This window comes from Mesocricetus auratus, unplaced genomic scaffold (genome assembly GCF_017639785.1).
Source record: "Mesocricetus auratus isolate SY011 unplaced genomic scaffold, BCM_Maur_2.0 Super-Scaffold_100004, whole genome shotgun sequence".
NCBI classification, from domain to species: Eukaryota; Metazoa; Chordata; class Mammalia; order Rodentia; family Cricetidae; genus Mesocricetus; species Mesocricetus auratus.
In genome coordinates, this window is record NW_024429189.1 from 55,961,762 (window position 1) to 56,033,850 (window position 72,089).

Below are 72,089 nucleotides of genomic sequence, written 5' to 3' on the forward strand. Positions count from 1 at the left end.
AGAAAAAAAATTTTCATCTATTCAATATACTTCATAATGTATTAATATTGATAAACAGAGAAATTCATTCACAAATATAGTTCTTATGGTTTTCTAAAGAAGATCAATATTTTTAAACTTTGGCTTTTAAATGTTTAAACCAAGGAACTTACCTAAGGTGAACAATTCAATGGTGTGTGAATATTAGGCAGCTGGTGCTGTTTTGTGCCAGTGAAAATTTGGTGTCTATATCACTGACGCTCCATCCCTATGGCTTTAGTATAATGAAAACATTTAATTTATTATGTTTCTGCTTCTGTATTTTCCCTAGTGTATACGTGAACATCATAGGAAAAGTTTAACCTTATGTTTTGATGACAGTCATACTGTTGATATGTGCCAGGATGGAAACTGTAAATTAATTTTACACTATGAAATATAATTGATATAAGTGTAATATGTACTATAACATTTTATCTATATTATAAACTAAATCAAATTTAACTAAAATGTTTTCATACTTAAACATTATTAACAACTTTCCTGTATGTATTTCATTTTGAACTATTTTATTCAATTATTTATTGGACTATTGCTAACTTTCAGTGATGTAACCTTAAGATATAATTCACATACAGTGAAGCTCATACAGGTCTGAATGTAAGCACTAGTTTGGTTTTTCTATTACTTTACCTCTATTTTTACTAATCTGTACTTCCAGAACATTCATTACTTAAATATGAAATATACAATGCACTTTATAATTTACCATTAATCTTTAGAATGCTGTAAAATAGTTTCTGAGTCTTTGGGATTAATTTGTTATATATACACAATATATATTATTTATATTTGCATGTGACTTATATTTTTATTTGTTTATATTATCAGATATAAGTAGTATTATATTATACAAGGTTCTTTGCTGTTAGTTTTTCATGTACTGGGTCCTGAAAACCTACTGGACTTGCAAACCTTTTTTTGTTAGACTATCTTATTACAGTATCTGTAAATCATTCTAATAAATCATATATATATATATGTATAAATTCGGTACATTTTATTGGTCTAATGAGCCTGACTAACCCTGGAGTGTGCTCAATATAGAAGGAAAAGAAAGGATGAAGAATAAATAACACTAAGGATGTCTCAAAACTCAGGAATCTTATTTTATAGTCACCTAAAAGTACACATAATACATAATATGCATAGAATATATGTATACAAGATAAAAAAAACTCTATTTGTGTTGTTGGTCAGATGTCTAGGACCAACATAGACTATTGCTGTTAACCTTGGTTTCCTCTAAGTAGTTGAGATAAGTATCTCTTTTTGAATATGTGGTTCATGTAGGATTTAAGACTAGCTGGGTATGACCTAAATGCATCCTCTCTGAAGAGGAGGAGGTAAGATTTCATATTGCCATAATTTGCTGTGTAATCTGCCAAGGAAAAAAGCAGCCCAAAGTCCTGCCTACCTGAGGTATCTATTTAACACAAAAAAGGCTAGCATAGCACAATAGTGATTCAATAACTAGACTTGTTTCTTGTCATTAATCAACAGCTCTCTGAGTGGACTTAAGTCATCTCACCACTAGGGGTATCATGCCTCAAAATGGAAACATAACCAACCACTCATGTTTAGTGGGTCAGAGGTCTCAAAGGAGAAACTGCTTATGCCAATTTCCTAAAATATTGTTATTAATAATTCCATTTTTATTGATTATTTCTTCTCATCAATGAAGCTTCATCTGTATCAGGAAAAGACTGTTACAAAAGCCACAAAACAACCCCAGCACTTAAGGCTCAAGAAACAAGGAAAAGGGAAATGAATAACAGTAAGTGCTAGAAGATAAGGGAATCAATTGTAAGATTGTGTCCTGTAGCTATGACAGGGGAGATAGGCCATGAAAGTTCAACAATATGGTTGCTTAAATGACCACAATAATGATAACTCCAACAGACAAACCTAATTGAATAGGAAAATTCTCACTGGGTCACACATGTAGTTAAGAACGATAGAAAATAAGCCTCCCACATATTCTCCAATCTCAAGTGGTCGCCATAATTTAAAGAGTGTCATCATTAACTGATGCATCAGTTTGCATTTATTTATCTGTTTATAAATGTAAAATTAAAAACTAAGGTAACAATGTGTTACATGAGATTCTTTGCCTGGAAGGTCATGTCACCCATGATCTCCAAAATAAGCACACAGAGACATATACTAATTATAAAACTGTGACTAGGGCTTCTTATAGGCTAGCTCTTAATTACTAACCCATTTCTATCAATCTATGCATTTTCACATGGTCTTGACTTACCCGAGAAGGGTCTGGACCTCTAACGCCTTTGGTGGCTCACATGGCGACTGTTTTATCAGGCTCTACTGCCTGCCTTTTTCAGAATTCTCCTCGTCCTAGTCCTGCCTATCCTCCTGCCTTATAGGACAACAGTATTTTATTCATCAACCAATAAAAGAAATATATACAGAAGGACATCCTGCATTAAAAATGAATTTAAAAGAGATCAGGGAGTGTGTAGTTGTTTATTTTTTTTATCTTTTGGGGCTTCAGCACCTAGCTCCCAAATAAATACACAGAGGCTTATTCTTGCTTATGAATGCCAAGACTTGACCTGGCTTGTTTCTAGACAACTATTTTTGGATTATCCCATTTACATTTTGACTCTAGGGTTTTTTATTGTTTTTGTTTTTGTTGTTGCTGCTGTTTTTTTGTTTTTGGAGGGATGTTTGTTATTTGTTTTTATGTTTTGCTTTGTTTTCAAGACACATTTTTCAGGATGTCTTTGAAATCTGTCCTGGAACTCATTCTGTAGAACCAGCTGGCCTTGAATTCACAGAGATCCAACTTCCTTTGCCTCCTGTGTGCTGGGATTAAAGGTATGTAAAAACACATCCCAGCTTCTGCTAGGCTTTTTTATATCGTGAATTTGGTTTATAAGTGTTTTCCTTAGTATTTTTGCAGTTTGTTCACCAGGGAAATTGGCATGTAATTAACTTTCTGTTTTGGGTCTTTGGGTACTTTGGGTATCGCGGTAACTGTAGCCTCCTAGAGTGAATTGCACAGTGTCCCTTTTGTTTCTATTTTGTGGAATAATTCTAGAAATATTGACTTTATTTCTTTGAACATCTTTTAGAAATTTGCAGCTAAAAATCTCGTCCTGAGCAGTTTAGGAGTAGGTACACACTGCTATGAACATGCCTCTTACTTAGATCTGCCGTCACTGTCCCATGAGATTGGGAATGTTGTATTTTCATTCTAATTCAATTCTTAAGAGTATTTAAATTATTTCTTAATTTCTGTCTTGACCTATTTTTCATTCACTAGTGAGTTTTTCAATTTCCATGTATTTGTAAGCCTTTTAAAAATTTCTGTGTGTATTGATAGTCATCTTTAATAAATGGTGATAAGGTTGAAGCCATAGTGCTATCTGAAACTTCTTGTCCCTTTGAGAATGTGTCCTGTTTTCACATCTTTTCTATTAGTCTGTGTCTTTTTGTTGTGGAATTAAGACTGTTGATGTTGCAAGATATCCAGGTGATAGGTTTTTTTTACTTCTGCTATTTTGTTCCTTAGTGTGTGTGTATATGTGTGTGTGTGTGCATGTACTCACATGTACTCACCTACTTCTCTCAGATATATTCTGCCTTCTCTACACACTCAAATTTTCTTGTTCCCCCTTTGAAAAAAAATGTAGGAAGAGTTTCTGCTGCCTATACATAATCTTGAATACATGATCTTTACTGAATCATGGTCAGTCATTCAGGCATTGCAAGCTTAATGAATAACCAATTTCTCTCATGGAATATGGACAGTGCTAAATTTTTTAAAAAATTTACAAGGCTAACACAAGTAGAAGGACTTTTAAAGGATATGTATTATCATCAATAGTGCAATCAAAATCTTTTGAACAAATTTGTCCAAGAATGAAAATTTCATGCTTTCAAGCTAACAAAATTTATAAATTGGATTTATGACTTAAATAAGGTTGAAAAAATTAAATAGGTTTAAGTGTAACTACCAAGAAAAGTTTCATTACAGTGAATCTCAAAACAATGTAAGCAATATGACTTATTTCAATAAATTCAATATTTTTGTAACATTTAATAATATTTACTCATTGAGTCAACCTCTAAGTAGGTAGTTATTGTTCACTGGTGATTAAAACACTAGGAACAGTAAGTGATCAATGGTACAGTTTAAAAAGACAATTTCCTATGAAAATTATTATAAGAGAAGACAGAATCAAAAATAAACTTTTAATACTCAGAAGACTGAATGCAAGATAGATGAATATTTTCAGGAAAGATCACAGCAATAATCTGCTGATAAGTGATGAATGCTGTCTCTGAAAAAATGTAAGTAAATTATGCAAACTGAAAATATGTTCATGAATATGTGTATATGCACATATTCATGTATGTACGCAATGGCAATCAGTGGAAAAACAGGCCTTTAATTTGAAGCAGAGTGGAGAGTGGTACATAGGAGGGTTTGGAGGTAGGAATGGGAATGGGAAATGGAGCTATAATCTTAAAATTAAGCAAAACAAAATGAAATGAGTGGCATATATGGGTGATAGCTAACGTTTCAACATTGCTTCATTATAGACAGTATTTTTATAAAACAAATATATGTTACTAATTTACAGAAAATCTAATATTAAGTATCCAATTTATTTAAAGTTCTCCAAGTAAAAAGTAAAGGCTAATTGTGAGGGCTTAAATGTGGACACAGTAAAAGAGCCTAAACTAAACTTTAGAGGTACTATGGGTATAGACTTCTGAGGAGAGTCATTTTCTTCTTCATTCTTATTTCCCTGGGGCTAATTGGGGAGATTTTGAAATACTGTCTTTTCTTTAACTGCTCAATGGGAATGAATCAGCATACAGAACATTTTTATCAGTCCATAGAAAAGCCAATTATCATGCCACGATTCAAAATTCAATATTTGATTATAAGCATAACAACATTTTTTACTAAATACCAATATGTCATTGATAGTACATATGAAAAAGAAGATTACATATGTTAAGAATTAAAATATATTAAATTAAAATTTTGTTCTATCAGTATTATATTGAGTGAGAATGCAGTTTTGAACTGATGAATGTCTTCACTGTGTCCTTCACATCCTTGTTCCTTAGGCTGTAGATGAGAGGATTCAGCATAGGGATCAGGACAGTATAGAGCACAGTTGCCACTTTGACCAGGAGCCGTGAGCTGTTTGCATTGGGTACACAGTAAAGAAGGAGGATGATCCCATGAAAGATGCTGATGGCAGTCAGGTGAGAAGTACAGGTAGAGAAAGCTTTTTTCAATCCACCCTTAAAAGGCATTTTGATGATAGTGATGACTATGAAGACATAGGAAGCCATAGTGATAAGAAGGCTACTACCCTCACTTAATATAGAAATGACTAAGCATGCCATCTGGCTGAAGGAGGAGTCAGAACAGGATACAGAGATGATGGCAGAGTACTCACAACCAAAGTGATCGATGATACCAGGTTCACAGTAAGATAGCTCTGAGAGAGTATAGGTGATTATCACAGCACACAGACCACCCCACGTATAACTTCCAGCTACTAGCAGAGCACATAGTTGATGAGACATAGCAACAGTGTACAGCAATGGGTTGCAAACAGCCACAAACCTGTCATAGGCCATCACTGCTAACATGAACATCTCTGTAATCACACATGTACAGCCAAAGAAAAACTGGACCATGCAGCCTTTTAAAGAGATAGCTCTTTGTTCCATAACCAAGATTTCCAGTAATTTTGGTGTAAATACACTAGAATAACAAATATCTAAAAATGAAAGATGGCTCAGGAAAAAGTACATGGGTGTATGAAGCTTAGGATTAATTCTTCTGACTACAATTATGCCTATGTTGCCTGCCAGAGTGACTGTGTATATGGCCAAAATCACGAGGAACAGTGGTGACTGGAGGTATGGGTATTCTGAGAAGCCCACCAGAACAAATGTGGTCACAGAACTGTGGTTTATCATTATATGTACCATGAGTTATCAGTCACAAAACAAAGAACAAGAAGAAAATAGAAGAAATTTGATCAGTAGAATTTGACCGTGTAGAAGTACATGTGACAACTGATATAAACAACAAAGAAAAAGATGATGGTCTTGAACTCTGCAGTGTTCTGCTTCAGTTTACAGTCTGTACCTCAAATTGTGAATGACTCTACAAATTAGTTCTGTTCTTTAATCCGATAATGATCTCATCTGGAACAAAAAGAATTGATCATATGAATAGCATATAAATCCCTTGTGATTATTTCTTATTTTTCAAATGCTTTATGATAGAGGTTAATTGCAAATGGGACATTCAGTTAAATCAGAAAATCGGTGAGATCCCTGCTTTCATGTTCTCATGTCTTAGAAGACTCCAAGAATGTTAACTACATATCGAATACACAGAAAAAAATAATAGAAACTGGTCATAAAATAATTCATATAAAATTCACAATTCTTTATAATAAGGTGTTTTATTTTGTTTGCCTTTTGTTTTGTTGGTGATTCAACCTAGTGTCTTGTGAATGCTAGACAAGTATGTGATTGTGTAGTTAACACAAACTTCTCTCTATTTTAAAAAAGTTTTTAGACAGAGCCTTACTTGAGTGCCCAAACTGGCTGGCTTTAATCTTTGTAGCTTCTGAATTTACACCAAGATCAAAGCAACACTGATGCATTTTAAAACCAAATCATTGTTAATATGTTTTATAGTCTTTATTTCCATACTTTCTACACATTTTTGTGGCTCTTCTGCTAACACCTACAACCACTTCAGTTTGTCTTTGATAATAAACATTACACTGATAATCAAAATTTATTCCATATTCAATTTTTTAGCAAAGGAAGGCCTTTATTAATACTGACTTTGAATAGTAGTAACAGTTTTATTTGCTTTCTCAGACTAAGTATGTATTTCATAGTGACAGAGCTTCTATATAATATTATTTTCATTGTTTGATAATTCTGTCTATACATAGGTTTTGGTCAATCCCATACCTTTCCTCCTCCAATTCTTCACATATCTCCTCAATTATTTTCCCCTCACGACTTTATGTTTGTTTGTTTTTAAATATCATAATATTGTCCTAAGCTAAGGTAAATATTAAAATCTGAATCCACTACATTAGGAAAAACCTGCCATAGGCATTGAGTTAACATGATTAAGGGACCTACTATGAATTTGGGACTTGTCATATAACAAATGAGAATTCATTTCACTGGTCTACAAATCTATTCATGCATTACTCATGAGACAGCACTTCATCCTTATTGCACTAAGAAATTTTAGATAAATTGGAGATTATCATTGTATTGTTAAATTGTGAATCCAGATTCATTCTACTCTTAATTTCCTATCTGCATATCATTATCATTTTGTATACTATTTTTGAATCTTTGACACAAATTTGCCTTAATCCAGGATTCCTGAATACATAGAATCCTCCAATAAATTTCCAGTTTCCATAAATTACCCTTAACATTTTGAATCATCCTATCTTTCTACATACTATAAAAAGTTTGACAATTTGTTAATTTTTTAAAATTGCCATCTCATTGTAGAGATTTAAGATGCACACACACACACACACACATACATCATCATCATCATCATCATCACCATTGTCATTGTTTTGGTAAAAAAAAGTAGGAGATTAACATGACCCTACATAATCATGACCCAATGACTCAGGAGTCTTAAGCAAGGAAATTATGAGTTGTAGGATAATTGAGTTACAGAGCAACACTTTGCCTTAAAAACTAGGAAAATCTATATGAGCACAGTAATTGAAATCTATAATGAAAAAATTATGAAAATAATGAAAGCATTCTTTGTAAATAAATTAACGACCTCTGGAATTACTGCATGGAATACATCAACTAAACCAGTATATATAACATTCAGAATAGAAGCAAAAAAAGAAAGGGACATCAAATATGTATACTAATTCTTGCTATGACCAATATTCACTTTCAAATTCCGATACCCACTGACTTCTTACCCAAGTTTTGGGCTAAGTCACCGGAAGTTCCCCAGGGCTTTCATTCACCATCAGAGAGAACTGATCATTCCAGTATCTCAGTTTCTGGCTATTGTGATATAAATTAGGTTTAATGAAAACTATATAGAAATGTATATGAATGCCCCTCAATATTCATCTATAGACTTCAATACAGTAATGAAAAGTCCTTGCTAATTTATCAAACTATAATTAAACTTTTATGTACATTTGATATAACACTTTAAGGAAATTTTTACAGTTTGTTATAAAATTTATGAAATTAAGTGCTCTAAATGGATTTCTAAATAATGAAACAAACAAAAAACAATGAATACATGATCCAGAAAGTGTTTTATTCTCCAGATTTAATATTTCTTAATGCTGTAGAATAATTCTATATATCCTGTTAATTTTTAATATTATTTTTCAATCATGATTGTTCAATATGGTGTTCAAAGAAAGAAGTTTTTCTACAAATAAGTCTTCTTCCTATTACTTTATTTTCCTTGGACGTATAGCTTCCTAATACATAAGGTGCCTTGATTATTTGAATGTGTTATGTACATTTTCACATGTATATTGACCTTCAAGTACCTGAGTTAATGAAATTTCATGTAGTCCCAACCTATGTTCAACATTTAATTTTAAAGTCTTAATATTAGTAACAGAGCAATAAAAGAAACATCTCAAATACAGAATAGCATTGGTAGGAACAAAGGACACAAAATTTAGCATTTTGATATACACTATGTACTCCAATGAGTCAATACCACTGTCTCAACTCACATTTCTATATACTATTCATTAGTTTTTAAAAATTTTCATATACCTTCTGGAAGATTCAAAATGTGTTGGTCAACTCACCAAAAGCAAGATTGTGCTGATGAGCTTTTGAGATAATTTTATTTTCTTATTAATAAACATGAACAATATCCTTCAAAATTAAAATGTTTCAAATTTCTCAAATAAAAGCAGAAATTCTTGTAAAATGAAATTAACTAAAGGAAGCAACCATAAAAATGAAACATACAAATATCTTGAAGAAGACACAGGTTTTTAATCTGTATTAAAGATGGCATTATTTATTAAGAAGCAACTCCTTTACACTGGGGAAATGAACCCTAGAGAATCCTCATTGATGATTGTCTTGGACTACAAAAATATAAATAGACAAGGCTTCCTCTTTTGTTTTTACAATGAATAATTTTCTAGACCATTATTATATTCTTTGTCAGGTCTCATTTGGAAAGTTTATCCCAACAGGGTTTATATGTCTTGAATTACTAAATTAACATTTGTATGACTATATGGACAAATCTCATGCAATTCACCAAAGTAAGTTATGATAGGATATTGCTCAGGGTATTGTACCATCAAATATATATAAACATCAAATATATATAAAACAACACTAACTAAACTTAGTGGTTTATAATAAAATTTAGGGAAGTGGTGTGTTTAAGGTACAGTGGGAGGTAGAATTCATTTTATTTTTATTGTTTACATGTATGAAATTCTTAATTATAAAGGAAACTTTAAATAAGAGAGATCATAATTTTTGGTTGCATGAGACATTGAGTCAAATATACTTGTCCAAAATATTCATCAAAGACAATTAAAATATGAATGATGTCTTTAAAAGCATATTTTATGATACAGCATTCTTGAAGGTTAATCTAAAAGCACATAAAATAATTCTAATTGTCATTGTTTTTATTTCTTTTAAAATCAAGCATGTATCTTTATTTAGGATATGGATATTGACCACAGTTGAAAGGATTTGTTAGAAAGTAAGAAGGAAATGCCAGGAAGCAGAGGCAAACACCCACAGTTAAATATTGAACAGAACCCAAGGAACCCAGCGACAGAGAGAGAGGAGCGAAGAGCAAATTGGCAAAGAATGGGCAGGCAAAACCAGCAGAGACAGCTGATCTGAACAGGGGAGAGCTCTTGGACCCCAGACCTACAGCTGGGAGGCCAGCATGGGACTGATCCAAATCCCCTGAATGTGAGAGTCAATGAGGAGGCCTGGGCTACCTATGGGGTCCTGAGCAGTGGATCAGTGTTTATCCCTCGAATATTAACAGAAATCGTGTGTCCATAACACAAAGAAGGTTGCTCTCTCTGCCTGGACTCTTAAGGAAGTGCCTGGACCCTACCCTGAATGAAATGATAGACTCTAGATATCCCCTATGTGGAAGGAATTGGCAATAGGGTGGGAGGATGGGGGGGATGGTGGGGGAGGTGCTGGAGAAGGGGAGGGAGAGGGAACTGGGATTGACATGTAAAACAAGCTATTTAAAATTTAAAAAAGTGTTAAAAAAAGAAGGAAATGCCAACTCATGTGAAGAAGAGAATGTGATCAAAATATGTTATTTACATACATAAAAATTACATACAGAAACCAATTAATATTTAGCATTATAAAAATAAATGCTAATAGTTTAATTTCTATATCAAAATCAGAATATATAAATAATATTAAAAAGGTAAAATATTGTCCCCATATTTCCCTGAATTTTGAGATTCTTGTTTTATAGTCATTCTCAAATACTAATTAATATATTTTGATAAAGCATTAGAATAGTAGGCAAATGTAATTTTGCTTTCAGAAATTTTCATGTCTATCTGCATACTCAAATTTGTTCATCTTAAGCCATTACTCTACTCCCATCACTTTCCTATCTCCATTATTCTAATGTGATTTTAATAATGTTATAGGACACCAACAAAAACCAAGTTTGCCAAGGAAAGTGTTTTCATGGCTCACACTTCTATTTCACAGTCCATAGGTAAAGGCAAGACACAAACTAAAGCAGGAACCAAGAGACAAACGCTGAAGCAGAAGCCAAGGAGAAATGCTGCTTGTCGGAATTGTTAGCCTGCTATCATATTAAAACAAATGCCACATGCCTAGGTGTGGCCTCGTCTGGTTGGGCCCCATCAATTAATGATAGATGCTGGTGAACTAATCAGCACTCCCACTGAAAACCTTCTCAACAAACTTACTTTGATTATCTTTCACTTGCTGAGCTTAATTATTAGCACTCATATTAGCACGGATGGTTAGTTATTTAGTGGATCATGTTAACTTAGTGAATACACTGCTGAGGAAAATGACACACCTTCCCATAGTACCAACGGCTTACCATGATCAGCATCCCCTCATACATAATGAAAAGTTCAAATATTGTGCTGGTCTTACTCAAATAAATAAGATGTATTCAAATTAATAGATGTAGTATATTCATAAGTGTAAATTCTATGTTATGCCCCAAAGGCACAGATTCATAGCATTTCTTCCAAACCACTCATATAATTTCTAAATCTTCTACAATGTACCTTGAGTCTTAGAAGGGACAGTGTTTTGTTTAGTGATGACTAGTCCACAGTGGCATTCTCTACATTTAGTTCGACATTGAGTTTCTTCAATGACTATTGCCCACTGAAATAAAGACTACTTATAAAGGCTGAGAGCCACAATAATCTCTTGGTATAAGGAGAGGTATTCAAGGCAATGTGGCATCATGTATATTTAGCCAAAACATCAGTACTAAACTGTTCTCTGTGGCTCATGACCTCACCAGTCATAGGTTCATGACTCAGTTTACAACATTAATCATGATTTTCCTTCTGTAAAGCTGATTTAAATCCAAACAGAACATGCCTGGTTAACCCCACAAGTGCCATGTTCCTATTGTACTAGTGAATGCATTTTGTGAGGAAAGTCATTGTTTTATGTCATATGGTCAGAGGGTATGTAGGATCCCTAATGACTTTTCTCCCTGTCAGCCTATATAGAACTTGCAAGCATTCTGAAAACTAGTGAGCACTCTGGAAAGTTTCAAGTGACAGCTTGATTTCTCACTGTCCTTCAATCAACACTTGTCTTTAACGATAACATCCTAAGATGTATTTCTGGCGGAAACCAGTAGGCTATAACATTGTGAGGCCATTCTCAGTCCTCTCTGACCATCAGTTCATACATACTCACAGACACTTGATCCTGAGATTTTCAGTTAATAACTACTGGCTCCCAACACTTGTTATCTAGCCTCCATTTTAACATATTTCTATTAATTAAAGTTTTTAGATGCTTTAATATGCATGCAAAATAGAAATCTTCCATTGGCATTTTCCGACATTCTTAGCTAGGTAAACCCTACCTAGTTTCTTACTTAACTCTCACCCACCTGCCCAGATCATGCCTAGCAAAGTAGTCCAAACGTGGTTTCTTCCCAGCTACTTTCATAATGCGTGTTCTGCTAGTAGCCTCCCATTAAGCCAATTTCACCCACTCCTTTTCTAGTGACCTCTTTTCTATTTCTTAGACTTGATAGGCCTTCCGAATTTTTTAAAATTTACTCTAAACATTGGAAGAGAAGAAGTATATGCATACTATGCAGAATATAAAATATCGTTTATCTGGACCTGAGAAACTTCTCTTAGTAGCCACTTGCATAATTTTATTTTGCTTTGCAAATAAATGAAATTCAATGGTATGTATGCCATATTATTTGGTTATCTTATACCTGTTGTTGGACATCTAGAGATGCTCCACAAACTGGTTCTTTTAACTGTAGGAGAAAAGAGAACAGATAGGCCTAATTTTAGCATTATTAAAAAGTTCCACATGAAGTGTCTTTCCCAGTTTATAGGCCTTGCCTCAATGAATAAATTTTCTCTTTTCCTAGTACCCACACCAGCACTTATTGTCATCTGTTTTCTTGATATTGGTTATTCTGCCTGGAGACAGATGTGATCTAAAACTGGCTTAATTATGTTTTTCTGATATCTAAGAGTGCTAAACATGTTAAAAGGTATTCATCAGTGACTTGTATGTCTTTTTAAGAATTATGCATTGAAATGGTTTGTTGTATTACTTCATTATATATTCTAGATATTAATTATCTGCCAGATGTTTGTTTATCAAAACTGTTGTTAGGTAGGACTTAATTCTAGAGGCCTTCCCTGAGAAGCGCATAATAGGAAATGAGGGACCGAGCTATTTAAGAACAAAACCTGTGGTGGGGTGCCAAGTACACTTGAAGTTTTTTTTTTGTTTGTAAACATAGAACTTAATCTAGGGACATACTATATTTGATAGACTGAAATAATATACAGTATTTGAAAATATCTGTAGAGTCAGTTGGTGAATTTAATAATAAATATCAAGATGCAGAAGATCCAATTGGAAGGTGTTATATTTAATGAGAACCATAAAACTGTTTAAACCATTCAAATATATGTCAGTCATTAAAAAGGCTCAGTGAAGTCATTGACTATAGTAAATTTTATGTTATATAATATAAAGTTATGTGATTCTCGATAAAAAATAAGCTTAAAGAAACAAATGCTTTTATTAATATTAGAGAGATGTCAAGTTTAATAATGTACTCATTCTTCTCAACAGCTGATCAGAACTCTGAAGTACTAAAAGTTATGGGTAATATTCTTAATATATCCCATTCTCATAATTTATTTTGAGTACTAAAATGATAAGTCACAAAAATATAGAAGGAAATTTGAGTATGCTCTTAGAATCCATCTAATTAATGTGATGCTACATCAAACAAACCCCAAAGGCAAATGGTTCAAAGACACAAAACTAAAGAAGTTGTGATCAAAATGCCCCTCCCATAACTAAGTCCAAGCAGCTCAAAGGATAATATCAGAGATAACACAGCAATCTCACTGATCTCTTGATACTTGTATATACAGTTGATGACTGTTCCTTTTCATCAGTGTCTAAGAGGTGCGTGTTTGTGTGTTTGTGTGTGTGTGTGTGCATGCATGTGTGTGTGTGTGTGTTCACATGTGTGTGTTATATCAAAATGCTGGCTACTGTATTCTACCAGGGTAGAAATAATCTACACTCTCTAAACATTTATTACTAACTCTCTGAGTAAAAATTTCAATAGTCAACCAGAGAAGTAAAGCTACACTGAAATATTGACAAATTTTGAGATATGAATTATAATAAAAAGCTTCCTCAGCATTTGTATTTAAGCATTTTCATGAAAATGACTGCACAATATATTTATTCCAAATAATATGGGTAACAATCTGTAATAGTATTGACAATTTAAAAGTTATGTTAAAAATACAAGAATGAGCAGACACTAGAATTATTTAAAGAAGAAATTAAGACACATGCCTGTTTAATTTTCAGAGCAAAAACCAGTCCTATCAAATAAATACTTATTTGCTCAGGAATGACATTTTATGATGATGAATGGGAGCTCATTAGCTTCCTGAAAGCATCTTTCACATCCTTGTTCCGGAGGCTGTATATCAGTGGGTTCAGCATGGGGATGGTGTGTACATGAGCATGTAGGATTTAGGTCTGGCAGAGTGAAGGACAGGTTCTATCTTTCTCTCTGGGTTCTGGTTGGATCTTGGAGGGCAGCTGAGATTGGATGCTTGGAGAACTGACCCTAGGATATCAGTTTCTCATTAAGTGATTTCTCCCCAATAAAATTAACTTACTTCATCCCAATCCCATGTATCATGGTTTTTACTACCAAAAATGGAAGGTAGATTTGATATTACTTCATTGTATACATTTATGAAATCTCAATTATCTAGAAAACTTTAAATAAGACCTGATAATTATTGATTGCAAGTTGGTGGGTATGTCTTCTGTACATATGTTTCTTTTATTGTGTGTTGAATAGAACACTGTCACCAACATGGCAGCAAGATATGTGGGTCTAGGTGATGAGGAGAATTCTGAGAGGTGTAGGCAAGAGGCAGTAGAGATGTAGCAGAAAAAAAAAGTGTTGCATTCATCGGTAAGGCAAGACCATGTGGAAATATATAGATAAGTAGTTATGGGTTAATAACTAAGACAGAGCAATCCAATAAGAAGCACTAGACTTTGATCAACAGTATTATAATCAATATAAGTCTCTGAGTATTCATTTGGGGCTGATGCAGCTGTGGGACCAGGATGGAAAGAAGAATCACCCATAACAGCATGTGACATTGAATCAAATGTAATTTTCCAAAAACTTCAACAAAGACAATTAAAATTTTGTTTTAAAGAAAGCTATCAAATGACTTCAGTCATAAATCAGAAGAGAAAAGGAATCTGTTTGTGAAATTTGTGTTTAATATCACAAGTATTTAGGGAGAAGATATTTTATGATTCAGTAGTGCCCAAGTTTAATCTAAAAGCATATAGAACAACACTAATTGTCATTATTTTCATTTATTTTAAAGTAAAATGTATGTAAATATTTAGGATATAGTTGTTGTCTATAGTTGAAAGGATATGCCTGGGAAATAAGTGAGTGCCCAATTATTTTCAAAAGAGGAGGAAATCAATTTGATTGAAAAAGTAAGTAGAGAAGTAATGGGATGTTAATATTATCAAGATATGTTATATGCATGTTCAAAATGGCACAAAAAACCCATAACTATGTGTACTATATGTTATAAAAACATTGACTATATCTAATTTAATTAAAATTATAATTAGAAAATGTTACTAATATTAAATAGATGAAATAAATTCCTCATTATTCCCCTATTAAATTTGAATATCAACAATCTTTTTATATTCCCAAAGTTAATGTATTTTATTGAAACGTTACAGAAGCAAACATTTTTAATTTTGTTGTTGGGAAATTTCATGTCTATTTACACACTGAAATTTGGCATTTAAATACCTCAATCTCTAATCTCATTCATCTTCTGCCCATCTCTCACTATTCTAATTTGCTTTTTGATGTTGTTATGAAACACCAACCTAAAACCAAGTTTCAAAAGAAATGGGTTTATTTAGCCTTCACTTCTATTTCTCAGTCCATCGCTAATGGAAGTCAAGGTACTAACTTAGGCACAAATCTGGAGGCAAGCATGAAGGAAAGTTCAAGGAGAAATGTTACTTACTGGCACACTTAACCCACTCTCTTATACAAACAATAGAACATGAAAAGTTGTGGCCCCACCCACAGTGGGATGAGCCATCCCATATCAATCAATGAAAAGTTCTCTTGGCAAATCTGGAGAAAACCATACTTCAAGAGATGTTCCCTCATCCAATGTGACTCTATTATGTGTCAACTTGACAACAGTCAAGGAGTATACACACAAAAAACGTTTTCTTAAATTCCTACTTTGGCGGCTGTTTTTTACTTACTGAGTTAAATTACAACTGTTTGTATGAGCAAGAATGAACAATTATTTAGTGAATTTTGGTCACCTTATTGGTTCCACTGCTGAAGAAAATGACATACCTCACCTTAGTAGCCATTAAATGCCTATGGTCCTTCAGTAAGGTGTAGGTTTCATGAAACTTTCATTCATGCATACTGAAAGAGTCAAGGTTCAAATCTAATGCTTGTCTTGTGCAAATAAGCACAGTTGCAGAATGTTTATAAATCCAAATGCTAAATCATATCCAGGAGACGTGGGTCCATATGATTCCACCGAAAACCTCTCACTCTTAAATTATTTCTGATTCTTCTTCCAAAATTTTCCTAGAGCTTTGGGAAGGATGGTGTCCTGCTTAGTGATGAACAGTCCACAGTCACATTATCTACATTTAGACCAACAGCTTCTGCACACTAAAAAAATAACGCTTTACTTATAAAGTCTGAGAGCTGAACTAATCTACAGACATAAGCATAGGTATTCAAAGGGAATTGAATTACTAAAATCTTCTTCGTAGATTATGACCTCACCAACCATAGGTTGGTGACAATGTATACAGTATTAAACATAAATTTCCTTCTGTATTGCAGGATTTAAAATCAAGTAAAGCATTGTTGGTTCACCCCATAAATACCGTGTTCCTGTTGTACTAGTGTACACATCTTGTGAGAAAAGTCATTGTTTTACCTCATATGATCCACAGGCGTGTAGGATCCCTGATGACTTTTCTCCTTGTCAGCATTTGAAAACCAGCCACCACTATGGAAAGGGCCAAGTAACAGACAGATTGATTTCTCACTGTTCTACAACCCACACGTCTGCTATCATTATCTTTATCAATAGCATCTTAAGGTTTACTTCTTGTGAGCATCAACATGCTGTGCTATTTAGGGGACCCTGTGTGATCCTACCTGATCACAACCTCATATTCAGGCAGCTCACATTTAATTTTGAAATTCTCATTTAATAACTATTGAATCCTGGAAAGCATGTTATCTAGTTGCTGTGGTCCTCAGAATTATGCAGTGAGAGTTCAGTGCATATTTCAGGGGTCAATCAATCAGAGATTACTTATCACTTGAAGGACATACCTCATTTAACACAAGAGATGAATATCTCAATCTTATCTACAAGATGATAAGGAATATTGCCTTCTGAGTGTCTTAAGCTATCCACAGTGCAGATTCTTGTGCAAAAAGCTCTTTCCCTCAATACAGTACATTACTCATTGATTTGGTACATTTTCTCCAATGCATTTCTGTATTGGCTAATTCTCTCAGCAATGTGTGATTCTTACAAAAACAGTAATCACAATCAACTCTCTTGCTCTCTTAGCCAGATCTTTGAATAAACTTAGAAGTCTGCCCCTTTGCAATTATCTTCCTTGGCAGACAGTTGATCCGTGTTAGTGTCCCGGCAAAGAGACATTGATTGATGCCCAAGGATAAGAATTACAGCATATCTGAAGGTGTTGAGCCATACTTCTCAGAGAGATAGAGAACAACAGTGTCCAGGATTCACCCTGCTGGCAGAAAAGGAAGTGTTGTCCCAAGTTAACCCTGCATTAACCTTTAGCTTATTTATCTAGTCACATTTAAGAAAATAGCTAAGCTTGTATATACGCCTCTCAAATTTCTTAAACAACTTAGTCACTCTCTCCCTTAATTAACCTTCTATCCCTTTAGGAAGTTCCCAGACAGAGCTAGAAAAAAATGTCCTGAGTAAGGTAACCTAAAACTAGAAAGACAAATATAGTATGTATTAATAATTTGATACCAGACATGAAGCAAATGACACTCCACAACCTATAATCCACAACCCCAGAGAAGCTAGAACCCTCTTTCAGAAAGAGATGGAAGCAGATGCAGAAATCCACAACTAACCATTGTGCCAAGACCCCGGAGTGCAATCGAGGTGAGGGAGGAGCGTTAATATGAACAAAGGAGTCAAGACCATGGTGGGGAAACCTACAGAATCAACTACCTAAGCTAGTGAGAGATTACTGACTCAGGTCTGACAAATGGGGAACCTGTAAAAGCTTAAAATAGACTCCTTCAATATAAGTGACAATGGTGCAATGAGGACAATGTAAGAGACTACTGGCAGTGGGTCCAAGATCTAACTTTGTTGCACAAACTGGCTTAGTGGAGTCCATTCGATAGGGAGCGACACCTTGCTCAGCCTAGACACAGGAGTGTGGGTGTTGAGAGGTTCCTTGGTCCTATCTCAATGAGATGATGGCACAGACTTGGTAGACTTCTTATGGGAGGCCTTACCCTCTCAAGCAACAGATGTGAGGAGAAAGTGGGGGCAGCAGGAGGAGAGAAGGGATGAGGAATTGGGATTGGAACATAAAAAATGAATTAATAAAATAAATTACAGGAAAAAGAAGTCATGGAGGCTCCAACCACCACCACCTTGAGCCATAGAACAGGCTGGTTGTTACCTCTTTGTGTAAAACTTTTATCTGTTTCTGTTACCCTGAAGAACTACAGCCTTGCTGCAGCTGGAGAATTGCTGTTTGTAATGTTATGTAGATAGAAACTTTTACAGCATGGCAGAATAATAGAAGAACAAGAAAGACTACACTGGAGAATAGAAGAAGCTAGAAGAAGAAGCATGGAGAAGTCAGAAGTAGGACAGGATAATTAGAGTAGGAACAGAACAATAATGAGCAGAGGAAATAAAAAGCATGACCCTCAGATTGTGTGAGCAGCTACTATAGAAATCTTTTACCTCCTCCTTTGCTCCTGAGAAGCATTTCACCTTTGGAACCCAGGGTAGGAGCTGGAGCAGGTCTCTTAGCCCTTTAATGCCGCTATTTATGGTATCTACTTTTAAACTTACTCTTAGAGGTCAAGGTTCTAATTGATGCTTTAATATACTTAGGAAATAGGAGGTTTCCATAAACCTTTTCTTATGATTTAAGTTTGGTAAAGCCTGGCTCCTCACTTTACTCTCTCCACCCGCCCAGACCATGCTCAGGAAAGCCCACTACTTTCATTATCACATGTGTTATGCTATCACCCAATGTTTAGGCAAATTTCACCTCTCTTTCATTTCATGAGCTTCATAGGCACTGCACAATTTTAAAAAGTTAGGCTAAACATTGAAAGAAAGAAAGGATTTGCATACTCTGCAGAACATACAACATTTGTTTATTGGGCCTGAGAAACTTCTCTTATTATGCTGTTTTTGTTGTTTTTAGTTTCACCCACTTTCCTGTTAGTTTCATCATTTTATTATGCTTCACAGGTGAGTCAAATTCAATTGCATATATAAACTACAATTTCTTGTTTGTTTACCTATTGTTGAATGTCTAGTATGGCTCTATAATCTGGCTCTTGTAAGTATGGAGCAATGATAACAGAAAGGTAATGTTCTCTGTAGGGGGATATAGACTTTTTTGAGTACTCTCTGGAAAGACATATTTGGGTGACTTCTATTTTTAGCCTTACTACAAAATTCCACATAGAAGTATCTGCACCAGTTTTTAGACCCAGAAGCAATGAAAAACCACAGAATCACTGATTTCTATTTATTTCCTTAATATTAGATATCTGTGCCTGGATTGACAGGGGATCTAAAAGAGTGTTAATTTTAATTTATTTCTGATGTCTATGAGTGTTGATCATGTTAAAAGTACTTACCAGTAATTTTTATTTATTTTTGAGAACACTATATTGAATATGTTTTTCTTTACTTCATTGCTTATTCCAAATATTAATCTTCTACCAGTTTATCAAAAACTATTGATAGGTCTTAATTCCAGGGGCCCCTCCCCAATAAGAATATAATAGACAGTGAGGGACAAAGTTATCTAAGACCATGTCCTTTTTGTAGGGCTCCAACTCCATTTGAAATTTTCTTTTGTTTCTAAAAGGAGGACTAAATCTGGGGGTGAGTATATAAGTAAAATTTATAAAAATGAAATAACATACAATATTTGAAATTTCTACAGAGTCAGTTTGTAAATTTAATGATGACTAGCAAGATGCAAATGTCCAATGGGAAAGGTCTGTATTACACCAGAACCACACAAAGGTTTAAAGCATTCAAATAATTGTCAGTCGTTAAAAGGTTCAGCTAACTCATTGACTATTGTCAATTCTATGGTACATATTATAAGTTTATGAGATTATCAGTGAAGAAAAAGTTTAAAGGAAAAAAGTATTTCATTAATATTAGAAAGCTGTCAAATTTAATGATATTCTACCCACTTTTCTCAGTTGCTTACCAGAGCTCTGCAGTAATACAAGTTGTGGATAAAATTCTTATCTTATTCAAGCCACATGGTTTACTTTGAGTACTAAAATAATATAGCAGGAAATGTGGCTATGCTTTTAGAATCCATCTTGTTAATGTGATTTTAGATCCAACAAAGACCAGTAACCACATACAAAAGGAAGTTCTAAAACTGAAGAAAGCTTGATAAAAAAGGAACGGTTTCATTTTTAAGTCCAAGCATTTCAAAAGACAAAATAGACTCCAACAATCTCACTGCTTACGAACTACTGCTTTGTTATTACATATTGTCCATTTTAGTGAGTTTGATATAGCTACACACTGTTTGTTACAATTACCTAAACACTTATTACAAAGTATTCAAATGAAAAATCTAACAAGCAATTGCAGATGTAAAGCTACATTGAATTATTGGCAAACACATTATATGCACATTTATAAAATATGTGTTTATTATCAGTTACTTAGACAAGTATAAGTGATACCTTAAAATGTAATTTACCTATGCTAGATTCCCAACTAAATAAGAAGGAATGAAAGTGGATGCAGTATGGCTGTTTTAATCACAGAAGCTGCAAGGCAGAAACAAACAACTGGAAAATCAGGTCTGTAAGTGAGCTCTGTATGGTGAGACTCTATCCTCAAACAGGAAAACAAAGAGAATGATAGGAATTACATTTTATGTTTAAACAAAAAAAATTTCCAGCAACAACTCTCCATGTAGAGTTAAATATAAACTTTTATCAATAGTCAGTGTTTCCTGTTTAACATATCTTAGTATCAAACTTCAAATAAATTTTCTTCTTATACAAAACGTCACAAGTTTTGAAATATAAAATATACTAAAAATCTTATGCAGACCTTATACTTAAACATTTTCAGGAAAATAAATGCATTAAATATTTGATTCAAACTGTTTGAGTATCAATTTATAGCAATATGTATAAGTTATGAGTTAACAGTAACAAATATTGGAATGAGCACAACTGGAATGTTATATCAAAAGAAAATAAGACGTAAGACTGTTTACTTTTCAGAGAGAAAGTCAGCATTCTAAAATACTATGTACCAGATCATAGAATTATTCAGTGAGAGGTTAGCACATAATTCATGGGTCAACCCACCAGAGATGCATATCTCATGAAAAATAGACCTCATTTGTCAAGGCTATTAGGTATATTGTCACCAGAGATGCAAAGAAGATGGAGATACTTTATTTATCATGTCAATAAGGAATATTGCTTTCTGAACATGCTAGCTGTCCTCATTGCAGACTTCTTGTATGAGGAGCTCTTTCCCTCACATTACAACTTGGGTATTTTTCCCAACTATGGTGCATTAGCTGTTTACAGGGTACATATATCAGTGGATGACTTGGAAGATGACTTTTCATTTAGCTAAATAATTCGGATATATAGAATACATATTGAGACGTGCTTCATAACTGGATTTTTGTACCACAAGGCCTGTGGACTCTTAACAACCTGCCTTGTTGTCTTTCTCAAACTACTTCACACAATTGGCTTACTTTCACCTCAGAGCAAGTTCAAACCAGAGTAAAGGCTTTTTGCAAAAAGAAAACTTTACAGTTTGCATAAGGTCAGAGTCACAGATCACTATTAAGGTTACTAAGAAAAGCACGCCTGTTCTTTGATTGCAAGTCTGTTAACTACAGACCTATATCACAAAGCATCGCACAATACCCTCTGCACTCTGGCCACAGTCTCACTCCTGTAACCTGGATGCTTTATGTTGCCACGCAATGCTGTGCTTGATTTTATCACTTAGCTTAGGAATGTACTTTCAATGACAATCTAACTCTGAATCTATTATCTTTTTTCATCAAGCCTCTTGAAGGAGAGACAATTAAAGAGAGGGAAGATTAGAGAGGCGGTAGCTGGAGAAAGAAGCTGGTGAAATTAGCAGAAATGTAAACGACTGTGAATGTAGGAAAAATAAGTATATAGAAAAATGAAAAAGAAGAATGAATGAAACAGAGAATTAGACTTGAAAGAAAGAACAACAACCAGCACATGAATAAGAATTGTTTGTGAGAATATTCTTTTTCTATAATTATATTTTGCTTCCTTCACTTATGGTACTATCTCTTTTTGAACCCTGAGCAAAAGTTTTAAGGTAGGCCCTAAAATAAATGCTTACATGTTAATCACTTTCTGATGAAACATGAGAGCTCAATAGCTTCCTAACTGCATCCTTCACATAATTGCTCCTATTGAGATGATACTAAAAGCAGGAAAATCAGAGGAAATTGTGGTAATTATATTTTTGAGTTTGTCAAAATAATTTCCAATGCAAGCATAGTTCATGCAGAGTTAAATTAAAAATTATATTCATTATTTCCTATTTACTAGTTCTCAGTAACAAACATTTTCTTGATGAAATTATATAAATAATTGTAAAATCCACACAAATTTTGAAATTAAAAAGTATACCAAAGCCCAGGTGTGGTGGCACATGCCATTAATCCTAGCACTCAGGAGGCAGAGGCAGGTGGATCTCTGTGAGTTTGATGCCAAGGTTGTCTATAAAAGTAAGATTCAGGACAAATAGGGTTGTTACACAGAGAAACCTTGTCTTGAAAAACCCAAAATACATAGGAAAATCATACTCAGCACTTATACTTAATTATTTTCATAAGAATAAATGTATGGACTTTTACTTTAAATAGTATGGTTATCAATCTATAACAATATTTACAGTTTATAATTCATTATTTTAAATGTGGGAGTGAGCTGATGCTAGAATGGATTATGAAAAGAGAATAAGAATTGTCTGTTTATTGTTTAGAAAGAAAACTTACTTGCTCAGGAACCACATTTTAGGATGATGAATGGGAGCTCATTAGCTTCCTAACTGCATCTTTCACATCCTTGTTCCTGAGGCTGTATATCAGTGGGTTCAGCATGGGAATGATGACTGTGTAGAAAACCGAGGCCACCTTGACCAGAAGCCAGGAACTTTTGGTAGTGGGAACACAGTAGAGACAGATGATAATGCTATGGAAGATGGTGATGGTAGTGAGATGGGAGGCACAGGTGGAGAAGACTTTGTAGCGTCCTCCAGTAGCAGGCATTTTCATGACAGTGATGACAATGAAAATATAAGATGTGAGAATGATCATCAGACTGCTTAGTTCATTGAAAGTGGCAAAGATGAAAATGACCTTCTGGCTAATGTAAGGGTCAGAGCAGGATACAGCAACAATGGCATCATGTTCACACACAAAGTTATTTATGAACTTGGTCCCACAGAAGAACAAGGTCAACATAAAGTGTATGAATACAAAGGAGCAAGTTATACCCCAGGAGTACGATGCAGCAACTAGTGACCAACAGAGCTTCGGAGACATAGCCACTGTGTAGAGGAGAGGGTTGCACACTGCCACAAACCTGTCATAGGCCATCACTGCCAACATGAATGTTTCTGTCACCACAAATATGCATGCAAAGAAGAACTGCATGACACAGCCTGTGAAGGAGATCCTTCTGTCTTCCACAATCAAGGTTTCTAAGAGTTTGGGAGTCACAACGGTGGAGTAACAGAAATCCACAAAGGACAAGTGACTAAGGAAAAAGTACATGGGAGTATGAAGCTTGGGACTGAGCCTGATGATAGCAATCATGCCCAAGTTCCCCACCACTGTGACTGTGTATATGGTCAGAAAGAGGAAGAACAGCGGTACCTGGAGGTCTGGGTATTCTGAGAAGCCCACGAGGATAAAGGTCACCTCAGAAGTCTTGTTTTTTTGAATACTATGGAGAAAAGCCAAAAGCAATTTCTCAAGGTCAGAACTATATTTGTAATAGAGACTAATAAGCAGAAACATAAGAAATTATTCTATGGGTACTATAGATTATGACTAAAAATAAGTTTCTCTTTAATTATTTCAACATTTTACTTATATAACACATACCCAATGATTTTTTTACTTTAATATATTGCAAAAATTACTTAGGCAGTAATAAAGAATTCCAAACTTATCAAGCTATATTTGTAGAAAAATTGCCTTTTCTATCATAGACAGATGCATTCCTGAGAAATACCCATCTAACAACTAACATACATTTGAAAGTAAAAACACTCCGTTTGAAAGTAAATCAACATTACCATGTCTGTAGCTTATTTACTATTGTGCCACCCCCATTAATTTTGAGCTTAAAATACAAATATGAAAGTTGTTCTCTTGGAATTCAGAATAAAAGGTTGTAAAAGTTGAAGATTACAAGTAGGTGTCTAGCCTAGACTACATGAGACTATTTCTCATAAAACATGAATAACAGAATAGTCAATGTGATTGTATTTAGATTACTTTCCTCTATTTACTGTTTCAAGATATTTTGAATATTAAGTAACATAATCTCAAAATACATTATGCAACTTTTTTCTGGTAATGTTTAATTCATTTTTATTTGTGATGAATGATTTTGAAATCTAAATGTTTATTCTTAGATTAACAATATTCATCATAATGTGATCAGAGAAAAATATATGCTAGAGCTGTTGTGAAGAAATTGTTAAAAGCAATAGATAATTAAGAGACTCGTGCGTGGATCCTAAGGATGCTGAGAATAATGGACTGCTGGATGCTGAGCTTTGAACATGGTATTGAGATTGCATGGCGTGCAAACATCAGGAAACACTATGGAAAAAGTTGCAGGAAGACATTCGAAGCCCAAAGATAAGTATTAGGAATGAATGTAAATTCAGTCTTTGGGACAAACCACAGCAATGAAAAGCATAGTTCCAGTTACTTGTGCTAACTCTGCACATACTGAAGCTGTCAAATCCCCTGGATCAGAGAAGAGTGCACAGGTCTCAACTCATTGTAGAATTATAAACAAGTATTGGATTCAGGGATAAGAATAATCATTGGCTCCAGTTTGGTACCAAAATAACAAGACAACCAGGCTCCAGTGGATAGTTGTAAGCACACTGCCATACTGAATGCCTTAAAATAAGAACGTCAGAAAACAAAATAAATTAAAAATCAAAGAGTAGGGAAAGGTACTTGTATAAAGTGGTGAAATGGAGATAGGAAAAGAAATATTGTAGGAGTAAACAGGGTTCCATGTACATGTAAGATTTTGTCAAAGAACAACAACCTTATTCAGTAAAAATAGTTTATGTGAAATTTGAGAGTAATTTACATGATCATGCTAGCCTGGCAGTTTTTACTTTATGTATTTCAAATGTTTTTTGAATGAGACATGAGATTTACATTTTTATAACTTCTTGAGCACACTGAACTCTACACATCCAATCTCACTATTCTTGTCAAACCCTGAAATATTTAGCAACCTGATATAATGTATGTATTAATCTAAATGTATTTATTTTTCTCTTTTGTTCTCAATATTCTCATGCATTATTGAATCACTCTCTGTGATAAGTATTACCCAGGATATTCATTTCTTCCATATATAGTCAAGAAAATATGTTGATATTTCTCCATTATGAAAAATTATTCACTTTTGATTTCTTCTAGTTTTTCTTAGACTAGATCTCATGTATTCCCATCTTGCCTTCATGTAGCCACAGATTGTTGCAAACTTACAACTTAATTAAGGATGGATTCATAATCCTAATCTTCTAGCTTCCCCTCTCTAAGTGCTGAGAGTACCAGCCTCTGCTATGATAATATCCTTGAAATCTTCTGTTTAAGAGTAATTATTGTTGGTGTTACTTACCTGTAGAGAGTTTTGATAAATTGGACTTTATTATTTCTTACTAGTATGTTTTTCCTTGAATGATTAAACAGAAAATATCCTCTAGAAAAAGAAGAAGGGATTATTCAAGAGTACTAAGGATGATTTCTTAGGGAAGAAAGTTGGACTTAAAGTTGTTGGGAACCATAAATCTGGTTTTCCCTTGAAAAGAATACTAAGGTTCTTCATTCAATTGCAATAACAAAACTGAATCAACTCACCCAAACACAAAGGGCCCCGAGTGATGCATTTACTTAAGAATTCTTTGTCAAGATTAACGAGCTTCAAAAAATCTTCTGTTTACTAGTTAATAAATAGAAACAGCCCTGGAAGAATTTCTGTCAGCAATATATTTTAATGTGTGTTTCAAATGAAGTTTAGCCACTCTCTCAGACAAACTCAAATATTCCAGACAAAAATATATCTAAAAATTAAATACTGGTTCCAACCTTTGATGAAAATGTATGTCATCAAGGCCTTGGGGATCAGGACATTAGGGATTATCAGTGGAAAACTTCCTATGAGGCTACAATTTGAATTAACTATGTAGCAATGTCCTCTGGGGTTTCATACTATCAACTGTACTCACTAATCATAATGAATATGTAGTGATTTAATGACTATAAAATGCAACAAAATAAAAGAAACTAGTAAGTAATAGTTCAGCAAATCACACACAATACCCCCCATATATATATATATACATATATACACACATATATATATGTATGTAGTGTATCATACATGTAACAATATACATATAATACATATATTATAAATGATAAATATATAATGCATATAATGCCATATATGTAAGATTTATATATTATCAAAAGTATTATATGTATGTAATATATATGTATGCATGTAATATAAATACCCTTAGGGTTATATACATACACTATCATATGTTAATGAACACATATTTATACATATATGTATTTCCCATCTCCCTTAGCTGTCCCGGACATGTGCTCTTTTATTGGCTAAAGGTTTCTCTACTGGCCAATCCCACAGCTGTTTAGTCCCAAATAAACACACAAAGGCTTATATTAATTACAAACTGTTTGGCCTATGGCTCAGGCTTCTTATTGGCAAGCTCTCTCTTAATTATTAACCTGTTTCTCTTAATCTGAGTATCTCTATATGGTCTTGACTTACCGGTGACGACAAAGCCTCTCGATTTCTTGGCAGCTACATGGTGCCTCCCTAGAGACTCACGTTCAGTGTTCCTTTTTCCAGAATTCTCCTAATCTCTTAGCCCACCTATACTTTCTGCCTGGTTACAACCTGTGTATCCATTGGTCAAAACAGCTTTATTCATTAGCTAATAAGATAAATATATTCACACCACACAGAAGGATATCTCCCATGATTTCCTCTTTTCTGTCTAAATAAAAAGGAATGTTTTCATTTTAACATAGTAAAATTATATATAACAAAACTTTTATGAAGCAAGAGCTATATTTAACATTATTTAGTCAATTTACATTTGGAAAAATTTAAAGAAAATATTTTATCATCTATCTTTGAGAGCCAAAATTTTTATATGTAACTTATCTTTTATCATAATTAAGGAATACCATACCCATAACTCTTTGTCTTCAACTCCATCAAAGACTCCAGAAGAATAATATATAAACTACAGAGCTGACAGACACATCTCAATGCCGGGACAGTCACTTGAAGTTTCTTTGTAATGTTGGAGCAACCCTTTTCAGTTTATAGATCAAGAATATCTGGCAGACTTCAATGAAGAAGGAAACTTGAAGGAACACATTGCCCCTTGGCAAGTTTGGCAGTCACTTTTCTTTGTAATCTCCTTATCCAGTTTGTACAGCATGCTGTCAAGCGGTCCAGAGAAGAGTAGTTTCTAGTATTTTATTGAGTATTTTTGCATCAGTGTTCATGAGGGAAATTGGTCTATAGTTTTCTTTCTTAGTTGTGTCTTTGTGTGGCTTCGGTATCAAGGTAATTGTAGCCTCATAAAGAGTTCGGCAGTGAGCCCCGGGGATTCTATTGTGTGGAACACTTTGAGGAGTATTATAATTAGCTCTTCTTTGAATTTCTGGTAGAATTTTGCACTGAAGCCATCTGGGCCTGGGCTTTTTTTGGTTGGGAGACTTTCGATGACAGCTTCTATTTCCTTAAGGGTTATAGGTGTGTTTAGATAGTTTATCTGTTCTTGATTTAGATTTGAGAAGTGAAATCATCCATTTCCTTTAAATTTTCAAATTTTGTGGAATACAGATTTTCAAAGTATGCCCTGATGATTCTCTGGATTTACTCAGTGTCCATTGTTATGTCCCCATTTTCATTTCTGATTTTGTTAATTAGCATGCTCTCTCTCTGTCTTTTGGTTTGTTTGGACAGAGGTTTGTCTATTTTGTTGATTTTCTCAAAGAACCAACTCTGTTTCATTGATTTTTTTTCAATTTTTTCCTGGTTTCTACTTGATTGATTTCAGCCCTCAATTTGATTATTTCCCAGCGTCTACTCCTCCTGGGTGAGTTTGCTTCTTTTTGTTCTATAGCATTAAGCTGTGCTATTAATTCTCTAGGGTGACTGTTCTCCAGTTTCTTCATGTGGGCACTTAGTGCTAGGAATTTTCCTCTCAGCACTGGTTTCACAGTGTCCCATAAATTTGGAAACGTTGTGTCTTCATTCTCATTGAATTGGAAGAAGTCTTTAATTTCTTTTTTTTTTATTTCTTCTTTTACCCAGGGATGATGTAATTGTGCAATGTTGAATTTCCATGAGTTTGTAGGGTTTCTGCAATTTGTGTTATTGTTGAATCCTAATTTTTTAATGCATGATGGTCTGATAAGATACAGGGGGTTATTCCAATTTTTTTGTATGTGTGGAGATTTGTTTTGTTTCCTATTATGTGGTCAATTTTAGAGAAGGTTCCATGTGGTGCCATGAAGAAGGTATATCCCTTTGTGTTTGTGTGGAATTTTCTATAGATGTCTGTTAAACCCAGTTGGGTCATAACTTCTATTAGTTCTTTTGTTTCTCTGTTAAGTTTCTGTCTAGATTTCCTGTCTAGCAGTGAGAGCTGAGTGGTGAAGTCTCCTACTACTAATGTGTGAGATTTTATGTGCTATATGAGCTTTAGTAATGTTTCTTTAATGAATGTGGGTGCCTTTGTATTTGGAGCATAGATGCTTAAAATTGAGATGAGACTTCATCTTGATGGACTTTTCCTTTGATGAATATGAAATGTCCTTCTTCATCTCTTTTGATTGATTTTAATTTGAAGTCTAGTTTGTTAGATATTAGGATTGCTACACCCGCTTGTTTTTCGGGTCTGTTTGATTGGAAAATCTTTTCCCAACTCTTTACTCTGAGGTAACGTCTGTCTTTGATGTTGTGATGTGTTTCTTGTATGCAGTAGAAGGATGGGCTCTGTCTTTGTATCCATTCTGCTAGTCTGTGTCTTTTTATAGGCAAGTTTATACCATTGACATTGAGGGATATTAATGACCATTGATTGATGATTGTTGTTTGTGCTTGATTTATTGGTGGTGGAGTTATTGTTTATAGGTTCTCCTCCCTTTTTCATTTGGTGTTTGGTAAAGTGGGATTATCTATTGCCCGTGTCCTTGTGAATGTGGTTATCTTCGTTGGGTCTAGGTTTTCCTTCCAGCACTTTCTGTAGAGCTGGATTCATGGATTAGTATTGTTTACATCTGGCTTTGTCATGGCATATTTTGTTTTCTTCATCTATGGTAATTGAAAGCTCTGCTGGATATAGTAGTGTGGGCTGGCATCCTTGTTCCCTTAGCGTTTGTAGGACATTTGTCCAGGATCTTTTGGCTTTCATAGTTTCCATTGAGATGTCAGCTGTTATTTGGATAGGTCTGCCTTTATATGTTACTTGGCCCTTTTCTTTAGCTGATCTCAATATTTTCTCTTTATTCTGTAGGTTTGATGTTTTGATTATTATATGGCGAGGTGACTTCTTTTTTTGGTCCAGCCTATTTGATGTTCTGTAAGATTCTTGTATTTTCATAGGCATATCCTTCTTTCGGTTAGGGAAGTTGTCTTCTATGATTTTTTTGAATATGGTTTCTGTACCTTTGAGCTGTATTTTTTCACCTTTTTCTATACCTATTATTTTCAGGTTTGGCTTCTTCACGGTGTCCCATATTTCCTGGATATTCTGTGTTAGGGATTTGTTAGTTTTGAGATTTTCATTGGTTGACGACTATATATCCTCTAATGAGTCTTCAACACCTGAAATTCTCTCTTCTATCTCTTGTATTCTATTGGTGATACTTGCATCTGTAGTTCTTGATCATTTACACAGCTTTTCTATTTCCAGCATCCCCTCATTCTGTGTTTTCTTTATTGTTTCTATTTCACCTTTCAATCCTTCAACTGTTTGAGTTGTTTCTTTCATTTGTTTGGTTGTTTTTTCTTGGTACTCTTTAGATTCTTTGAGAGATTTCTGTATTTCTTGAATTTTTCCCCGATTTCATGGATTTTTTGTTTCTTTTTCTTCTATTTTTAAGGGATTTCCTCATTTCCTCTTTGAGGGTCTATATCATCTTCATAAAATAATTTTTAATGTCTGTCTCTACTGCTTCATCTATGTAGTGCTTCTCAGGTCTTGCTGGTGTTGGTTCTCTAGATTCTGGTAGATTCATGTTGGTCTTTCTATTGCTGAGTAAGCTCTTATTCTGTCTTCTTCCCATCTCTTCTTCAAGTGGGTGCAGGTGGGGTCTTTCTGTCTCCACTGATCTCCTTCTTTCTTGAAGCTGAATCTGGGGATGCTGACACTGAAGCTGAAACTGAAGCTGGTGTTGCTGGAGGTTGGAGCCTGTAAGGGCTGATGCCTTCCTCTGTGGGCAGGTTTTCTGGATGCCATGAGGGGGCCCCAGGAAGATTGAGGGGATGGGTGTTGCACAGCGTGTGGGGAGTGGCTACCCGGAAACCCTGGCTCACCTGAAGCTGGGGTTGCTGGAGGTTGGGGCCCTGATGGGCTGATGCATTTCCTGTGTGGGCAGGTCTTCTGGATGCCAGGAGAGGGTCCCTAGAAGATTGAGGGGATGGGTGTTGGATGGGAGATGGGGAGTGCCCCCCCCGGAGACTCAGGCTCACCTGAAGCTAGGGTTGCTGGAGCTTTGGGCCTGGAAGGGCTGATACCTTTCCTGTGTGGGCAGGTCTTCTGAAGCTGGGGTCACTGGAGGTTGGAGCCTGGAAGGGCTGATGCCTTTCCTGAAGCTGGGGTCCTACAATCTGTATTTAATTATACACTACATATCTAAATGACCTGTATAAGCATAATACCTAAACAAGAGTAGAGTTGAAGATATAGGAAAATTGACCTTAAATTTGTATCAATATATCAAAATTCATATTAATGCAAATTATTCAATTCTATATCATATTTTCTTTACTTTGGAAAGATATTAAGTGATCACTAACCATTTATAATCAACCCCATTTAAATGAAACCAAACATTTATAAACAATATTTGGGAATTTGGGTGTAGTTCCTTCCAAACTGCTTCCAAATTGCTGATTGATGGCACTGTCAATTCCATGGGGATCCTGAGAAAACACAGAACCATGGCAAAATCATGGCTGTAGTAGGTGCTCTATGAGGCTGCGTCATCTCAACTGTTTTGGATGATGGACACCTGGGCCATTGCTTCAGGAGGTCTTGTTTGATCAAATCATATTAGTCTGAAAGGATCCACAGCTTTTCATCTTCGGTATAAATAAAAACAGAATCTCTTTTTCAAGGTGACATGTATTTAGACTTAAAATTTGAAGTTAAGACATTTTAAAAGTATATAGGTTGGATTAATCCAGCAGCATTTATACTCACATGTCCTTTAGCAGCTGTGGCTCCTTCCTCAGCAATTCAAGGATAACATATTAACATACAGTATCCAGGCTTTCTGTGTATTTTCCATCTTTACGTGAATTTTTATTATTTTATTTCCTTTCTTTTTATTTTTTATTTATTTATTTTTTGCAACATGGTTTCTCTGTGTATCTTTGCCTCTCCTGGAACTCACTCTGTAGAACAAGTTGGCCTTGAAATTACAGAGACCTTCCTGCCTCTGCCTCCCAAGTGCTGGAATTAAAGGCATGTGCCACCACCACACCCAGTTACTCTATTTCTTTTTAAAGGATTTTGTCTATCCTTTTTTTTCTTCAAAACCTACATATATTTCCAAACAGATTTAAACCATTTTCTAGGGTATTTTCCTCTGAATTTCTCTTTACTGTATATCTCTATTTTTCCCTGAACACATGAGTCTTTGTTCTGCTAAGCAGCATGGCTAAGAATGAAGCAGTGTCTGGCTGCATTCCATTCCTTGGCTTTCTGAGAGTCTAGCTACACAATGGAGGCATTAGTGGGAGCCATGCTTAACACCACAACTCTTCATAGTTTCTAGTTCCATGCCACCATCAAGAAGTATGCCTTTGGCTGCTAATAAACTCCATATAAGTGTTCAGTAGCAGGGCTTCTAAGAAAACCATGTGGTTTTGCTGTAATGCTTAGTCAGGAAGCCTCTCTTGTATGACACAAGCCTCTGCTTGCCTCTAGAAAAAAGATCCACCTGAGAAAATCTTGCTACCGAAAAGATGTACGTTATTCTGTTCTTTTGTGTTTACAATCTCTGACACTCTTAATCTCAGGGTCATGGGTTCATGCCTGATGTTGGGCACCACAAGTAGAGTGAAGGTTTCTATCCTGCCAGATCCCATAGCTGTTTAGTCCCAAATACACACACAGGGGCTTATACTAATTATAAACTCTTTGGCCTTTGGATCATGCTTCTTACTGGCTAGTTGTCTCTTGGTTATTAACCGGTTTCTCTTAATCTGTGTATCTCCACATGGTCTTGCCTTACAAGTGATGACTGGTCCTCTTGATTTCTCAACTCCTACATGGCATCTCCCTAGAGACTCACTTTCTGTGTTCCTATTTCCAGAATTCTTCTAGTGTTGTAGCCCCATCTATACTTCCTGCCTGGCTACATCCTGCCTATTCATTAGCCAAAGCAGCATTATTCATCAACCAATAAGAGAAATATATATTCACAGCATACACAGAAGCACATCCCCCATCACTCTTTGACTTCTTCTGTGATTATTTTACCGATTTCTCTCACTGATATGCAGATAATACTAGGACCCATCAAATGAAACTTCAAAAACTTTGATCATGTTAGTTTTAAATATTTTTGTTTATTTTATGTGTTCTAGTGCTTTGTCTATATGTTTGCCTATGCACACTATGTATTGCGGTAGCCAAGGAGATCAGATGAGAGCTAGTTATGCCTGGGAAGAGGTTTTACAAGTGACTGTGAGCTGTCTTTTGGGGCCTAGGAATTTAATTTGGGTCCTCAGCAAGAATTAAGAGTGTTCTTAACCACTGAACCATCTCTACAACATTCCTCCTACTCTTTTATGCACATATATGTGTGTTTGAGGGTGAGTTATGATTCCCTCCTAGTCCATGGCATCTTGTGCTAGAATTCTAGCTACTGACTGATAATACTACATCTCTGGAAGTGTAGATTGTGCAATTAACTGAGCCACCTTTCTTTCCACACACCCTCAATTTACATCTCATCATAAACTATATTCTGATGGATATGTTTGATATATAGATAGGTGTAGGCATTATTGAAAGTGATTGGTGTAGAAACCTGTCACATCACTTGCATTACAATGATCACAACAATTCTATGCATATTAAATTATATCATAAACATTTGTATACATGCATGAAGTTTAAATGACAAAACAATTATAAATTCCTAACAAATTACATATCTCATTTTATAAAATATTTTAAGTTGATTTTCAATTGTATTTCTGTCTGGATTATTTCTCTCTCAGATCCAGAGGTTAAGGACCTTTATACTTACTATCTTGACTATCTGCTCCCTAGATAAATGTGTAGATCATAGCTGCAATGACATAGCAATCCACTACAGTAAATATGCATGTAATAGATAAAATAAACCAAAGCTAAAGGAATTGTGTAGATTTGTATAACTAAAAGAATATTATCTGGCTAGCTTTCATTAAAGTATCAACACTTCTAAAGGAAATACATAGACTAGTGATAAATACATATTCATTTATTACGATTCAAATAAAATTTCAATGAATAACAACAGATGTGCAAAACTTTGCAGTAAATGCCATTTCAGCTTTGTGAAATTTTCAGTGCTATTTTTGATATGTTTAAATATAAAATGTGAGCAGAAGTGATATTGGGCTTACACTGAGTCCTTAAGTTTGATTCCCAACAACCACATTGGTTGTCTTAAAATGAGTATATACTCAAGGTCAAGGGAAAGTTTAAGCCCTCTCCTGGCTTCAAGAGTACCTGTAAACAACAACAACAACAACACACACACACACACACATCTAATGAAAAATAAAACGAAAATCTGTTTTAAAAAACTCAATTTATAATACCAAGTTAATTTTAAATTTATTAATTCAGAATATGCTAAGGTTTATTTATGAGAGTTACATTCGGCATTTATGTTAAGCAAAATATCCTTTGTAGACATACCTTGTAAAGGATTATGTTAGATTTTCCTTCCTTTTCATTGAATAGTTCTAAATATTTGCGTTTAAATTACATATAACCTTCCTTGATAAATGGCTTCATATCATCTGAAAAGTCTAATATTTTCAATATACAACTTCAGTTATACACTTTTGTGGACAGCATTATGTTAAAGCATACAAACATGGAAGCATGAAAGAAATGATAGTCCTTAAAATCTCTGAATAAAATATTTAGAAAAATGGCCTGAATATCATTTTTTAAAAATATTTACAGCTTGGAGGTTGTTGTAGTGTATTTTTATGAATTGATATCTGAATGATTTATAGAAGGAAACTTAACACAAAGATTATTGATTTTTTTAACAGACGACAGAATTAAATGTAAATACCGCATCCTTCAAAAAACATTTTACAATAACAAAGGAGAGCTTATTTGCTTTCTAATAGCATCTTTAACATCCTTGTTCCTGAGGCTGTATATCAGTGGGTTCAGCATGGGAATGATGACTGTGTAGAAAACCGAGGCCACCTTGACCAGAAGCCAGGAACTTTTGGTAGTGGGAACACAGTAGAGAAAGAGGATGGTGCCATGAAAAATGCTGATAGCAGTGAGATGGGAGGCACATGTGGAGAAGACTTTATAGCGTCCCCCAGTGGTGGGCATTTTCATGACAGAGATAACAATGAAAACATAAGAGGTGATAATGATCATCAGACTGCTTAGTTCATTGAAAGTGGCAAAGATGAAAATTACCTTCTGGCTAATATAGGGGTCAGAGCAGGATACAGCAACAATGGCAGAATGCTCACACACAAAGTTATTTATGAACTTGGTCCCACAGAAGAACAAGGTCAGAAGAAAGTATATAAATATAAAGGATAGAAATATAGCCCATGAGTATGATGCAGCTACTAGTGACCAACAGAGCTTCGGAGACATAGCCACTGTGTAGAGGAGAGGGTTGCACACTGCCACAAACCTGTCATAGGCCATCACTGCCAACATGAATGTTTCTGTCACCACAAATACGCATGCAAAGAAGAACTGCATGACACAGCCTGTGAAGGAGATCCTTCTGTCTTCCACAATCAAGTTTTCTAAGAGTTTGGGAGTCACAACAGTGGAGTAACAGAAATCCACAAAGGACAAGTGACTAAGGAAAAAGTACATAGGAGTATGAAGCTTGGGGTTGAGCCTGATGATGGCAATCATGCCCAAGTTCCCCACCACAGTGATTGTGTATATGGTCAGGAAGAGGAGGAACAGCGGTACCTGGAGGTCTGGGTATTCTAAGAAGCCCATGAGAATGAAGGTCACTGCAGAAGTCTGGTTTTCAGGAATTCTATGGAGAAAAGAGGAAAGGGCCATTTATCAGGTCAGAACTAATTTTTGTAATATAGAAAAATAAGAAAATATTACTGTACAATTTGACAGGTACTATATAATATGGGTGAAAATACTGGAACTTCATCTCTAATAATAATGCCTGGTTATATAACATGTATCCCACAAACCCACATTATGTTATGATTTAACTTATTGTAAAGATAATGTCTTGAAAGGATTCAGATTATTCCTAGAAAAATAAAGTGATTCAATACTGTCACAAACAGCCTCTGTAAATGTCTCATTCTAACCACTTCTATTAGTCTAACTAAAAATAAGGTGAGAATTCTGCTGGAGAAAATATACATAATCAATTCCAAAACTTTCCATGTTTTTATCTTTTAACATTATTTTAGTCTTATAGAAAATATTATATGCTGTGACTTCTAGTTGGGAGTTAAGGCAGAAATGTCACACTTGTGAAATCAACATATGGTATACAGTTTATATAAGAGAAAAAGTCAAAAACTTAACTTTCTTATTATATGCTAACTTCAGCATGAAACTCTTAAAATTAACTTTTCAATGTTATTTTTTTACTTGTTGAAACATATCACTGGAGCGTATAATGGATATAAACTTTGGCAACATAAAAAACCTTTAAATTCTTATTGAATTTGAATTCATTATATTGTGTGTAGAGCCAAATATAAGCTTTGCCTGATGTCACATATAAGCTTTTCTCAGTTTGTATGTTTCAGAGGATGGGAAAATCAGACACTATAGCCACTGAAATACATTAGAAAAACAAACATATTTTAAGTCATTGAAGACAATACCTTAAAGAATTGTCAAAAACAACTCTCCAAGCAGAGATCTAATATTCCTGGATGCTTTTAGTTACATCCTAAACAGTAGGCGATGATATTACTAATATGAAATTAGGTTCATGATGACATGCAGGTTATAAAATACAATATAATTGAGAGCAGGTATACCTCATTGAGCTCAGCAGGCCTCGAGTCATTAGTTTTTTTTATTTCATGTATTATATAGTTCTCAAAATTAGGGCCACACATGGACAGTTGTCAGTGGCAACCTTTGGGAATTGAATATACAAAATCCTCTTTTCCTGAAACCACGAAACTGATGCTTCACAACCTCATCTGGGAAACTAGTCAGGGAACTCATGTCTTCCTGTCCTCTTGTACACTTGTCTTTATCTTTTCTCTGGTTCATTTGGGCTTTTACCTTTAGCAATATTATCTGCTAAAAAACAATGCCAAACCATTCCTAAGTAACCCACCTTGGGTTTTAAGTTTAACGCATCTAGAGTCTTGTCATATTTCTCACATTTCCCTATTATTTTAAAATACTCCATGTAATACCATGAGGATAATTTCCATCACCATTCTACCCTATGGTGGTGATTTTATTAATTTAAGTGTTTTATTAATGAAACATAAAATTTACATTCTCCTGATTTTCAATATCCAGCTAAAACTTTCACTCTCAGTACTCTCAGTACAAATTTCTATGACCATTTATGGATATATCAACCTATATATTGTACATATTCATCTGCAGTGTTAACTCTTCCATCGTATTCTCAATACTATTATGCCTTACTATACCACGATCAGTGACAAACTGCCTCTTCTCCTCTGTATGTAGGCAAGCAATAAGGTTTTTAAGTGTCAATTACAAAACCTATTTTTTTATTTTCACTATTTTCTAATACAAGGTCTCATAATTTAAAGCTGACTTTAAATTCTCTTCTTAGCCAAAGCAGACTTCACATTCACAATTTAGTTAAGGGAGCCTTTGAAATGTTAATGGTGGCCCTCAAATTATGACCCTTTATGTACCTTCTGCATGCTGGGATAGAAGACCTGAGACACCATTTATCACTCAATTAGCCTTTTATTATATGTTTTTGTTTTCAGACATGACTGTTACTCTCCCTTGCCTCCTCAGATATAGTGATAATTTAAATGTGTATTTAATAATTAACTAGTATTTAAAATATTATTTTCATTAATACATAGCAGACATAAAATTAGAAAACTAGGAAAAATCAGAATGTAGTATACCTTTTTCTTAGTGACAGTTCCTTAGCTCATTTGAGGGTTTTGGGGTCGATAGTTTTTTTTTTTCTGAAATGTATCAGTCAGTATTCTCTCATTGCAATGAAACAACAGAAGAGAATCAACTCACCCAAACACATGGGCCTCTGAGTAATGCATTTACCGAAAATGTCTTTCTGACAGTTGTGAAGTCCTGAAATGTTCTTGCTTATTAGCTAACACAAATATCCCTGAAAATAGTGGAGTCCACAGAATATATCATGTGATGTTGGGCTACACAACCTGGAAAATTCAGAAGTACTAGGCCAAACATAGCATCAAAGGATTAAATAGGGCTATCACATTGTTTCACAAATATATATTATCAAGCCATAAGGAACCTGAAAACTAGGGAGTGGCACTCAAATTTGGCAGGGAAGCTACAGCTTGGACAATTAGGAACAACATTTTCCCATGTGATACCTTGATTGTATGTTACCTTTCTAAATCCCTGGGGTACTTCCATAATCAACTTTACTAAATCATAATCATAGTAAAAGATGCCTCTCAAGGATATAAAATGTGGAAATACATAAGTGGGCAAGTTACCTAGTAATAGCTCAAAAATATGTTATTAATTAAAGCCTAAACAAATATGCACTATGATATTCTTTTTTCATATATTTTTTATTTAACTTTTTATGCATGTCACTTTCAGTTCCCTCTCCCTCCCCTCCTCCCCCACCCCCCACTCCCAACTCACCACCTCCACTCCAACCCTCCTCCACTCCCCTGGCAGGGCAAGGGCCTCAATATGGGATTTTCAGGGTCTGTCACATAATCCCCAGGAAGGGCCCAGGTTCTTCCTCATGTGGCCAGGCTGAGAGAGCATGCCTCTACATGGTGTGGGTTCCCAGAGTCCCTCTGTATGCCAGGAATAAATACTGCTCCACTCTCCCAGGTCACACAGATTGCCAAGGCCTCCTCTCTGTCACCCAGGTTCAGTGGGAGGGTTTCTGGATCAGTTCCATGCTGGCCCCTCAGGCATCAGTCTGGGGTACATGTGTTCCCCCTTGTTTAGGTCGTTATGATATTCTTATTATTAATTGTCCCTGATCCCAAATTAAAGTTTATTGTCATTTTCTTTTCCATTTATAAGTTAATGGCAGAATACATTTTCTATTCATATGATTATCTTAATATATAATATACACCATGTATATAAAAGTAAATATATAAATATATAAGAAAGGACTACAGTGTCTTAGTAATGAAATCTAAATTCTCATTAGTGTGCATCACCCAGTGTGGCTAATAATCCTCTCTCCATTGATATAGGGATCCTGTTTTGCTCACCTGTTGGCTTTTATCATAATGTACCTCATTTTGTGATTTTGTATTATGAATGCTTGGAAAATACAAAATTACAATTGCACTTTCTTTACTGGAGGAAAATGGGCTTCCCAAAATAAATATTCAATTTACTGATATCTTTAAATTTTAGAAGAGTTTTAAATGAATTGTTAAGTAAATTTAAATGTTTAGATCAGCTTAAATAGAGTCAACCTATGTCTTTAAAAATTCTTTCTTTTTTTTTTTGGTGTTATGAGACAGGGTTTCTCTGTATTGTTTTAGAAGCTGTCGGTCCATCCTGGCCTCGAACTCACAGAGATCCACCTGTCTCTGCCTCCCGAGTGCTGGGATTAAAGGCGTGCACCACCACCACCCTGCAAATTCTCATATTTTTGAAATTAAAATATAATCTCATCATTACCCTCTTCCCTTTCCTCACTTCAAACCCTCTTGTATATACCTTGTTACTCTCTTTCAAATCCATGGCACCTTTTTTCATTAATTATTGTTATTTGATATATGTATATATAAATGTATTTCTAAATAAGACTGCCTCAGGCTATATAACATTAATCATATGTATGTTTCTAGGGAGTACTAATATGGTATTAGTGACCAACATATGGTATTTCTTCCCATTTGAGTTTCTGTATTACAAATATCTTCTATCTCTTCATTAATTAATCACAGAAGACTAAAGTTTACAAGCATCCATCTTTTTCTTATAGTTTATAGATTTTGTTGGCAAATTTGTGAGTTGCTTCATATTCATTAAATTTCTCTGGCTTCAGATTATATGTCTACTCTTTCATTTCTGATTTTGAGCCTTCCTTTTTTACTTACTTTGCATATATCTTGACCATTTAATTTTGTATCTGGTTTTTAAAAAAATGGGAGTTCAGAAAATCTTTACATTGTTGGTCTCTTCTGTATCACATTTACTTAAGTTCAAATATTTTTCTTTCTTTACATTTAAGTTTGTGCTTCACATGTGTTTTAGTCAGAGTTCTCTTGATGTGAAGATAAACCACGATCATGGTAACATTTATAAAGGAAAATATTTAATTGAGACTGGCTTACAATTCCAGAAGTTTAGTTTATTGTCATTATGGTAGGGAGCATGGCAAAGTGAAAACAGGTGAGGTTTTGGCCTGGGCCCTTGAAAATTCAAAGTCTACTTCCAGTGACACACTGCCTCCAATAAAATCATACTTCCTAATCCTTTCAGTCTCCAGTGACCAAATATTCAAATATATGAACATTTTGGAGCCATTTTTATTCAAGCCGACATTACAAATAGTTGTGTGGAAAGCTCTTATTTATGTTTTTAAATGACAAATACTGGTTGTCCATATTTATATTTCACAGTGTGATATTTCAAAGCATGTGTGTTGTTGTGTGAACTTGTTTTGAATAAATGTGAGCACACTATCTTCTCATCCAAGATAAAGTACCAGGAACAGAAGCAATTTCAATCAAGTATAGTTTGAACCAATGAATTTAATCAGGTTTTTTTAAATAACTGACTGTATGATCTGTTCCTTAAGATAGCATGGACAATTCATGGACATTTGCATTATTGAAGAAAAAATCTCCCTCCAGCAATGCATAACTGTAGAGCCTTTTGGCAGTATTCAGCCTCACACACTCTTTCCCACAGTAATAATTTATTCATTATAAATCTTAGCACTGTTAGTGTAGGTTCTCTTCCCTATTAACCATATTTAAGGCAAGTAAAAATATTTTTCAAGGAATCACAATTGTTTACAGTGCACATGATCATACATATTGACCCCTGTCTGCCTCCAAATTCACTCAGTATCTCTCATCCTATTACATTTATGCTGTAATTATGTTGAGGGTTATGCATCCTTAAATATATTGTTCACAACTTAGAAACCTCTCATTTATATGTGCTGTATCAACAACTTCTAAGTTGAAGTGGTATATATATATTGAATCCTAAAGCAATAGAGCATATAATCCTTAAATACAACAATTAATGTCAGAATTACTTGTTGGGAGCTGTCTGGGTGAGTTTCAGACCAGCACATGAATGCTTATCTGACAGGTCTCAATGAGGCAAGACAATTAGATATGGTGTTTCTCTCAGAAAGGACTATAAATCTCAAGACAGTGTAAAATACTGCTAGAACCATGCAGCCTGCGTGCAACATCTCATAATGTTGATGATTCTCTTGATGGTTTAGTTTCACTTTGTCAACCATGCATGGTACAGATGTAATCATTATTTGGAATTCATTTTTTTCCTCCCAAATATTTTACCCTAAAATGCTTCTCAAGTTTATTATCTGGAGATATTATTAGTGTTATTCTACACCATGGGACCTCTTCTGACTCAGTGCTGACAGGATTGACTTAGGCTTGTAAGAAAAGAAAACAGAGAAAGACAAGCAAACTGTATGTAAGCAGCTTATGGCAAATCACCTCAATTTCTGTAAATATTCTTTGCTAAGTCTTGAATGACATTGCTGTTCATGAGAACATGTGTCTGAGGTTATCACGTTTTAGTTTTGTATAAGCAGGATGTGCTTGGATGGATATTTAGCTAACCTAGCAAAATTTTTGAAAGTTGTTTTTCATTTAAAAGTTTGTTTTGATATAAAATTTCAGAAAAACCTATTGTTTTTGTGCCTGAGGTTAATACTGGAGGGTGGGAGCAACATGCTTGCTTTTGAAGTACACATAAGGATGGCTTTAACTATGTGGGGTTGCTACTTAGGTGAAACTCATCTGGTGGTAAGACTTTTTCATGCCAACTGTCCTTCTTGTCTCAGGACCAGAACCCAGCTGGGGCAGAATCCTGGAAACTACTGCCAGCAAAAATCCACTTAGTTATATAGTTAAGCTTTCCATTGCTCCCCTTTGAACTCTCAACTTTTAATCATTACTTAATGGTCTTGGCACTAATTTTCATTACAGAATCTTTCAGGTAGTTGTCTTTTGGATTCTTTGCTTGGAGTTGCTGCTTTCCAGGACACTGTTGAGACCTAAGTCCTTTCCAATCTTCCTGTAGGCAGAAGTAGGTGGTGATCTCAGCCTAAAGCTTGGCCTTGATGGTCAAGTGTGTGTGTGTGTGTGTGTGTGTGTGTGTGTGTGTGTGTGTGTTTGTGTGTGTGTGTGCTGTGCCTGCGCAGCCTGGGACCGAGAATCTGCAGAGGGTGTCGGGATTGATGACACAGAGATCAGTCGGTGGTGAAAGAAAGTTTTGCTTTATTCTTACCCAGGCTGGTAATATACCCTGACACCAGAGACAAGGGTGGGGGTCAGAAAGAGGTGGTTAGTCATTGGAAAGGTCAAGGTCAGGGTGTTCCTGTGGGTGAGCCCTCATCAGTAACTTATTGCTCTGGTTAACATGTTTTTCTTTGTGATTACCAGCACAGGATTGTTTTTAATAAACATGCTTTTAGTAAACATGTTTTCTCTGTTGCTGGTTACAGCTGCCTGCTCCCAGGCTGATGGGGAAGTGGGCTTCTGGCCATGGTCTCTTGTTCCCACATGTGTGTGTGTTTCTGTGTCTCTGAGTATGTGTGTGTGTGTGTCTGTGTGTGTTTGTGTGTATGTGTATGTGTGTGTGTATAAAAGTCACTGCAGACACAGAGACCATCAGAGTAACAATCTGAGTGAAGGGAAATATGAAGTCCATTTTAACAAGGACTAGCTTATGTTGGTACAAACATCTAAAGCCTGGTACTGAACAGTTTATTGTAAACATATTTAAACACAGTATCATTAGGAAAATAATTTCTTGTTGTAATACATTTCCTTATTCTCAAGGATGTATAAATTACATCTAAAATCAATGAAAAGTACATGATACTTCTAAGAAGATGGGCTCTGGGGATATGCTACATGCATTATTTTAAGGAACTATGTAAAGTTCTGTTGTGGTCTTAACCCAGGCAAGAGTGTAGAGGTTGTTTGGACTGTTAACCACCACTGTTCCTAGTTGTGGGAGCTAATGGGAGACCCTGGTCATACAGGTAACAAAAAGGTCACCTAGACTGTTAAGTATGTCTGGTCTTAGTTTTGGTAACTTGCGGGGAGCCACTGGCTATACAGATAATGCAAAGTTCACCTAGACTATATCAGTCACTTCCCTCCTGCTTGGTCAGGTTAGTATGGGTTGGCCCTACAGATTAAATCACGAGGTTATTAAACACCACCGTTCCCCCATCTTTTTGATGGAAAAACAGGTTTTACATCTCTTCAATTGAAGAAAAAAATCTCTATGTGTTTAGGATTCCTGGTATTCTTAGCACATATCTGTAAAGGTAAGGACATTTGTGTTCTCAACACTTCATTTCTTTATATTTCCTGGCCTTGCACTATATCTGTGCCTGGTTATATGCCATATCCGACTCCAGGTGCAGTAGCTGCTTCATCTGGGTGGCAAAGCACAGTGGACCTATGTAGACAGAAATTTCTGTGCCAGAAGCTGCTCCCAAGGAAACACACAAAGGCTTAATATTAAATATAAAAGCTTGGCCAAAATCTCAGTCTTGTTATTAGCCGAATCTTACATTTAAATTAACCCATATTTCTTATCTATGCTTTGCCTTGTGGCTTTGTAACTTTTCTCAGTTAGGTAAGCTTATCTTGCTTATCTCTGAATGCGCTTGTGACTCCTCAGACATCAACCTTCAATCTCCCAGAATCCTCAGTTTTATTATTTCACCTAACCTTATCCTTGTCAGCTGATAGGCAGTTTATTTATGAAGCCAAATCACAGCAACATATATTCACAGTGTAAAGGAGTATTCCACATTATCCCCATTTTTTCTAATTAAAAAGGAAGGTTGTAACTTTAATGTAGTGATATCATATACCACAAAAAATTATCAAGAATTACAGTTACAATATCCAGACCATGTGTATTTGAAAAAATTAAGAAAATACTCTATTTTTATCAGACCAGTAGCTATACAGGAAGTACAGATGGAACAGCCAGGAACAGAGCGGGGCAGAGTGAGGAGATGCGAGACACTTGCCCAGGGAGCACAATGTATAGAAAATGAGCTAACAAGCTATGAGCCACCAGGAAAAACATAAATAAGAAATATAGGCTAATTTAAGTGTAAGAGTTAGTTAGAAACAAACTTGAGCTCTCGATCAGGTACTTATAATTCATATGAAGCTTCTGGGTAGATACTTGGGACCCAGAAGTCAAGAGAGAAAGCATCTGCTTACAGTAACATACATATCTGTATTAATACAAGTATACACTGTGCATTGTACACAGGACAGCCAAAGATTATTTTTTGCTTTGTGCTTCAGCAGGTAAAATATATATCTTGTGTATTGTAGTTCTTCTCGGTTTCTCAATGTTTGTAGCCATGATATTCAGGAGTTCTTCCTTGATCAAGCCAGATTTTCTTTAACACAGAATGAATCCATAGTTTATCATTTCCTGCAGAAATAAAAGAAAGAGCTCTCCCCCAAAGCAACTCGTCTTTTGACTTAAATTTTGAAGTCCAGATATTTTTTAAATCATAGGTTAGTTTAATACAGTGATTCGCATAATCCAATGTGACTTATTAGCTGTCATTCTTTCAGCAATCAGAACATTCACAGACAGCCTAACAACATACAGAATACAGACTGTCTTTGTTTTTCCCATCTTTATATAGCTTATTAAGTTTTTATTACTCTATCTTTTTTAAGGACTTTAATATTTTTAAACTATTTTTTAACCTATGACTCTCTCTAACTTTCTTTATTTTCTCTCCCAAGCCTGTTTTTAAACACATTATAACCTGTTTACCAATTTTTTTCCATATGATTTTGTCTTTACTGTATATTTGTAATGTTTTTCTGACTGCAAAAGGCTTTAAACTGCTAAAAAGGATGGCTAGGACCCTCACCTCTGTTTTGGCAGCTGGCTCTACCCTGTTTGTTTTCCCAAGAGCCTAGCTTCATGGTGGATGTACCAACTGGCAACAGCAATGTTTACCACCCCAACTCTGGGGAGTTTTTGGGTACACACTGCCACCAAGTAGTGTACAACCCACTGCTCATAAACCCAAGTAAGTGTTTGGTAGTAGAACTTCCTAAAAGAGTCATGCCCATTTTTTATTTCCAACATTGAGCCAGGAAGCCATCTTTTAAAGGAGCCATGTCTCTGTTTGTTGCTAGCAAAAAGTACCCTATAAAAGATGGTTACCAAGAAGCCAGGTTTCACTTTGCTTTTTGTGTGTTTTGAATCCTTTTATAAGCTTTGTCAAGACTCATGTGGAAATTCTGGCCTTATGTTGGGTGCCATTTGCAGTCAAAAAATTTGTCCTACAAGCTGCTTCCAACTAACCACACAGAGGCTGAATATTAATTGTTAAAGAATAGCCAATAGCTTAGGCTGGTTATTAGCTAACTCTTACATTTAAATTAACCCATATTTCTTAGCTATGCTTTGCCACATGGCTTGGTAACTATTCTCAGTAAGGCATGCCCATCTTGCTTCTCTTTGCATCTGCTCAGGATTCCTCAGAATCTGTCCTCCCCATTCCCTCAGAATTCTCAGTTTAGTTCTCCCACCTAACATCATTCTGTTCAGTTTTTGCCCAATCAGCTTCTTTATTAAAGGAATCTCAGTGACATATTCATATGATGTAAAGGAATAGTCCACAGATGTCCATGTCCCCCAGGCTGTTCTCCAAGTTGATATTCTGAGTTCTTAGAGTCCAGGTCAATCTCCACAGCCTAGAAGGTGCATTTAAATTCTGTAAGTCTAGTCCCTGCCTCTCAGCTCTAGCCTGACTTGGTGACGACCCAGTTGCTCTCCTCAGTCATGTGTACCAGGACTTGGGTCACTTCATCTCATTTCATCTGAAGCAGCTCCTCATACTAGGCATGAATATTTACTATGATCAGGTCTTGAGATTTTGAGATGTCTACTTATGCCATCAACCCAGAGGCAATATGAGCTTCAGACTTTAGTCTTGCTTCTCGTGATTCTTCTTCCTTCTTGAGAATTTCATTTAGGTTTCAAGCTGCAGTCTCATAATACTTGAGTCACAAACTGCTTTCAGGTGCCCATGTATGTCACTAAACACATTCTGCTGATTACCAGGAACTGGGCCTGTTCCTGGAGGGAATGGGTGACATCTCATTTAGAGTCTCATTCTTGACTCTAAAATCAGCATCAGCAAGATGAGCATTATCCATCTACATTTGTATCTAGACATTGTCCATAGAATTTGCAAAGAACTGAGTCCTCAGCTCCTTCATGGTTTTGAAATAGTGGCTACATTCTCTGACTCCCAGGACTCACTGATCTCCAAATGTTCCTGGATTCTGCTTTTCAGATTCCTGTTTCCAGTCCACAGGCTTTTACTGGATGCAGGGAGCAGGCTTAGCCATCTCTTAGGTTTTTCAGAGTCTCCTTTAATGTCTAGATGTCACCCATTCCCTCCAGGAACAGGCCCAGATCTGAAATATCTAACTTCATGGGGTCTCCAAGGCAATATAGGCATCAATTTCGCAGTTTCATGCAATAGCTTCTCTAGGCCTCCATTCAGGGACATGGCAGACATATGCCCGGACACAGTGACATTCCTTAATCATGGAGGCAAATTCCATAGCTCTTTTCTTTTATCCTTAGCTCCAGAAATACATGGCCCAAGTATCCAATTTTTGATGTTTACCTGAGCTGGAACTTGACACCCATATTCAGTTATATCTTTATCAACTTTCTGCATTAATGGTTAAGTTCACTGCCTAAGCTTGGCTGTTCTGGACCTTCTTCTATAGACAATGCTAGCCTCAAATTCAGAAATCTACAAGATTCTACCTTCTGAGTAATGGAATTAAAGGATTGCACCATAACACCCATCTCTAGACTTTATTTTCTTTTCAGAATTTGGAAACCTAGGTCTGTAGGATCTTGTCCTGCTCTCACCACTGCCTTTATTCCATTTATCTCCTTGACTGTAGGATTTAACTTTCTGATGCTGTTTTTGTCCTCAAACATTTCCATTTTCAAGTTGGTCCTTTTCATTATATATCTTTTCTTATTTTTTATTTTAATTTTAAATAGCTTGTTTTACATGTCAATCCCAGTTCCTTCTCCCTCTCCTCCTCCCGCATCCTCCCATACCCCCAGCCTCCCACCCTATTGCCAATTCCTTCCATTATATATCTTTATTAGAGTTTACACTAGTAATCATAAAACAAAGTATATACTAGACTGTTATGAAATTTCCTCTGCCAAGGGAATTAATCCAAAACTTTTCACTTTAGCCCCAGGCAAACTTTTTGGACAAAGGCAAAATAACAACTAAATTCTTCACCAAAATATCACCACAAGAATGATTTATACGCAACATACTAAAATTCTCCTCCTCTGGAACATTTTAAGCCAGCCTCCCACAGTTCAGACCATTCTCAGCACCGTTATATTTCATTCTTCCTCCACTATGTCCTGTTAAAGAGTACTTAAAGCCTTCCAATTCCTTCCTAAACAAAAGTACCAAAGTTTGCATTCCTCTAAAAAAATCTTGTTTAGTCCTATCAGAACAATACCTCAGAACCTGGTCCCAACTTCTGTCTTGGGGTTTCTATTGCTATGAAGATACAGCATGAACAAGGTACTCTAATAAAGGAAAACATTTAATTGGGGTCTCAACTTACAGTTTCACAGGTTTATTCTGTTATCCTCATGACAAGAAGCATGGAGTATGGCAGTATATAGGCAGATATGGTGCTGGAGAATTTCACATCTTGATCTTGAGGCAACATGAAGTGAACTGTCTCACTGGGCATGGCTTGAGCTTAAAAAGAGAACTCAAAACCCACCTCCACAGTGATACGGTTCCTCAAACAAGACCATATTTACTCTAGCAAGGCCACACCTCTCAAGAGTGCCACTCTATTTGGAAGTCATTTTCTTTCAAACCACCATACCCCATACTCTCTATTTCCACCTAAAAATAAAAGTAAAATTGGAGATTTGTGGGGAAAAGGAGACTTGGTTGTGCAAACACACTACCCATAAGTAAACATTTACAAAAATTAAATAAGGCCATACATAAAGAGATTCTAGCAACATATTTCAGTGAATGAAAGTAAGCCAATTCGACTACAAAAACATAAACTGTGTAACATCAACATCGATTTATTAAAAGTGTTTCCCCTAGTCAGCTGTAAAAGTTTCAAACTCCCCTTATTTGCTCTAAAATGGATTCAACTGAGAAATATGAATTTGACAGAAACAAGTTCAATGAAAAAAGACAACAGTGGTATCAACTTTCTTCCTAGGGAAACTGAGTCTGTCTGTAGTAAATGGATAGAGCTGTTGCTGCCTAAGATAGGGAGTTCAAAACAGAGGACAGAAATTAATAAAAAAAATCAAGTCACTCCACAGATTAACATGAGGATGAGAATGTTATTTATAAAATAAACCAAACAAGTTGTCAGGTGTTGGTGGCCTACCTTTAATCCCAGCACTCAGGAGCAGAGGCAAGCAGATCTCTGTGAGTTCAAGACCAGCCTACTCTACAAGAACTAGTTCCAGGACAGCCTCCAAAACTACAGAGAAAAATCAAAAATAAAAACCCAAACAAATAAACTCCTACCTCATATTTAAGAAAGATACATGATTTATTGAATTTATTTAAAAAGCACTATGCTCTCAGTAATGAAAACACGATGCTAATAATTCCTGAATAGTTTTTCTTGACAAAGTTTATTTTCCAAAGGCCAGATTACCAGTGGGTTGAATTTCCTCATATGACATACTATCTTAAAATCAATTATTATCTTAATTAGGATGAGGAGACTTGGTTTAATTTTCTTGTTTTGAGTTCACATGTAAACTTCAAATACCCAGGAGTTTCATTCCCTCCTGATAATGTAGTTATTTGTAAAAGACACAACATGGCACTTAAGTTTGTCCTCTGAGTCTATTTTCCCAGCAGAGACACTTTGTACAGCCTAATTCTTTCTTTATAATGGAAAGAAATCAAATTTTTTAGCTTCCTTAGAGGATACTAATTTGCAAGAAACTTTCACTGGCAAGTTAAAAAAGTACCATACTTAAAAATTTGTATGTCAGTAATAATTTAATAGTTTACTTAGTAGAATAAATAAGCTATCAGTAAGTAATACTGCAAGTTTAAGTTTGCCTAGTTGTTGATATATTATTAGTCAAAGATTATATATTATTGTATTTTTATTTCATATGGAGGTTTTGAAAATAATACGTTTTTGTCATGGAAATACTGTTATGAGAGTAGTATCTGCTATATCCATCTAACCAAGTAGCAAATAAGACATGGTATTAAAAAGTATTTCTTACAAGAATAAAATATTTGATCGAGTTTGTATTCTAATCTCATTTATTACTTTAATAGTACCTAATAAATACATCAGGAAAGTGATAATTTTTCAATTATGAATTTTTTAATATATTTAGGAAATATTTTGTTAATGTCTCTGGCAATAAAGAAATTTCATGGGCTTTATAATTGGATTTTCCTAACATGTAGAAATAACTGGTTGCATAATCTGGGACTGGATAGAAAAGTGACTGTGTTCACATTTGATAGAAAAGAAACGCAAAACTATAGGTGTGAGAGAAAGATGGATGACAGGAAGTGCTTCTTGCCTGGGAGAGAGATTCCTGTGTCACTTGGAAGACAGACTGACCATAGAATGGATGCACTGTCACAGTAAATAGAATGATTAGGCAGAGAGCTTTAAAGTACAAGGGTTTTGTTTAAAAGCCATGGGAGAATTTGAAGGGAGAAAGAGATTGTTGTTGCAATTAAATTATACTCTCAGTTATTTTTAAAGTAATGTTATAGATGTGCATATATTTTCACTGTGTCAAGGTAACTTTAAAGACAGTTGATGAATCTTAAGGGTATGCACAGAATAAACCACATGTAGATATCTACTGTTCCTGGCTGTGAATTGTTGTAAAGTAGGAAAAAAGGCAGGGGTGCATTTTGAAATCATTTATTTGACCCTAATCTGTGTTTCTTGGAGCCAGAATTGTGTGTGTGTGTGTGTGTGTGTGTGTGTGTGTGTGTGCACAAACACATAAACACAACTTACTCTGTTTCATTTTTGTGTATCTGTATGTTTCCAGGGCTGACAACTCTGCACTGGACTGTGAATAATGAAATAATAGTCATAATGTCAGTATGAAAAACAGCAAATTGAGGAACATAAAACAAAACAAAATAAATTCAAGGGTCATAGTGCACCTGTTCTTAGCTACTTCAACTGGTGGAGATGTTGTACAATCTATTATATCCTCAATTTTAATGAAACTCAAGATGAACTTCATCTGTTGTTTTGATAGATCGTACTAGCTGTTTGTGCAATAATAGTGTTGTATATAGCATAATCTAGGAAATTACCTAGTTGAATCCATTTAAATTCTGCTGTTCATCTCTGAGTATGGCAGCAGACATTTGCACAAGCTCTAACTATTGACTTTGCTATTAGCCTGGAACAATTCCCCAGGAAGATCCTCAAAAATGTGCTCAGTGGCATAAATATTTTACCTATAAAGAATATATACAGTATTAAGTATTTCAGTTGATACTCAAAGCTGACTTGGATTTCAATGAAGTCTGCAATTTAAAATTAAATATGATAAAACTATTGGTATTTTGTGAGACCACACTAATTTCTGAAGCTCAGTGAGTCTTAGGTGTTTTCATATAAAGTGTAATATCCTTCAAGGATTATACCAATATCATGATAGATTATCGTCTTTATAAAACTCTATCTTCTTAATATTTGTATATTTTTATGGTTCACAATTACTGATGATTATAATTATACTATAATTTATAAAATGCATTTATAGACAGACAGGAAAGCAGATAGACACACAGACAGATGGAGACAAAGATTTAAATCTATGTGCTTTATTAATATAATCAAGATAATAAAATTTTAAAATTCAGCAAAATATCTGATATTCGTCACTAGGAGCCTTTTCAGATGACACAATAGTAAGAAAATTATTGAAAAAACTAAAGATCAATTTTATTAGAAAAATATGAGATTTTTCTGGGGGCTGTCCATATTGAGAATTTTATGCACTTTTGAGTATATTAGTTGAGAGCCTATGTACAGTAATTTTGAGGATTTGGAATGATTTTTCGGTAAATATCTAGCAAAAATGTCATGAAGCAATTGTTTTTCTGACAGTATAAAAATAAGAAATTACTAAGTGAAACACTCATTATTCCTACTTTCATGCTAATTGGTATAATATATTCTGTTTCTGTGAGCATCAGTGTTCACCCCATTTTTTATATTATGCTTTGACTTTACTTAAACATTTGTGTTATAGTTACTTGGGAGAGATTTAGTAAGAGTCAAAAACAAACAAGTTTATCATTTAGTTTTGCCATGCATATATTAGGCAAGTATATAATTTTCAAATGAAACAGTTTAATTTTTGTTCTACAGATGAGAAAATGAATACCTAAGGCATATGGGAGAAATACAGGATCAAACAGCAAGTGTGCAAAGATTCAAATCACACAAAAGAAACACCAAACCTGAGAACAAGAATACTCACTTGTTACCTCACATTGGATGGAGTGATCTTGGCAGCTTCCCTGTATCTGTTCATAGCCACTCTCTTGTCACTAAACAGATGCTCAGAATGAACTCTCTGATTTCGTCCAACAGGAGTCAGGTGCAAGATGAGAGAAACCATAATACCAGAGTTATTTTTATCTTGTTGGGCTTCCAAGAATATCGAGGCCTACAGGTTCCTCTGTTTCTGGTGTTCTTGACCATGTACACTATTTTTGTGTTAGAAAACCCACATAAAAACGACATAGCAAGTCAATGCTTTTTAGTAGTATTTTAATGGTTCGGATAAGTACAACAATACTCTGCAGAGACACTCCTCCTTCCTTTCTCAGAATATTAAAGAAAGCACCCCAATGAATAGGAATCTCCTCCAGGAGTCTCATGCTGGCAGGAGCTAAAGGCTAACACTTTAGCTTGCAGGGTTGGGGGAGAGTTTATCTTCTAGAAAGGGAGGTAGCACTTGTCACACGAGCTCCCTGGTGATGCTGGAAACAAGAAAATGACTGGTCAATGATGGGTGAGACCACACCAAAACACGGCATTTTATTTGGCATACTATTGAAATCTGCACCTCATGGTAGTATTCTGACGGTGGACTTGGGGCTGAGTCATGGATCTCTTCTCACTCTTTCACTGTAACCATATTTAACAAATCTCCTTTTTAATGTCCCCATTTAATATGTTTTCTTGGCTTATTAGGGGAAGATGATTGAAATTGATATATTGGGGTTTTTATGACCAAGTTCTGACCCTTAGAAAATCCAGTCACAGTGTTCACACTTATCTAAAGAAGGTATGCATGTAACACATTAAAAAATATTTCTCTAGAACATCAAGTACAATATTGAAGATGTATGGAGAGAGTGGACATCCTTGTCTTATTCCTGATCTTAGAGGAATCACTTTGAGTTTCTGTCCATTTAGTTTGATGTTAGCTGTTGGTTTGTTGTATATATCTTTTATTATGTTAAGGTAAGTTCCTGTTATCCCAGATCTCTCCTAGACCTTTATCATGAAGGGGTGTTGGATTTTGTCAAAGGCTTTTTCAGCATCAGTGAGATGATCATGTGATTTTTGTTTTTCAGCTTGTTTATACGGTAGATTACATTGATGGATTTTTGTATGTACTTGAAGTTACAGCTAGAGCAATAAGAAAACAAAAGGAGATCAAGGGGATACAAATTGGAAAGGAAGAGGTCAAACTTTCATTATTTGCAGATGATATAGTTTACATAAGTGACCCAAAAACTCTACTAGGGAACTCCTGCAGCTGATAAATACTTTCAGCAAAGTTGCAGGATACACAATCAACTCAAGAAAATCATTAGCCATACTATATACAGAAGATAAAAGGGCTGAGAAAGAAATCAGAGAAACATCGCCCTTTACAATAGCCACAAACAATATAATATACCTTGGGGCAATGCTAACCAAACAAGTGAAAGACCTGTATCACAATAACTTTCAGTCTTTAAAGAAAAAAATTAATGAAGACACCAGAAGATGGAAAGATCTCCTGTGCTCTTAAATAGGTAGGATCAATATAGTAAAAATAGCAATCTTACTGAAAGCAATATACAGATTTAGCACAATCCTCATTAAAATCCCAGCAGAGGCCGGGCATTGGTGTCGCACGCCTTTAATCCCAGCACGTGGAAGGCAGAGGCAGGCAGATCACTGTGAGTTCGAGGCCAGCCTGGTCTACAAGAGCTAGTTCCAGGACAGCCTCCAAAGCCACAGAGAAACACTGTCTCGAAAAACCAAAAAAAAAATCCCAGCAGAATTATTCACAGACCTTGAAGGAACAATAATCAACTTTACATGGAAAAACAAAAGACCCAGTGTAGCCAAAAGAACCCTTATCAACAAGGCAACATACAGAGGCATCACCACCCCTGACTTCAACCTCTGAAAACAGCTTGGTATTGGCACAAAAATAGACAGATAGATGAAAGGAATCAAATTGAACATCCCGACATTAACCAACACATGTATGAACACCTGATCTTTGACAAAGAAGCTAAAATTATACAATGGAAAAAAGAAAGCATCTTCAACAATGGTGCTGGCATAACTTGAGGCTGACATGCAGAAGATTGCAGATAGATACGTGTCTATCGCCATGCACAAAACTTAAATCCAAATGGATCAAAGACCTCAACATAATTCCAGCCACACTGAACCTGGTAGAAGAGTGGCACGGTGATTGTGGAGTGCCCAATCAATAAATGGTTCAGCCTGTGACCCATGCCAAGAAAACCTATCATAGAACCAGATATAACTGAAGGATAAATGTGAATGTAACGATGCCTAACAATATTCTGCTATATTCATAGATTGATATCTATGCCAATAGCTATCATAGAGGCTTTATCTAGCAACTGGTAGAAACAGAAAAGAGACTCCATCTCAAACATTAAGCTGAGCTTGGGGAATCCTGCTGAAGAGATGAAGAAAGGATTGTAGGAACCAGGGGTCAAGGACACCATAAGAAAACCCATAGAATCAACTAAGTTTGGCTCATAGAGGCTCACAGAGACTGAACAGACAGCCAGGGAGTTTGCATGGGACTAACCTAGGTCCTCTGCATATATATGACCATTATGGAAATTGATCTTTTGTGGTACTCCTAATAGTAGGAGCAGGGGCTGTCTCTAACTTCTTTGCTCGCTTTTGGAAGACTTGCCCAATCTCAATATATGGTGAATTACTTAGTCTTACTACAACTTGATATTCCATAGTTTTTGATATCCATGGGAGACCCACCCTTTTCTGAACATAATGGAGGAGGAATAAATGGGGGGAAGGCAGAGGAGAAGTGGGAAGAACTGGTAGGAGAGGAGGAAGGGGAAACTGTGGTCAATATGTTAAATAAATTAATAAATAAGAAAACAGAAAAAAGAAAGACTCCATCAGAAACCTCATATAAATGAATGTCAAGAAACTGTGATCAAGAAGTTAAGTAAATTAATAAATAAATAAAAATAGTAAATAGTAAAAAGAAAAATGCCATATTAAAAGGAGTAAAAAGAATGAAAATATATTGTTCAAGTAAGTAATAATTTGACATAACAGTTGTCTTTCTTTTGGCGAAATTAGTAGATAGGTGGTAAAACTTACTTTCAGTCTACTGAAATGTCTTAACTTCAAGTTGTAAGTCTGGTAGACTGCAGTCCAAGACACAGTACGGTAATATTTTAATAAATAAGATCTGGGATATTATGCCTAAAGTATATTATAAATAGCAAATATTTATACCCTTAAATTTTCTTCTAGTGATTCTGCAACATAATCAGCATAACCCCCAAATATTATTTTCCAACACATCTATCAATTGACAAATATTTATGTATATGCATAATCAGCTTTCCTATAAGATGAATAATTAACTTAAAATAACAAACTAAAAGAAAAGTAATACTACAGCAAGTATGTCACTAATTTATTGAAGAAAATTAAACAAGGTGATAGACAAGATACAATTTTTTTGGCAATGTCATATTTTTGACAATAAATTTATATTATTTTGAACTATACATTGGTTGCTGTAAGTTAGTTAAATTTTTCTGCTAAAGATCATCAACCTATCTAAGTGTCCCATATGATTTGGTGATTTGGATTAATTATTCTTGTAATTGGGAAGGAGTTTGCTTAATCATCTTGTTTCTATTTCATGATAAATATTTGCTTAAGATTGTGGATTAATTCCCTGGGGCCATGCTTTTAGACTTAAAGCTCACTCTTTGATCTCCATATTTGTCTTCTGAGTCTTACTCACATTGTGAGATTTTTTTGTGCTGAACATTATCCTTTTAATAATCAATAAAATTTTCTTGGTTCTGCTAGTGACATATTTTGAAAATGAAACTCTTATGGCTTAATTCCAAGTTGGATTTGTGTCTTTAATCAAATTTTTGTAATTTTTTTAATTATTTACTGAATTGATCACAGAAACCTTTGGTAAATGAACCTACAGAGGATGCCTCTTTTGGGGTTGCTGGTTAATTAACATGTCATATAATTCAGACGTGAAAGACTCTAAGTTGAAAGTATATTTTTTATTAGAGAAGGAGCTCTGTGACAATATATGATTCACCCGAGACTCATAATACAAGGTACCGAATTACTTGTTACATTAGCAAAAAATATTGTCTTGATTTTGTCTTTGAGATTCACTAGTCTGTCAAATGTATAACAGAGATAGTACAATTAAAGCAATATTAATTAAACACTTTCAATTTTAAAAATAATTTGGTAGCATGTACCTATAAAGGCTTCTCACTGAAACAGTGTTTATTTTAAAAGTTTAAATGCTGTGAAGTCAGAATCCACACACAAGTGTATTTTCAGTAATTCTTGTATTTCACCTTAACCAAAAGAGAAGATGTAAATACTGTGTAATAGTTTGAGATACCGCAGGAACCTATAGCTGAAAGCTTAGGAGTAATCATAAGAAGAGCAAGGAAGAAGATTGCTTCTAGTGTATCTCTGCCAGAGCATTTCCATTTACGGTTTCTTCTTTACACCAAACATAATTTATAAAATAATAAATGCTGATAATTCTCCTTCTGTTTCAAAGTAAATTCAAGAATCTATGAATGAGAAGAAAAACAGCTCAGTTTTGTGGAATTCACTGAAAGGTGTAAAATAGTATTTATTGCTCTAAAATTAACTTATTTAAGATATATGACAACATAGTAAGTGTGGAACCAATATTATTAGTTACTAATTACTCATTATATTTATGTGCAGGGAATTGGGCAACAGACCTTATACAACTTGTTGATGCCAAATATGAATATTTTACTTAAGCAGAATTTCAACCTATGCTGATCCAATCCAGTCATGTTCTTTCCAAAGTCTCATGTGTACATTCAAAAAGACTCAGGAAGTGACCTATTATTAATAATTGAATAACAATCCATGCTATGTGCAGTACTGGGACAAGGTTATTTGAATGGGAGGATGGTAAATCTAGAATAAATCAATAAAATATCAAATTAAGGCAAAGAGAAAGAAAAGATTGTTCATAAATTCATGAAGAAAAAACTAACTGTATTATATCTGAAAAGGAATTAGGGTGAAGCACATATTGAAAGAGTACATTGTATACTATTGAAAATACAGTGTTTGGGCTGGGCGGTGGTGGTGCACGCCTTTAATCCCAGCAATCAGGAGGCAGAGGCAGGCGGATCTCTGTAAGTTTGAGGCCGGGCTGGACTGACAGCCTCCAAAACAATACAGAGAAACTCTCTCGTAAAAACCAAAAAAGAAAATACAGTGTTTGTCTACCAAATTTCAATTGTCAGAAGTACATGGAAAAGTTTAGGTATGGTAGAGAACAGAACACTAATATTTCTCATACTTGCTTATAAGTATGTTTATATGTGGAAGTATATATTTACTTCTGAAGGTCAAATTCCAAACAGAACACTAAACATTTGAAATTTTAAATCTATTTCAAAAGAGTCAATAACCTAATTTTAGAGATGGGCTTACTGGAAAATGTTAACTAATCTAAGTATTTTAAGATTACAAATGATAGGACAAAAAGAATTTGTGCTTGATGATAAAACATTGTATGAGATATCACATTCAGGAGTGAATGTTTTTCTGTGCAGTCTCAATGGACAGAATCCCGACAAGGCAGAATCCCGCAGAAAGGAATTTTAACCTAGAAAACAAGGAAGGGAAAAAACAGTGAAGATAAAACAGGAACCTTTGGTTTTCATTGTAAAAATGGTGATATTATAACTCTGTCTTCCAAAACAACAAGGTTTCTCTAAATAATATAAATTAAATTTATGAATTATAAACATTTTTTAACAAAATAAGCAATGCAAGAGACAAGAAATGTGAGTCACCTTTGTATTGATGTTTTATGGGCAAGATGAGTGAACACTGGAAAAGAACTAACCTTACAAACTTGTCTGACATTCAAAGATTCTTTGGAGTGCTGACTATTATAGTGTAGGCTAATTTGTTCTTATGATTCATGTCTCAAGATGGTAAAATCATGTCTATGATGCCAAATTCATTTCCAAATTTCATACATTTTTTCATTATGTTTGTATCATTGCACTTCTAAAGAATTTGAGATTTTATGACTTATTCCTTTCCTTGCATATCCTTTTACCAACATGTACAAGAAACTATAATGCCTTTTCTTTTAGTATATACTTTAGTGTTCCTAACAACCAATATATTCATTTTATATTTTAAGGTACAGAGACAAGAAAACAAAAGCATAGAAATAAACACTAAAACCAATCACCATAAAACTTAATAAGAGCATGTTTAATTTTTTTGGTAAAAATACTAAACATTTTTAAATATGAGTCATTTGGGTCTCTAAAGTCATTAAACTTATCTATAACAGCCTTGTTTAAAAGGTCTGTCCTGTACCAGTATTATCAGAGAAGGTGGCCTGAATATTTAGATGATTAAATGACATTTTTGTACAGTTTAGAGTGTTTGCTATCCCTGAACCATAGCATTAAAGTATTTACACAGGGTTGTTTATAACTTCTCATTGTATAATAAATGAGGGAATGTTTTCCCCAACTGATCTAGGAAACATATGTGTAGAAATAATCTGTGATTAAAAGTCACCCTATATTCTTTTGAAATACCTGTTGGTGTATGCCATACCATGAATTAATATATATTCTTCTGTCTCCTCTCATACTATGCACATCCTTCACTGATCCTGCTGCCGGGGATGGATTCTATCATTTTCTCCCACAAGATCCAAATGCAGCATCCAGGAAATCAGAGTACTAGAGTCTTATTTGTCTTCTTGGGATTCTCAGAATATCCAAACTTACAGGTGCCTTTGTTCCTGGTTTTTTTGGTCATATACACCATCAGTGTTCTGGAAAATCTAGGTATGATTTTGGTCATCAGGATTAACCTCAAACTCCATACTCCAATGTACTTTTTCCTCAGCCATTTATCCTTCATTGACCTTTGTTACACCACTGTGATTGGACCAAAACTGTTAGACCTTCTGATAAGGGAAGACAGATCTATGTCTGTAAGAGGATGCATAATCCAGTTCTACTTTGGCTGTGCTTGTGTGGTTGCCCAAACCTTTATGTTAGCTGTGATGGCTTATGATCGCTTTGTAGCAATTTGTAACCCTCTTCTCTATACTGTGGCTATGTCTGGTAGACTCTGTGCTCTCCTAGCAGCTGCAACTTATCTATGGGGTGGGCTCTGTGCCACTATACTTACATACTTCCTTCTGGCACTGTCTTACTGTAGATCTACCACCATTAACCACTTTTGCTGTGAGTATTCTGCCATCATCTCTGCATCCTGTTCCGATTCTTCCTTCAGTCAGTTGGCATGCTTGTTAGTTTGTATGTTCAACGAGATTTGTAGTCTCCTAATCATCATTGTCTCCTATGTTGTCATCTTTGTCACTGTCATCAAGATTCCTACTAAAGGAGCACTCCAAAAAGCCTTGGCCACCTGTGCCCCCCACCTGACTGCTATCTCTTTCTGTCATGGGATCATTCTCCTTCTGTACTGTGTACTCAAGTCAAAGAGCTCACTGTTCCTTGTTAAAATAGTCACTGTGTTTTACAGCATGGTCATACCTATGCTCAATCCTCTTATTTACAGCCTAAGAAATCAGGATGTAAAGGAGACTGTGAGGAAGCTAGTCCATGTAAAAGTCCTTTCTCCCTCATAGCGACACACACAAACACATACACATGTTAGTATGTGTGCATGTGCATGCGCACCCCCTACTCCGCTCCCACACACACCATTAAAATATTTTTATTACTCTTTTTACTCATTGTATTGCTAATATTCAAATAATAGAACAAAATAAAATATTCTGAGAAACTGTGTTGATAATATGCGTGCAATAGTTATGTAAATAACTTTATGGAGTCAATTTTCTTGCCTTCCTTCCTATAATGTTTAAAACTTTCTTTCCAATTACAGTATCTAACTTCTGGTTCTGAGATTACAAAATTTACTTTTTCCTACACATCTGAAACTTATACATGTGGAATTTTAAAGATTAGAACCCAGGGCAGTAGATCAGTGTTTATCCCTGGCATACAAATGGACTTCGTGTGTCCATAACACAAAGAGGGATGCTCTCTCAGCCTGGACTCTTAGGGGAGTGCCTGAACCCTGCACTGAGCAAAATGACAGACTCTGGATATCCTCTATGTGGAAGGAAGTGGGGGTAGGGTGAGAGGCTGGGGGGATAGTGGGGGGATGTGGGAGGAAGGAAGGGAGAAGGAATGGTGATTGACATGTGAAGCAATCTATTTAAAATTAAAGTAATAAAAACAAAAAGATTAGAACCTACATAGGGTAGATAAAATTTAAAGATTCTTTCCAGAGCAGTGTTTATATTATCATTTGAAAAATCTCTTACTTTTATATGATCTTTTAATATCTGCTTATCTGTATTACCCATGGCTTCTTACTCTATTTCCTTCTATCAGTCCCACAACAATATCCATGTGTCTCCTCTTGAATCATGTCCTCTGCTGTTTTAATTCACAAACTCTAAGGAAATGAATTTTGAGGAGACAGCCATTCCCTTCACAGGATGATTCAGCATTTGTTTTTTGAGGAAACTTGTCTTTAATCAATATGCATATATTGAAGTGTGGTTTTATACACTTTACTGCAGTGCCCAGGGAAGTCACAAAAGGGTCTTGGATCCATTGGAACTGGAGTTACAGTCAGTTGTGAGCTGTCCAATGTGGGTGTTGGGACATGAACTCACATCCCCAGTATACCCTGTTAGTAGGTGCCTCCACGTTGGCAAGAGTTGGATTATGGTTATTTTGTGGTGACCTATAATCATGTTCTCTAAAAAGCTATAGTCTTCAGGAGGCCTCTTCCTTGTTAGTGTCTATGTCACACTCGAGCTACCATTGATTCTTTATTATTAATATGCTATTTTCTGACATGAGCTTTCACAGGAATAAGTTCACCAACAACTACCTGTGAGATTCTTTGTACAGTTGCAATTCTGAATAAGGTATCAGCTGTAAGACTTTCTTTTGATCCTCTCAAAATTTTTGGATTAAATATATAGTCTGAATTTTTCACCCTTTTTATGTTTTCATTTCAATCACCATCATCATGATTTCAATGATTGGAGGATACACAGCTGTCCATATGTGTCTTCCGTCTGATTGCCACTGAGATTTTCATGCTATTTGTCTTCTTGGTCCTGTTTTTCTTCTAAAATATCAAGGCTTACAGAAGGTATCCTCTTTTTTTATTTGACAGATCATCATGATCATCACTGAACTACAGCCTAAGCAACAAAGATATGATAAAATAGCTAACAAATACCAACTGAGGTATTACAGCATATCATTTTAGAAATTTTATTTGGTTTTTAAAGTAAATGTGCTATTGCTCAATGTCAAATCAGATCAAGACTATAAGGTAACCCACTGATAAACATATCATTATCACATTATTTTACATTACAGAAATTATCAGAACTAAAATCACAGATGACTTAAAAAAAAGAATGACTGAATTAGATCTTCTAGCATGACGATTTGAGAGGATTCTTCTGCCACTCCCCAGATCGACATTCATTTCAACTTATCTCTCAGGAAATGTAATTATTTTGAAATATACTCAAGTGTATGTAACATGAGTGCTGAGTACTCAACCATCCCTTATTTCAGCACTTTATGTACCTGTGAGATGACCTTCACTGAAGTTCAATAGAGAAACTTCCCGATTAAGAGTGATGGTGATGAATACAAACACACACACACACACACACACACACACACACACACACACACACACACATATATATGTATGGTAATTTCATGATAAAGCAAAAAATTAAGTCTCCCCCCTAGGTCCAATATCCTACCCTTCCATAGGATTTTGAATAGATTTATATTTCCATATTGATTCCTGTCTTATACCTGATACAGGATCCCAAATCTAATTCTACAGGGTTACTCCTAATACAGTTTTTTTTATAGTTTTGCTTTCTTCTACAAATCAGGAAAGTCAGTTACAGTGTCAAAATTATAATAAACTGTACATTTGTCATCTACTGTTTCTAAAATATTGGGACTCAAAGTACAGGTTCTTATATAACAAATACAGTTCATTTATAGTGTGATTTTATTCATCTAACATGCCATTTCTTGTTCAAATATTATTTTTAAGTGTATGCAGTACTTGGTAGAGTATTTGGTTAAATCCAATCATATCTGATTTACAGACTACCAGATATTAAATAAATGAGGTATCCCTATAGCTAAATTACATGACTTAGTGATATATTACTATTTATTGTTAAACATTTAGAGAACTTGGGTTGCATTGAATTGTTTAAGTCATTATGTATAAAGGATAATATGGTATTTCTTTCAGAAATAAGCAAAAAATTCAAAAAAGAAAAGAATGTAGCTTGCAATTTATAGTAGAATGGGCACTGCACTGCATTGAATATTACCAAAATTTTGATATTCAAAAAGACATCAAACATGGTTATCAAGTAAGAGTAGCAAAGATATAATCATTTGGTTAAGCATGAAACTAAATTTCCATTCTCCAATGATTGAAAAAAAGAGAAATTTGTTTCATCATGAATGTGCACTAACTTAAAAATTTTGCATGTTGTATTTCAAGCATGAAATCTTCACTTAAATGGAGAAGTCATTGCTGCTTTCCTTATTATTTTATAGCTGAATACTCAACCTCAAGTTAAACAGAATTTCAAAAACCAGCTAACTTAGAGTTAAACTCACTGTTTTTGTTTTGCTTGGTTGGTTTAAGTTTTCTCAATAATTATAGAAATCTTGGGAAATTCTGCACAATATTTCTGAAATGAATGTCTATGGCATCATAGATTTAAACTGATCAACTTCCTGGCTGTCTCTTTGACGTCTTTGTTTCTGAGGCTATAGATCAGGGGATTTAACATGGGGATGAAAACTGTATAGAACACTGAGGCCACCTTAACCATGAGCCATGAGTTCTTGGTGTTCGGTACACAATAAAGAAAAAGAATTGTTCCATGGAAAATAATAATGGCAGTTAGGTGAGAGGCACATGTAGAGAAGGCTTTACTACGGCCCCCAATGGAAGTCATCTTCATGACAGTGATGAAGATGAAAGTATAGGAAGTGAGAATGATGACAAGGCTGCTAATTTCATTAAATGTAGCAGAGACAAAAATAATTTCCTGGCTAATGTAAGGGTCAGAGCAGGATACAGCTACAATAGCAGCATGTTCACATACAAAGTTATTTATAATGTTAACTCCTTGAAAGGATAATCTCAGCAAAAAGTAAGTAAGTGTCAGGGAACATAGTAGACCCCAGAAGTATGATGCACCCACTAAAAAGGAACACAGCTTTGGGGACATGACAACCGTGTAGTGCAAAGGATCACAGACTGCAACAAACCGGTCATAGGCCATCACTGCCAGCATGTAGGTTTCTGTCACCACAAATGTGCATGCAAAGAAAAATTGCATGATGCAGCTTGAGAGGGAGATGGTTCTGTCTTCCACAATCAAGTTTTCTAACAGTTTGGGAGTAACAACAGTGGAGTAACAGAAATCCACAAAGGACAGGTGACTAAGGAAAAAGTACATGGGGGTATTGCAGAGTTTTGTGCTGACTCTGATGATGGCAATCATGCCCAGGTTTCCCAGCACAGTAATTGTGTATATGGTTAGGAACATGAGGAACAGGGGCACCTGGAGGTCCGGGTATTCGGAGAAGCCTAAGAGGATGAAGGTCACTGACGTCTGGTTTTTATGACACCTGAGATAAAACAGGAAAATTGAAGCACGTAAGAAATTGAATAAGACAAGGGGAAGAAATGTTTGGAGGTTTAAGGATTACCATAAAAAGCTAAATAGGATTTTACTTCAATAGTTAAATTAATTTACCTTCAAAACACAAGTTGACATTTTATAATATATGATTTTATCCTTTGCAGTATATTATTGCATACTCCACAATAAAAAATAATTCACAAGAGCAAAGATGGATCACTCAGATATTTAGGATAAAATCTCATCATAAAATTATAGAAGGTGTTATTGACTGTTGCAGCAGGCATACTGTAAACTCATGGTGTATCAAGACATATTTATGCAAAACAGCAGCTACAATGAAGCCTTGGATCATCTAATTTCCTAATTATTCAAAGCAATTACAATTATGAAAAAATGGGAAGGAAATTCCTATAGGTGGTATGTTCTTCCAAATGTCTCAACTACTTCTTTCTACTATTTAATTATATTTGTTTTAGAACAACAGTACAATCACTTACCGACTCTAACAGAACACTCAGCACAAAATTAATGCTGGTGCACATAAGACTAGAATGACATGTTTGTGTGCTAAAATTAAAAGCCCTATAGTTTTCACTGTATTGTGATTTAATTGTTTAAAATAATATTAGACTTGTGTCCTCCATATAAAATATCATTGACATATACATACAATTTTTCTCAACTATTACTTTGGGTTTTATTAATTCTATACAGAACACTTCTGATATCCTGAATACATTTACAAACCTCACACAAATTATATTGAGTCCAAATTCTATAACTAGAATTTTTAAAACTTTACACAAATCTATGTTCTTTCTGTGATCCTATTTTAATAAAATGTGAGTGACTTAGGGTTGGAGAAGTAGTGTTTTCTACTAGTAAAAAATATGGTTCCAAAAAGTTCAGATATATCTTATCAATATGTTTAGCTTTTGGGTTCACTTCTTATATTCTGTGAATATCTTAATGCATTTGTTGCTAAATTTTAAATTGACCTATGTTGCCCCAGGAAATGCCATCTATAGTCAGTAGCTTGATGATTCAGTGTGCTGTGAACACATCATACCTGGTTGCCTGTAAAGAGCAAGTTCCCCCTTCCTTTCTGTTAGATCCCTCTTGTGCTTCTCATGACATTACTTCTATGTCCCGAATATCATATCCAGTGTTTTAGAAACCACAGAATTATCAAATAAAATTTGTATCATCAGTTTTCTTTTGAGAATTAATATTAAGTGACACATCTCATTACAAATAAGCATAACATGCAAGTCTTATAATTGATTAAAACTAAAATGCTTTTATATATAAAGAAAACATATGAAAATATAATGAACAAGTAAAATGCTTCAGAAATATTGGTCACACAATAACAATACAGTTGCATACAACCTGATAAATCATCTAGTTAGCAGGTGTATGTGGTTATCATAGAAGGTAGATTTACACATAGATTTTAAAGCCTCAGAAAATTAGGATCATATATCACTTTCTTTTTAAAATAAAATAAAATCAAGAGTTGAATAAACTCACCACAAAGTAGAAAAAATTGATGTATTCATTTATTTAAGACTCTTAACAAAAATTAATAGGTCCCAGGGCTGTCTCTGCTAGGAATTTGATTTCTTTTATTAATTAATTTACTTCAATTAATTTATTTTATGGAATACAATAAAAACATGAAAAATACAAGTATTACTCTATATATCAAAGAATATTTTAGAAAAATGACTTCTATCACATAACCTTTACAAAAAGTTTCAGTAATAACTGAGAGAAAGGAAAAAGCAGAAACCCAGCACCAAACTGTGTGCTACATATATGTCACAGAGACCTCGGGGATGTAAACCCTAGACAATGGGACTGAAGAATTTCCCTGAAGGCACAAATCAAACAATTAGATGAAACAAAGACCCATGTGATATTTTGATTGTAATTTTATCTAAAATTAGAAACATTTCATAGCCAGTTTTAATGATTTAAATATGTTATAGAACATTTTATAACACACCAATATTCTTTCAAGTCAAATACCTACCTACAAATAGCTATAAAACATCTGTAAATTAATACATACATGAAGGGCAAGTTTTCATGGTATCAGAAAGCAACATACAAGTTTTCAAAGGAGGCAAGAAGTCAACAATCCTGCCTAGCAGTGGCCCTTGGAATCACAACAATAATTGGCATAACATGATAACCCTAAGGGCACAATAATAGCATGTATACATAGATGGTAACCAACAGTTCTCTAATTATATTAAAGATACACTCATCAACAAGGAAACCATGCCTAGTACTGGAAACCTAGATAACTACTTAATTTCTAGTATGATCAAGGATCTTTTAGTAGAATCTACTACCACTTTACTAAACTAAAATAATCTGTAACTACATTCTAAACATTTGTCCTCATACTCACAAACAAATACAGTCAAAAGTACTCTTTGCTACAGTCAGAGAGCATTGCATGAAATCACAACCACTCAATATGTAGAGTTAAGGAGTGCAGTACCAGTGTATATATCTATAAAAACAACTCCTATAACTAAAGATCAGGGAATATTGCAGAAGATGGGGCAAAAAAATCTGAAGTCACAGTATCATGAAATTTGTTGTAAGATTGTGTCTCCTGGAAATGTACATCTATAATGTACAGTCTTACTAACAGGACTACGTAAACATAAGCCTAACAAAGATAATAGTGATGCCAAAATGAACACTGGGAAGATCATGTGTCCTCAACTTTATACAAAGTACTGCAAGCAACTAAGGAGTTCTGAGAGTAGAGGAAACAATGTTTTCCATGGCAACCGATTATTCATTAGCAAATGGCAGCCCTAAAATTGTTCATACCAATAACATTATACAGACTGAGCAAGTTATATTTAGGAATATACATGTACATATACATGTATATAATTGCATGTAACAGCCATTATTGCAAAAAGAGTCAGGTATCTGAAAGAGAGCAAGGAGAGATATGTAGCACAAGGGAGGGAAAAGGATGGAGGAAATGAGGTAATTACATTATAATCTCAAAATGAAAAGGAAAGTTTAAAAAGCCAGCCTGTTTCATTTCCAGAAGATCTAGAGCATTCTTCTAGTTTGTGTGGGCACAGAATGCATGCAGACACAATACTCACTTGCTTAACATAAAAATATATTTTGTGGCTTTGATTTCCGAGACAGGGTCTCTCTGTAGCTTTAGAGCCTGTCCTGGAACTTGCTCTGCAGACCAGTCTGGTCCCAAACTCACAGAGATCCACATTCTTTTAATCCCAGCACTTGAGAGGCAGAGGCAGGCAGATCTCTGTGAGTTCGAGTCCAGCCTGGTTTACAGAGTGAGTTCCAGGACTGATAGGACTGTTTCACAGAGTAATTTGTCTTGAGAAACAAAACAAAAAAGTGAAAAATGTAAATGTTTTACAAAAAATTTTCAATTTTAGATACAACATAGTATAAATTCACACATGAATTTACAGCTTGAATGGATTAGGGTTATGCATTACTTTCCTTCTAAAACAGAGAAAAAATTATGTATTCAATTATAAAGATTCTTTATAAAATTAGTGCTCTAGTGTATTCTAGGAAGTCATAAAAATAATACAATAAAAACCAACTCAACACAACATTTTTCGCAGAATTACAGTAGTTACATATCCAGAAAATATAGACAAATGCCAGTAATTAGGAATACAACAGGTCACCATCACTAGTTGCTAGGGAAATGACCAAAACCACAAGAACAACTCATTGCTTTTGAGTAAGAGACAGATTTTTTTCTTTTTCATTTATTTCTTTATTCTTTTATTTTTGTTTGTTTTGTTTTGTTTAGAGATTTTGAGACAGTGTTTCTCTATGTAGCCTTGGCTATCCTAGAACTCCTTCTATAGACCACACTGGCCTCCAATTCCAAGACCCTCCTCTCTTGGCCTCCTGAGGACTGTAAGTGTGGGCTGCCATTACTCTTTCAGCCAGATGTGGTGATGCATGTCTTTAATAGCAACACTTGGGAGGCAGATCCAGAGAGATCTCTGTTAATTCAAAGGCAGCCTGGCCTATTAAGTGGCTTCCAGGAAAACCAAGTCTATTACACAGAGAAACTCTGTCTCAGTTATTTCTTTAAAATAATAGAGTTTTATATGTTATTGGTGCTGTTGTAATTTAACATAAAATGTGCTGAATATACAATAAAGGGAGGGCACTGTGTTTGTGTTTAAGACAACAATACAACAAAGTAAACCAACCAACTACTTCCAATGATTAATATATAATATACTACCACATTCTTGTTGTGAGGGCTATTGCAAAATGAAGAGATTAAGAGAAGAAAAAAAGGAGAAGGATGTAAGAACAGGGAGAAAGCAGAGGAAGTAGGAAGCAAATATGGAGATCAGGGTGTCCTTTGAGAATTATTGGAAACTATGTAAAGCTGTGATATGCCTACGGAAACATGCATAGTGTTTCATCAAGTGATGATTGTGTTAATTCCACATGATCCAGCAGTTCTATGTCTAAAGTGTACCACATTAATTAATACCAGACTCATTAGTTTGTTTCCAGATCATATTCACACGCAATAGGCAAATGATAGAACCAAATCAGGTAGCCAACAGATATGCATCCTTCAATGTGGATGATCTATGTGGAAATTAAAATAAATGGAATCAGCAATACAGAGAATACGAATTGTATAATTCTAGCCATGTGTGGTACTTATCAGGGTAAAGTTCATGGATACAAAAAGTATCAATACAGTTTATCAGGAACTGACTCTTTGGAGGAATACTTCAGAACACAAACAGCTCTGGTTTAGGATGGTGAATATATTCTGGACACAGTGAATACAGAAGCACAACACTGTGAATGCATTTGATGCCATGAAATTGTACGCTCTCAAGTGTTCATGTCATAAATACATATGCAGAACATTTTAAATTAAGGTATTAAAAAGTAGTAAAATGGTTATAAAGAAATTTACTGGCAACATATGTAGATAGCTAAAATTGACTAAAATATAAACATATTAGTGCCAACGTGATGAATTTAAAGTCCTTTTAAGACAACCTTAAAGTATCCATTCATGAGTGTAATCTATCACACATGTTTATAATTTTGTTCATGAGGTTAGCCTTGAACAGCTGAGCCATCTCTCCATCTCCACATAGATTTATATAAATGTCCCAACTATTGCAAATACTTCAAACTTAGTGCTAAATTAGTAAACATTTTAATCTCAAGGTTTGAAACTCACAGTGAGTTTAGTATTAAAGGAGCTAATTGGAAACCCTATATTGTTTTTGGGTAAGAGAGCAAAGTGTCTGAGTCTTCTCCTGTTGTGTTCTCTTTAGATAAATGAATTCGGAGTTATAGTGTCTAAGTCACAACTGATGACAACACTTAATGTGCCTGATTTTTGAAAAAGGAGTGTCAAAGTTAGCATTAAAAATTGGTTGTGGATTGACAGATGATGGAAGAAGGCTCTATATTTGGATAAATAGAGTCCAGGTCTAAGCGATATCTGTATGCATTACCTACATGTGTGTATTTTTTAATGGATTTTAAATCTCACAAGTTTTTTGCTTACACTTGCATCTTAAAAATTGTATACTTATAAATCAATGAAAACATAAGTATTACCACAATGAGTGCTGTTACTCTCTAACTGATGGAATTTCTTTTCCAACACTCTAATCATCCTGCATACCACTTCAGAACAACAGCCCTGAGACTTTTGGTTTTGCTTACAAACCAACTCCACTAGGTGGCAGGATAACACCATGATTCTAATCAAGTAACACTTCTTTAAGGAGAGAAATAATTGACTATAGCATTATTTATATTCTTTTTGGAGCCTGATTATCCATTCAACTGCTTCCTCATCTAATTGATAATAAATAAATCTTCAGAGGTAATGAAATACATGACTTTATTGAACTGTTGTTATACACTTTTGCCCCTAGCTTTGTTAATATTAACTAGAAATAATTTTTCTGGCTCCTTATCCCTTAAACGTTCATTAATTTTAAAAAAGGCATAGTTACTTATAAAACAACAATAATACATAACCAAAATCTTAATGTGAAACTATACTATTTACAAGATTTAATGTCAATTTTAAACACATCATTGTTACTATGCACATGAGCAGTCCCTCAAAAACAACAACAGCAACAACACTGGCTTCTACATGTATTTTACTGCTACCATAGAAATATTCTTAATTATTATAGTCCTTTCAGATTTATGATAAGGTGAAGAAGAGATACGTTATTTAAATTAGAAAGATGAATGTTTCACATTTCATTCCAAGCTCCATCTCCCACCCCTCCTCCCTTGTTCCTCCACCAGCCCCCCCAGTCACCCACCCAATCCCCACATCATTCCCCAGGGAGGATGAAGCCCTCCTTGAGGGATCTCCAGAGTCTGTCATTTCATCCAGGGCAGGACCTAGGCCCTTCCCCATGTATCCAGGCTGAGAGAGCATCCCTCTATTTGGAATGGGCTCCCAAAGATCATATTTATACACCATGGTAAACACTGATCTACTACCCAAGGCCCCAGTGATTTCTGTGGCCTCTTCAATGACACTGCATTCATGGAGTCTGGATCAGTCCCCTGTTGACCTCTCAGCCATCAGTCTGGGATTCAAGAGCTCCCCCTTATCTGGTCAGCAATCTTTGTAGGTTTCATCATTATGGTCTTGAGCCCTTTGGTAATCACTCCTCCATCGCTGTCACTAGATTCCAGGAGTTCAGTTCAGTGTTTAGCTGTGGGTATCTGTCTCAGTTTCAATCAATCACTGGATGAAGGTTTTAGGGTGGCATATAAGGTAGACATCAACCTTATCATCAAGGCGGGGCTATTAATGTAGTCTCTCCATTATTGCTTAGTTTACCAGTTGGTGTTATCCTTGAAGATCTCTGGAGATCTCACTAGTGTCAGCTCTCTCCAAAAGCCTATAATGACTCAATCTATTTGGTATCTCTCATCCTGCTCGCCTCTATTTTTACCTCAACTCAAACTTCCTGCTCCCCCATGCCTTCTTCTCCCCTCCTTTTATCCCTCTCTCTTTTTCCTGGCTCCTTCTCCCTTCCCCTGATGTGTAATGTACCACATTTTCTCTATCCTCTCTTCAGTTGTGGGGCATCTAGGTTGCTTCCAGGATCTAGCTATTGCATATAAAGCCGCTATGAACATAATGGAACAGACATCCTTGTTGTGTTCAAGGCCATTCATAATTAGAATTTTTTAAAGATATGTAGTGATTCCAAGGACACAGTCAGCAAGACAGAAAGACACCCAACAGATTGGGAAAAGATATTCACTAACCCCACATCTGACAGAGGGCTGAACTCCAAAAAAAGAAAACAATACACAAGTCTACAAAACACCAAAGGATCCAGTTTGGGGGAAAAGGAAGTTGAGGGGGTGGGGGTAGAATAGGGGGAAGAGGGAATCATAGGATCGAATACAGATCAGGCACCAGAGCGACCTCGAGTGATCTAAAGGGATAACACCAATTGGCAAGCTAAGCAATAGTGGAGAGACCACCTCGAATGCCCATTCCTGATAATGAACTTGGTGTCTATAACCATCCAGGAGCCTTCATCCTGTGACTGATGGAAGCAGAGGCAAACACACAATTAATCGCTGAATTGAACCCGGGGAACCCAGTGACAGAGAGAGAGGAGTGATGAGCAAATTGGCAAAGAATGGGCTGGCAAAACCAGCAGAGACAGCTGATCTGAACAGGGGAGAGCTCTTGGACCCCAGACTGACAGTGGGGAGGCCAGCATGGAACTGATCTGGACCCCAAGGAGGAACTGAGTGTGCTTATCTGACAGAGGAAATATTTGGAACTTAACTTCCTATTTGACCTTTAACATTCTTTCTCCGGGCCCCTGAGTATACAAATGAAGAGTTCCCTCGAAGTTATTGAGCTAACAAATTGTTTACCACAGCATGGGCACAACTGGCCGTTCTTTCTGGGATATAAATGTCCCTTGCCCCCTCCATATAAATGAGCTGTCTACTGACACAGCCTCCAGCATGTGTTTTTCCTGTCATACCATACTGGTGGCCTCTCAGGATCCACCTAATGTCCCTGCCTGTACTCTGCCTGAGGGTTGGACTAGAGATGGATAGTCTGATCATGTCAGAATGAAGCAGGGGTGGAGCTGGAAAGTGCCAAAGAACCTAAGAGTAGATAGTGCACAGGTCTAG

General features: G+C 35.2%; 5 protein-coding genes across 5 annotated transcripts; 1 reads left to right on the forward strand and 4 right to left on the reverse strand.

The window, feature by feature from the left end:
* Nucleotides 1–5,076: 5,076 nt before the first annotated feature.
* LOC101841309 (olfactory receptor 5D18-like) lies at nucleotides 5,077–6,027 on the reverse strand. The gene has a single exon (XM_005065002.2). The coding sequence runs from the start codon at nucleotides 6,025–6,027 to the stop codon at nucleotides 5,077–5,079; it is 951 nt and encodes a 316-aa protein (XP_005065059.1).
* Nucleotides 6,028–23,280: 17,253 nt separating this feature from the next.
* LOC101837480 (olfactory receptor 5D13-like) lies at nucleotides 23,281–35,117 on the reverse strand. The gene is made up of 2 exons (XM_013119104.1): nucleotides 35,113–35,117; nucleotides 23,281–24,271 (listed from the first exon to the last, which is right to left on the reverse strand). Exons 1-2 carry the CDS (start codon nucleotides 35,115–35,117, stop codon nucleotides 23,281–23,283), a joined length of 996 nt encoding a protein of 331 aa, XP_012974558.1.
* Nucleotides 35,118–35,132: 15 nt separating this feature from the next.
* Nucleotides 35,133–40,091, reverse strand: LOC101837207 (olfactory receptor 5D13-like). The gene is made up of 2 exons (XM_005064586.1): nucleotides 40,068–40,091; nucleotides 35,133–36,050 (listed from the first exon to the last, which is right to left on the reverse strand). Exons 1-2 carry the CDS (start codon nucleotides 40,089–40,091, stop codon nucleotides 35,133–35,135), a joined length of 942 nt encoding a protein of 313 aa, XP_005064643.1.
* Nucleotides 40,092–58,769: 18,678 nt separating this feature from the next.
* Nucleotides 58,770–59,747, forward strand: LOC101836941 (olfactory receptor 5D13-like). The gene has a single exon (XM_005064585.1). It carries the CDS (start codon nucleotides 58,770–58,772, stop codon nucleotides 59,745–59,747), a length of 978 nt encoding a protein of 325 aa, XP_005064642.1.
* A 3,168-nt stretch (nucleotides 59,748–62,915) lies between these two features.
* LOC101836667 (olfactory receptor 5D13-like) lies at nucleotides 62,916–64,157 on the reverse strand. The gene is made up of 2 exons (XM_021232699.1): nucleotides 64,147–64,157; nucleotides 62,916–63,843 (listed from the first exon to the last, which is right to left on the reverse strand). Exons 1-2 carry the CDS (start codon nucleotides 64,155–64,157, stop codon nucleotides 62,916–62,918), a joined length of 939 nt encoding a protein of 312 aa, XP_021088358.1.
* Between the last annotated feature and the right edge of the window lie 7,932 nt (nucleotides 64,158–72,089).

Excerpts from the sequence above, each read along its gene's own strand:
- LOC101841309 (XM_005065002.2), bottom strand. The coding sequence starts at position 6,027 with ATGGTACATATAATGATAAACCACAGTTCTGTGACCACATTTGTTCTG.
- LOC101837207 (XM_005064586.1), bottom strand. The coding sequence starts at position 40,091 with ATGTTGGTCACTAATACCATATTA. Across the intron at positions 36,051-40,067 it reads TGGTCACTAATACCATATTA|ACTTCTGCAGTGACCTTCAT; the intron begins GTACTCCCTAGA and ends CCTGAAAACCAG.
- LOC101836941 (XM_005064585.1), top strand. The coding sequence starts at position 58,770 with ATGGATTCTATCATTTTCTCCCACAAGATCCAAATGCAGCATCCAGGA.